This window comes from Spermophilus citellus (genome assembly GCF_964194105.1).
Source record: "Spermophilus citellus genome assembly, chromosome: 15".
In the NCBI taxonomy this organism is placed as follows: Eukaryota; Metazoa; Chordata; class Mammalia; order Rodentia; family Sciuridae; genus Spermophilus; species Spermophilus citellus.
Window position 1 is genome coordinate 43,879,814 of NC_138195.1, and position 70,669 is coordinate 43,950,482.

Genomic DNA, 70,669 nt, shown 5'->3' on the forward strand with positions numbered 1-70,669 from the left:
CTTTCTTTCTTTCTTCCTTCCTTCCTTCCTTCCTTCCTTCCTTTCTTCCTTTCCTCCTTTCCTCCTTTCCTCCTTTCTTTCTTTCCTCCTTCCTTCCTTCCTTCCTTCCTTCCCTCCCTCCCTCCCTCCCTCTTTCTTTCTTTCTTTCTTTCTTTCTTTCTTTCTTTCTTTCTTTCTTTCTTTCTTTCTTTTCTTTTCTTTTCTTTTCTTTTCTTTTCTTTTCTTTTCTTTCTTTTTCTTTTTTGTACCTGGATTGAACCCAGGGGTCCTTAAACACAGAGCCACATCCCCAGCCCTTTTTAATATTTTATTTAGAGACAGGGTCTCACTGAGTTGCTTAGGGCCTTGCTAATTTGCTGAGGCTGGCTTTGAACCTGAGATCCTCCTGCCTCATCCTCCCCAGCTGCTGGAATTATAGGTGTGTGCCACTGCACCCAGCTGCAAATCTTTTTAATTAGACATGGTGATTCAGGAAACAAACAAACAAACAAACTTGAAGGAATGGTCCTCCCACCTAAGTCTGTTAGGCTTAGTTACCCCAAAAACTTAGCAGCTAATAGGGAATGAGACCAAAGGAGGCAAGAGAGAAATTCAGAAAATGTAAAATATGTTTCTAATATTAAAACCATGAATGTGAATCTTGATATCTGGAGTTTCCCAGAATCAAATAAATAAGACTGCTATGTCTTTAAGGGAGTCACACTAGGGGGAAACATCACAACCTTGGACATCAGAGGCCTTTGTTCAAGGTTAAACTTTTGGGCTTTCAAAATTGCACAGGCTCGAAACAGACATCTAGACTGGTTCCACAGTTTAGCTATTGCTGGTAAAACTGCTCAACACCCAGAAAGGGCCTGTTCACCAGTGGTTACTCATGAGAGGCCAAGGAGGACAGTGGCCTGGAGGGTACACTCCTCAGAAAGGCGTATGCAGCTCCAGGCATTACGAGCATGCGTGAAAGCTGGAGGGCAACACAAAAGCTTTCCTTAATTTCCTCTTTTCAAGGAAGGGCCAAGACTGGACCCTGTGTCCACACCCTAGCTGCAAGAGAAGCTGGTAGAGTAGCTACCCGGGGGTTTCAGCCTCAGCTGTGGGAGGTGGATTTTTCTAGCAAGGGACAAATGGGAGGGGGTTGGGAGACTCCTGGATAGGCAAGCCATGGTGTCTGCCTGCCCCAGGAGCGCCAGAGTAAGGAACCAGAGAATCCCAGGGAACAGCGACCCTTCACGGAGCTTCATGAAGCCGGTGAAGGAAAGGGGGTCTGGTTTCTGAGTAACAATTGCCCCCAAACTAAGTAGTTTAAAGCAACAAGCATTGGTGGTTCATTTTCTCGTTGCTTCCTAGGGCCAGGAATCTGGGAACAGCTTAGCTGTTTGGTTGTGTCTCAAGGTGTCTCCTGAGGGGGCAGTCAGCTTACTGAGTGGGGCTGTGGTCACCTCATCTAGGGCAGGATGCACCTGCAAGAAGGCTCACTCATGCAGCCGTTGCTTGGAGCCCAATTCCTCATTGTCTGGGGCTAGAAGTCTGCATTCCTTGCCAAGGGGGCCTCTCCTTAGGCTGCCTGAGGGTCCTCAGTGTATGTCATGTGGCTTCTCCCAGAGGAATGATCTGTAAGTCCAAATGAGAAAAAGACCAAGACAGAAATCTCACTGGCTTTTCTTTATTCCATACTTGACAGCAGAATGCATTACAATTCTTATTACACACATGCAGCACAAGTTTTCATTTCTGTGGTTGTACACAAAGTAGAGTCACACCATTCATGTCTTCATACATGTACCTAGGGTAATAATGTCCATCTCATTCCACCATCTTTCCTAACCCCATTTCTCCTCCCTTCCCCTCCCACCCCTTTGCCCTATCTAGAGTTTGTCTAATCCTCCTTTGCTACTCTTCCCAACCCCACTATGAATCAGTTTCCTTATATCAGAGAAGACATTTGGCATTTGGTTTTTTTTTTTTTTGGGGGGGGGGGATTAGCTAACTTCACTTAGCATTATCTTCTCCAACTCCATCCATTTACCTGCAAACACCATGATTTTTTTTCTCTTTTATTGCTGAGTAATATTCCATTGTGTATATATACCACATTTTCTTTATCCATTCTTCTACTGAAGGACATCTAGATTGGTTCCACAGTTTAGCTATTGTGAATTGTGCTGCAATAAACATTGCTGTGGCTGTGTCTCTGTAGTATGCTGTTTTAGGTCCTTTGGGTGTACACCGAGAAGTGGGATAGCTGGGTCAAAAGATGGTTGGCATTCCCTGTTTTCCAAGGAATCTCCATACTGCTTCCCATATTGGCTGCACCATTTTGCACTCCCACCAGCAATGTATGAGTGTACCTTTTTCCCCACATCCTCGCCAACACTTATTGTTGTTTATATTCTTAATAACTGCCATTCTGACTGGAGTGAGATGAAATTTTAGAGTAGTTTTGATTTGCAGTTCTTTAATTGCTAGACATGTTGAACATTTTTTCATATATTTGTTGATTGATTGAATATCCTTTTCTGAGGAGTGTGTGTTCAATTCCTTGGCCTATTTATTGATTGGGTTATTTGTTTTTTTTGGTGTTTAGCTTTTTGAGTTCTTTATATACCCTAGAGATTAGTGCTCTATCTGATGTGCAAGTGGTAAAAATTTGCTCCCAATCCCAAATGATTTTTATTTTATCATTGATTTCTAATTTTATTCACCTCACAGATTATTTCTTTTGCTGAAAAGAAGCTTTTTGGTTGGATCCATCCCATTTATTAATTCTTGATCTTAATTCTTGTGCTATAGAGAAGTCTTATTAAGGAAGGAGGGGCCTGATCTGATATGATAGAGGTTTGGGCCTACTTTTTCTTCTGTTAGACACAGGGCCTCTGGTTTAATTCCTAAGTCCTTGATCCACTTTGAGTTGAGTTTTGTGCATGGTGAGAGACAGGGGTTTAATTTTATTTTGTTGCATATGGATTTCCAGTTTTCCAGCACCATTTGTTGAAGAGGCTATTTTTTTTCTCAATATATATTTTTGGTGCCTTGTCTAATATAAGATAACTGTAATTTTGTGGATTAGTCTCTGTGTCCTCTGTTCTGTACCTTGGTCTACCAGTCTATTTTGGTGCCAATAACATGCTGTTTTGTTACTTTTGCTCTGTAGTATAGTTTAAGTTCTGGTATAGTGATGCCATCTGCTTCATTCTTCTTGCTAAGGATTGCTTTAGGTATTCCGAGTTTCTTATTTTTCTAGATGAATTTCATGACTGCTTTTTCTATTTCTATGAGGAACGTCATTGGGATTTTGATTGGAATTGCATTAAATATGTAGAGTGCTTTTGGTAATACGGTCATTTTGACAATATTTATTCTGCCTTTCCAAGAACAAGGGAGATCTTTCCATCTTCTAAGTTCTTTTTTCTTTCTTTAGCCTTCTGTAATTTTCATTGTAGAAGTCTTTCACCTCTTTTGTTAGGTTGATTCCCAAAGTATTTTATTTATTTTTTTTTTGAGGCTATTGTAAATGGGGTAGTTTTCCTTTCAGAGGATTTGTTATTGATATTCAGAAATGCCTTTGATTTAATGGGTGTTGATTTTGTATCCTGCTACTTTGCTGAATTCATTTACTACTTCTAGAAGTTTTCTGGTGGAATTTTTTGGGTCTTCTAAGTATAGAATCATATCATTGGCAAAGAATGCTAATTTGAGTTCTTCTTTTCCTATCTGTACCTCTTTAATTTATTGCTCTATCCAGTGTTTTAAGAAACTATGTGAAATAGACGTGGTGAGAGAGGGCATCCCTGTCTTGTTCCAGTTTTTAGAGGAGATGCTTTCAATTTTTCTCCATTTAGAATGATGTTGGCCTGGGGCTTAGCATAGATAGTCTTTACAATATTGAGATATGTTTCTGTTATCCCTACTTTTTCTAGTGTTTTGAACTGAAGGGGTGCTGTATTTTGTTAAGTGTTTTTTCTGCATCTATTGAGATGATCATATGATTCTTATCTTTGAGTCTATAATGTGATGAATTACATTGATTGATTTCCATATGTCGAACCAAACTTGCATCCCTGGGATGAACCCCCCTTGATTGTGGTGAACTATCTTTTTGATATGTTTTCGTATTCGATTTGCCAGAATTTTATTGATAATTTTTGCATCTATGTTCATTAGAGATATTTGTCTGAAGTTTTCTTTCTTTGATGTGTCTTTGCCTGGTTTTGGAATCAAGGTGATATTGGCCTCATAGAATGAGTTTGGAAGTGCTGCCCCTTTTTCTATTTCCTGAAATAAATTGAAGAATATTGGTATTAGTTCTTTAAAGGTCTTGTAGAACTTGGCTGTGTATCCATCAGTACCTGGGCTTTTCTTGATTGGTAGGCTTCTGATGGGGTCTTCTATTTCATCACTTGAAATTGATCTATTTAAATTATGTATATCATCCTGATTAAATTTGGGCAAATCATATGACCCTAGAAATTTGTCAATGCCTTTGATATTTTCTATTTTATTGGAGTATAAGTTTTCGAAATAATTTCTAATTATCTTTTGTATTTCTATAGTAATCTATTGTGATATTTTCTTTTTCATCACAGATGTTAGTAATTTGAGTTTTCTCTCTCCTTCTTTTCATTAACATGGTTAAGGGTTTGTCAATTCTCTTTATTTTTTTCAAAGAACCAACTTTTTGTTTTGTCAATATTTTCAATTGTTTCTTTTGTTTCAATTTCATTGATTTCAGCTCTGATTTTAATTATTTCCTGTCTTCTTACTGCTTTTAGTGTTGAGTGTTGATTTGTTCTTCTTTTTTCTAGGGCTTTGAGATGTAATGTTAAGTCATTTATTTGTTGACTTTTTCTTCTCTTAAGGAATGAACTCCATGCAATGAACTTTCCTCTTAGTGCTGCCTTCATAGTGTCCCAGAGATTTTGATATGTTATATCTGTGTTCTCATTCACTTCTAAGAATTTTTTAATCTCCTCCTTGATGTCTTTTGCAACCCATTGTTCATTCAGTAGCATATTATTTAGTCTCCAGGTGTTGAATTAGCTTTTAATTTTTATTTTATCATTGATTTCTAATTTTATTTCATTATGATCTGATAGAATGCAGAGTAATATCTCTTCTTTTTTCTATTTGCTAAGGGTTGCTTTGTGGCATAATATATAGTCTATTTTAGAGAAGGACCCATGTGCTGCTGAGAAGAAAGTGTACTCATTCATTGAAGGGTGAAATTTTCTATATATGTCAGTTAGGTCTAAGTTATTGATTGTATTATTGAGTTCTATAGTTTCTTTGTTCAGCTTTTGTTTGTAAGATCTATCCAGTGGTGAAAGAGATGTGTTAAAGTCACCCAGAATTATTGTGTTGTGATCTATTTGACTCTTGAACTTGAGAAGAGTTTGTTTGATGAATGTAAATGCTCCATTGTTTGGGGCATATAAATTTATTATTGTTATGTCTTGTTGATGTATGGTTCCCTTAAGCAGTATGAAATATTCTTCTTTATCCCTTTGGATTAACTTTGGCTTGAAGTCTACTTTATTTGATATGAGGATGGAAACCCCTGCTTGATTCTGTAGTCCCTGTGAGTGGTATTATTTTTCCCAACCTTTCATCTTCAGTCTGTGGATGTCTTTTCCTATGAGATGAGTCTCTTGGAGGCAGAATATTGTTGGGTCTTTTTAAAAAAAATCCAATCTGCCAATCTATGTCTTTTGATTGGTGAGTTTAGGCCACTAACATTCAGTGTTATTATTGAGACATGATTTATATTCCCAGCCACTTTTGTTTATTTTTGGTATTTAATTTGACTTGGCTTCTCCTTTGATGAGTTTTTCTTTTAGTTTAATACCTCCCTTTGCTGATTTTCTTTGTTGTTTTTCAATTCTTCTTCATGGAATATTTTCCAAGGATGTTCTGTAGAGCAGGCTTTTGAGTTGTAAATTCTTTTACCTTTTTTTTATCATGGAAGGTTTTTATTTCATCATCAAATCTAAAGCTTAATTTTGCTGGATATAAGATTCTTGGTTGGCATCCATTTTCTTTTGGAGCTTAATATATGTTGTTCCAGGATCTTCTAGCTTTCAGGGTCTGGGTTGAAAGATCTGAACATAATCTAATTGGTTTCCCCCTAAATGTAATCTGATTCCTTTCTTTTGTGGCTTTTAATATTCTCTCCTTATTCTGTATGTTAGGCATTTTCATTATAATGTGCCTTGGTGTGGGTCTGTTGTGATTTTGTACATTTGGCATCCTGTAAGCCTCCTGAATTTAGTTTTCCAATTCATTCTTTATGTTCGGAAAATTTTCTGATATTATTTCATTAAATAGATTGCTCATTCCTTTGGTTTGGAACTCTATGCCTTCCTCCATCCCAATAACTCTTAAGTTTGGTCTTTTCATGCTATCCGATATTTCTTGAAAGTTCTGCTCATGGTTTCTTACCATTTTCATTGTGCTGTCTACATTCTTTTCAAGATTATATATATTATCTTCATTGTCTGAGGTCCTGTCTTCCAAGTGGTCTAATCTGTTGGTGATGCTTTCAATTGAACTTTTAATTTGGTTTATTTTTTCTGTCATTTCAAGGGTTTCTATTTGTTTTTTTTTAGAACCTCTATCTCCCTATTGAAGTAATCTTTTGCTTCCTGTATTTGTTTATGTAATTCTTTGTCAAAATGATCTTTTGCTGCCTGTATTTGCTCTCTTATATCATCCTTTAATTTTCAGAACATTTTAATTGTGTACATCCTTAACTCCTTCTCTGTAATTTCTTCTGCTGTGCTGGCCATGAATTCTAATAATGTGGTATCTTGATTCTGGGGGGGAGGAAATTTTCTTCCCTTATCTTTTCATATTGCTTGTGTGTCTTCCTTTATAGCACTATGGATCTGAGGCATTTTTTACCGTTTTTACCCTGTAGGCTTATAGAGTCCCTGTAGGGATCCAATACCTCTCCTTTGAGGTCAAAGAGAATGTTATCAGATCCCAATATACACCCTAAGAAACAAATGTTAAGATGTTTACAGTTTGGTCACAATGTACAGAAATGGTGAATTCAATTATTATCTACAATATACTCAGTAGGTTTGTAAAGGGTTTACAGTTACTAATGGTAGACAAAGAACCAGGGGAGAGGATCAGGATGATATGCTGAGGAGATAGGAGGTGAGGACATAGAGTTATTATATCTTAGGAAGTGTGAAAGAGAAATCTAAAGACGAAGATTAGTAGCAGGAGAAGGGAAAGAAAGTAATTTGGGGTAGACAAGTAAGTGGGAAGACAGTAGAGTACATAAAACAAACACACATCTAATAGTAAAAAAATTTTAAAAATGTTAAAATAGTAGAAATTGGTGGGAAAAAAGAAAAAAAAAGAGTACACAACACAACTGTAATATACTATTCAGACATCCCAGTCCTCAAAATCCTAATTCATGCACAGTACTTGGTTTCACATACGTTGGGGATGTGAGGTGGGAGAATAGAGAGGGAGAGGGAAAAAAAATCTTGAAGGAAGAAACAGATTGGTTTGGTTGGAGATCAGTATCTTTCCTGCTTCCCTTCTCATCCAATAGGTGGGGTCATCTGTTGTTAGCTGGTATCTCCACCCTCAGGGTGGTGAAGGTTACCAGGGTGTCACTGTGCCTGGGTAGTGGCTGCTGGGGAGAGGGGGAGTTAGAAACTGGGTACCTGGCCAGATGGAGTTCTGACTTAGGAGTTGCTCCCCACTGAAGATGGTGAGGAAGGTGGACCAAGATGGAGGTGACCGCTGTCATTGGTTTGGGGAGCCGGGCGATGGTGTTGGATTATAAATTCAGAGAGGAGCTCTGGGGTGTGCAGTGTGTGGCTGTTGGCTGACTTCAGAGCCTGAAGTTCCCAGGTGCAGGCAGGCAGTCACTGCACGTAGGGGACTATCTATCTCCTGCACGTAGGGGACTATCTCCGTGGCAGAATCCCAAGATGGCAGCGACTGGGGGAGCCTCACGTTGGTAGATGGGGGTCCACGCAGGAGTGGCAGCTGGAGTTCTTGCACATGGGAAGCTGCCGGGTGTCCTGTGTGGGAGCCGCATCCATGATTTCTGCTCAGGTTGGTGGCCAATAGTTCTTGCAGGTGCTGCCATTGCTGATGATCCCGCTCAGGTACCCGGGAGTCCTGCGTGGGCAAGGAGTGGGGAGACCTACTCTGACCTGAGCCTGGAGCCCTGCCCGGCTCGGTGCTTCCTGCGCCCGGGCAGGAATATCACCAGCAGAGAAGCAGCATTCTCACTACTTGAGTTGCAGGTCATGGAGCCACACGGAACACTGCCTCCCTCTGGCCTGCCATCTTGGATCCCCTGTAGCTGATGTTTTGTTTAGAAATCTCACTGTCTTTTATGGCCTTATCTGTCACTTCCACTGCTTTCTCTTGGTTGCATTCCTGAACCCTGGTGCAATGTGGGAGGGGATCGTGCAAGGTGAACTCCAGGAGGTGGACATCTTTGCGGGACATTGTGGAACCTGCTATGACAGAGCCCTTGAGGTGGACAGAAAAGAAGACATAAGGCCTGAGGTGAGCCCAGAGATCCTGGTATCACAGGAGTCAAAAGAGAGAGTTCCAGAAGAGAAACAGTCAATAGTTTGTAAAAATGCAACAGTGAGAACCAGTAGCTAAGGACTGGAAATGCCCATTGTATTTATCAGTCGAGGTCCCTGGGGTCATTAAGAGAAACGAAGAGCAATTCCCACGGACCAGTGTGCAGCCAGCTGAGCTCTGGGCAAGTGGGACGAGCAGGTGTGGACTGCTTTTTTGAGAGGGTTGGAGGAGAAAGGGAGAATGGAGACTTGGACAGAAGCTAGAGGAGGACGGGGAAGATTTAGATTTTGGGATCTAACCAGGCTGAGTGTCTGTTCAGGCAGGGGAGAGGCAGCCTGTGGGCTGGGAGAGGTGAGGATCCAGGGGCGGAAGGATGATGGATGAGGCATCCTCTTGGAGGAGGCAGGAGAATTGGAGGTCAAGGACACAGGTGGGTGGTTGGCTTTGAACGGAAGACACCACATGCTCTGAGACCAGAGGGTGGGAGATGGGATGCTTCTGGCTGCGGCAAGACCTGAGGGTGAGGACGCCTGGGAACTGAGAATTCCTACCTGAAGGCCTGGATTTTCTTGGAGAGAGGGAGACAAGGTTGCAGTGAGCTGAGCGAACAGTGACGTCAGTTTCCAGGTGATTGCTCACATATGAAGGAGGCCGGGAGACAGCGTGTTCTCGCAGCAGGGCCAGCCCTGCCCCCGTGCCCCACGTACTCTCTCTCCACAAGCTCATTTTTCATGGTTGGTCATGTCTCCAGACAGCACCTGTCTGAGTTGCCACAAGGCATGAATCAGTGGGATTGAAATGAACGAGGTGGGCGAGAGGAACCCCGACATCCCAAAGAGCCAGGGACATCCGGGGTCTCATCCCATGTTCTACCCAGGAATGTCTCTTATCATCAAGGATTCACCCATCCTCTGCCTCAGCACCACTCACAGGGAACTCTCCCTACAGAGCCTCTCCATTTTCAAACAAATCCTTAAGACTGCTTTGGTGGCGCTGAAGCCTGACTCCGTGTCCCTCAGGTCCTATGGGACATCCAAGAACTAGGCCTTCCCCTGCCCTACAGCCCTTCAGTGACATGAGTCTCTCCTCTAGAACAAGTGTTCTCGGTTCTCCCAGCCTCTGTCCTCCGGCAGGTTTCCTGGCACCTCCCCAGGATCACCTTCTCTCCCACATTTTCTCCAAGGCAACAATTGAGCCTCCAGATTCAGCCCCGACCCAGGTCCCCTTCTTCTTGAGCTTCCCACAGTTCCTGGAAGGGTGCTCAGCAAATTGCTACCACCCAGGGCTCGTGCCACTCTTCCTCTCCCAGGACCGTCTGAGGGCGCTGGGGTCCTGCCAGTTTCACCCCGTCCATCTTGGTGTCAGGTCCCTTTGGCATCCTGGCTGTCATTGGTGTACCCAAGTGATGGGTTCCTTCCAGACCCGGCCGCCCCCATACATTTCCATGTCCAGAATCACAAATCAAAGAGGTGATCCAATTCTGTATTTTGGCAAGCAGAACTGGGGTCCAGATTCTCACTTGGAACATATCTGTGACAAGTGGCATTATCGTTACAGGATCTGTATGAGTTTCGGGGAAACCTAGGGGTACTTCTGGTCAAGTCTTGAAGTATTAATGATAATTTTCACTTGGTGACATCTCCCCTTCCCACACTTTGCCCCTTCCTTCTCACCCCACCCACATTTTGTCTTGGCTTGGGGAAGGGGTGTGACGCCAGAAGGCAAAGCAAGGTGTCTCTGGCTTTGAGTAGAAAGTGTCGGGCAGGTAAGGCAGCAGAAGGGACGCCTCAGCAAAATCCGGAGGGAAACTGAGCAAGGGAGATGCATCCATCACGCAGTTTTCAAAGGAGCTGATTCCTAGAGGTTGGGGCAGGGAGCTGGGGAGGGCCAGATGCCACAGGAGCGTGGACGGTAATGGGTTCGGGCAGAGGGTTCCGGAAAACTTTGGAGGATCTGAGAATGGAGGAGACCTGGGTCCCATTATCCAGAGAGCCCTAGGGAGTGCCAAGACCACAGGGAAAGGAATGGTTTTGTAGAAAGTTCTAGAAGCAAAGTCTTAGGCAGCCTTGCAGAGATTTCCCAAATGCTACTCCCAAGATCGGCCCGAAACTAGACAAAAAGGACAAATTAGTAACAGGCTCGCCAAGGGACAAAGGCCACCTCCACAGCAACCTGCAGGGATCCGTGATCAAGGACACCATGGTGACAGACATGGCAGACAACACTGAAGACTGGCTACCTGGATGCCACCGTGGAAAAGGAGAGGGAATCCAACTGATGTGACTGCATTGCTCCCACGATGGCAGAGGAGGCCTGGAAATACAAAGAACAGAGGTGGCTTCAGGGATCACATGCCCTGATCACGTCCCCATCCTTCCACAGCCCTGCACACAGGAGCCACTCGGCAGGCAGGGCCCAGGGAAGGGTGGCTGTGGTTCTGCTGCCCCAGGCAGGAGGAAGCAGTGGGGACCTCGAGGGATTATAAGACGAGTGAGTCCCATCCAGGGAAAGAGAAGAGAAGTGGGACTCGGGGACCAGCCGTGGCAGAGTGGGCTGGGACAGGGCTGCGGAGAGCCCCTGGCTGGAGGAGGAGTTCTGTCAATGTTCACCAGTCATTTGGACTTCCTGCCTCATCTCCTTCTGTAGGAAAGAGCCCATTGCATGGTCCCCAGGTCACTGCCCTTTGGTTCTTAGCCAGATACTTGTCTGGAGAAGGCACTGTATATTAAGTAGAGTGTGGTGGTGAGCACCTATAATCCTAGCACTCAGGAGGTTGAGGTTGGAGGACTGATCACTTGAGTCCAGGAATTCAAGGTCAGCCTGGGCAACATAGAGTGACCCTGACTCCCAATAAAAGAAAAAAAAAAAAGGAACCCTATACTCACCTGAATGCTTTGGGCCTTTCTACTACCACCTGCCCTCTGAGTGTGTTTTTTCAAATGTCTTAGACCATTTTCTTGCCTTAAAAGGCCATGAATTAGGTGAGCGTTGTGTTGCACACCTGTAATCCCAGCAGCTCAGGAGGCTGAGGCAGGAGGATCATGAGTTCAAAGCCAGCCTCTGCAACTTAGCGAGACCATAAGCAACTCAGTGAGACCCTGTCTTAAAATAAAAAATAAAAAAGGTTGGGGATGTGGCTCAGAGATTAAGCACCCTGGGTTCAATCCCTGGTAACAAAAAGAAAAACAACAACAACAAAAAAAAACACCTGGTTTTTTTGTGGGTTTTTTTTTTTTTTTTTTTTTGACACTAGAGAACGATCCTGGGGCTCTGGGAGCCTTGGTCTGCACGGTGGGTATCAACATTCTGCAGAATGCATCTGACCATAAGAGCCTTTGGGCTTCGGGGCTGTGGGGTGATTTTCCTGTACATTCAGGGAATAACTTTGGATTACTATTTCATTTTTCTCATTTTCCGAAAAAGGACTTGAAACAAACGAGTGAATCGAGACCCATTTGGAGATAGAAAATGTGCCTTTTTATACTCGGTGACAGTTGCTGGCAAGCACCCCCTTGGGCCACGCTGGCCTCCTTACCTCTCAGACCCATGTGTGGGGACTCAGCGCCTCGCCGGCCACTCTCTGGAAGACGATGATAGCCCCTGTCCTTGGCCCCCTCCTCACCTGCTCAGGCCCCTGCATCCTCAACTGAACGGTTCTGCAGAAACAGATGGGGAACGTCCTTGCCCGGTGCCTGCTGGTGGTGACAAGATCCTGCACAGAGCTGACACTGTGTGTTAGTCGGCTTTTTGTTGCTGTGACCAAAACACATGACCAGAAGACCTTGGGGGAGGAAAGGTTTGTTTTTGCTCAGGGTTTCCATGGTTTCGGTCCACGGCTGGCTGGCTCCATTGCTTAGGGCCTGAGGCAAGAGAACGTCATGGTGGAAGGGCATGGAAAAGGAAAGTCCCCCATCTCATGAGAGACAGAGAGGGACAGGCCAAGACAGAGTCCCCAAGGGCATGCTCCCAATGACCCGCCTGCTCCAACTAGGTGCCACCTTCCAGTGGTCCACAGTCATCAGTGCAGTAATCCACCCATGAGGCCAGAGCCCTCGTGATCCAATCACTTCCCCAAGTCCCCACCTCTGAACACGCGGACTTTGAGAGACATTCTAGCTAGCACACACTGTAATAAGACTTTCGGGAACTTGAGAAGGGTGAGTGTCCTTTTGCATGTGGGCAGGTCATGCACCACCAGGGACCAGGGGGAGCACTGTGGAAGTTGGATTCCAAGATGGCACCCAATAGCCCTCACATCCTGATCTGTGTGCCTTGGTGGTCCTTCCCATGTGGAATCGGGGCTGACCTGGGTGACCAGTGTGGCTTCTGAGGGTCGATCACAGAGATGCTGCAGCCACCACCTTGATCTCTTGGATCCCGGTCCTGGGGAAGCCAGCAGCCATGTCATGAAGAGATTTGGCAGCATTGTGGAGATGCCCATTACAAAATAACTAAGTTCTGTCACCAAAAGCCTCAGAGACACCTTGGAAGTGGCTCTAGCCCACCAAGCCTCAGATAGATTTAGTCCCATCTGACAGCTGGCTGCAGCCTCATAGGAGACCACAAGCAGGAACTCTGGTCTCTCCTAAATTCCTCCTGTGTAGAAAATGAAAAATCATGAATAATTATAGCTGCTTCAAACCACTAAGTTTTGGGTGATTCATGATTCAATTCTCAGTCTCTAATACCTCATTCCTCACTATCAGAGGTTTCGATGTTTTTATCCCTTCTAAATGAAGCACAGAGATGTTGAGTGGCAGTCCCAAGTCACACAGTGAAGTTATCAGGTTTCAATATAATACTCCATTTCGGTGCTCTTATCTAGAGCTCCTAAAGCCACATCACCTCTGCAGCACCCTGTCTCCTTCCTGGGCCTTATCTTCATTTAGCTCATGCCTCCTATTTCCCAGCACCCCACTATTCCCTTTGGAAACAGGTTCATTCTTCTTTTCTCAAATCCCTTGTGCTCATGCCCCAGCCCCCTCCAACATGGAGCCGATTAACAGGCCCTGCTCGTGAACTCATATAATCTAACGTGGTCAATTGTGACAGATAAAGTGTGAGCTGCCAGTAGGTTTTCCCCTAGAAGGATGGTTCAGAAACCTCTGCGTGGCTGCCAAAAATACAGTTCTCGGTTTTGCTTTGAGTTCATTGGATTGGCTCAAAGAAAGGAGAATCCTGGCCAGAAGAATAAGAACGTAATTAAAGATAAGAGCTATAATGTGATTGTGAAGGCCCAGTTTCAACCATTCACTCCTTGAGTGTGATATTTTCATAACCCCCTGTAAGCTTCAGAGGTAGAAACTTAGCAATGGAAACAGTTGGAGGAAGACAGGGAAGGACAAACATAGGCCTCCTATCACTGCACGTCTCTGCTCCCACAGTCTCCTCCGCCCAGAAAGCCTTCCAGCCTCTCCCTGGAGTGAAGTTCCTCAGCTCTGGAAGATAAGCCCCAAGGCAGGCCCCTGGGGATGCTGCCAGACCAGCCCCCGCTGGCCCCTCTCCCCCAGCTCCTCACAGGGCAGGTTCCTCCTCTCGTCGGCTCTTCCTCCTCTCGGCCCTGCATAATAGCTTGTTTTTCAGTACCCTAACTTCCCCAATCCTGATCTCTTTGAGAAGCAAGCATCGCATCAGGATGCAACCCTTCCAAGAGTGTCCAACAAAACTTGGGTACTCCTGGATGTGCTGGATGGAGAAGCTTCTCAGGGACAGCTGCTGATCAGTGGGACAGTTGACACGTGGTCATCCCGAGTTATGGGATTCCATTAACTTGAATTCCACAAGAAGAATGTGTCTATCGGGCTGAACTTGGCTGGCTGGACAGACAGGCCGGGTAAATAGAATGTGGAATGAAAAACACATAGCAAAGCCCTTTGGATTATTTAGCCATTTGAGGAAGGACTTGAGAGGAAACGGGCAGCCGCGCTGTGCACATTCTCTTGGGAAACATTCCCAACAGCCTGGCTTAATTTCCCCAGGGAGTGACCCACGTTGCGCCCCCGTGATGCCTTCGTAAGGGAGTGATCTTGCCTGCCTTTGGCTTCTGCTCCCTTTGGAGCACCTCCTTCTCCCCTATTCTTCAGAAGGGACCCTTGCTCCTCCCTGGCTAGGACAGATGGCCAGACAGGATGACTCTGACCCGCCACAGACAACAGCTTTGCTTCTTAGCAGGCGCCAGTTTCAACACGCTCAAGCAGAAGCACTTGGTAGGGAAACGGCCTCCTCGCTCGAAGTCAGGCTCTGCACAGACCAATCAGCTGTCAGCCCTCTGCGGGGCCTGAAAACCAGCTCCTGTGGCTTTAGCCAAGAGAGAAATCCCTGAATGGATTCCTTAGGTGTCCAGGATAGCTCTGTCTTCAGGTGACACTTGTCCCAGGATTTCAAACTGTCACTAGGGAGCAGTCTTGGTCCATTCTCAGCCCTCCTCCCTTCCGTGGTCTTCATGTTCACAGGATGGTTCAAAGCTGTCAGCAGATCCAGGCTATTCCCTCCAGGGTTCACCAGCTACAGGAAGCAAGAACCTTTCCTCCTGCGCCTGGCGGTAATTGGTCCAGACCGGATCATGTGTCTCTCTCTGAACCAATCACTGAAGCCAAGAAACTAGGATGCGCTGATTGGCTAATCCTAGGTCACGTGGCCCCATTCAAATCACAAGGGCCAGAGGGGGAAGGTGGGTTGATTCTCAGAGGGAATCTGGGGTGCCGTGCCGTGAGCAAGGTGTGAAGATTTGAGGTGTAGTGAAAATCGCACCCACCACACCACGGAGGAGAAAATCAACCATTACCACAGCCATAGGCAAGGAGTCCTGGAGCCTCCATAATGGTACCTCGCTGTGAGGCGTCACAGAACTTCGGCTATTATTGAGGTATTTAAATGTGTTATTACTGATCAAGAGGTCATGTGGTCCACAGCACCATGAAACATGCAGGGTTGACTGGTGGTCCCTTGGAACCCATTCCTAATAGCTCTATTTTCTGCCCTAGGACAGTGGCTCGGGAGAATGGGTTCTGTCCTCGCTCTAGGCCAGGGATCCCGTTCCCTCCTCCAGCCCAATGATTGGTCTAGTGTGGACATGTGACCTGAGCTAGCCCAGTTGGAAGGGCTCCGAGGACTCCTCATGGTGCTGAAGGAAGGTGGCAGGATGTGTGTGGGAAAGCCTTCAGCTCTGGGAACTGTGGGGATCATCTTGGGACCACTGGAAAATGGGGCTGAAAGTGATGGTGCCTTACAGGAAGAAGCAGGAGGGGTAGTAAGGGAAGGAGGGAGAAAGGTAGAAAAGAGAAAAAGAGGGAGGTAAGGAAGGAAGAAACTGAGTCTTAATGACACCACTGCACTCTAGATCAAGACTTGCCTGGAACCAAACCTGCCTCTGGCATTTTCAATCCTGTGAATCTTTGTTGTTCCAATCTACAAGGGTCAGGCTTTCTATACCTTGCTACCCAAAACATTCTAACCGATGTATTTCCAACACTTTGATCTGTTTCCAAGTCCAGGCAGTCCGTGGAAGTGACTCCACACATGAGTGTCTAGCACAGGTGACCTTACTTCTCTTTAGGGTGTTATGGTTTGGAAGAGAGGTGTCCCCCAAAAGCTCTTGTGTGAGACAATGCAAGAAAGTTTAGAGGAGAAATTTTTGGATTATGAGAGCCTTAATCCAATCAGTGAATCAATCCCCTGATGGTATTAACTGAGTGGTGACTGGAGGTGGGTGGGGTGTGGCTAGAGGAGGTGGGCATTGGGGGCGTGGCTTTGGGTGTATATTGTGTATCTGCTGAGCGGAGTTTCTCTTTGCTTTCTGATCATCACGTGAGCTGCTTCCCTCTGGCACACTCTTCCTCAGGCCCCAAGGATCGGAGCCAGCTGTCTATAGACTTAGACCTCTGAAACCGTGAGCCCCCAAATAAACTTTTTCTCCCCTAAAATTGTTCTGGTCAGACCTTTTAGTCCCAGCAGGAAAAAAGCTGACTAAAACTCTGAAGGGCAACTCTGAGGGGCATCTGAGCTCCAGCTCCTCGAGGGCTTGGCTTTGCTCTCTCTTGGTGCTGCGTTGCAGTTGAACTTCGACCTCTGTTCTGTTCTTCTCACATACTCCCTGCATGCCCTTCCCTGTCTCAGAGTGCATCTTCCTGGGAACCAAGCCACAGCATCAGGTGAGGCACGTGGCTGTCTACATTGCGTGATATTAGAGGCTTCATCCCAACCATGCTTCCAATAATGATGGGGATACAGTCTGAGATCTGCACTGCTATTTAATCGTTGTGCAAACATCACTAAGTATATTCACACACCCTGATGGCCATGATGGCATCAGGCAACATCATCTCGTGGTACCACTGCTATCCATGCAGCCTGTCATGGACCAAAATGACATGCTTTGCATGACTGTCTTGCTTTTTCTGAACTGAGGGGAAGAATGTTCAGAAAGGAAATGTGGTTGAGAAGCACATATATTTTGAGTTTCATTTAAAATTAAGAGAAATATTTTTATTAGAGAAGAAATGCATGTTCATTATAAAAAAAATAAAGAACAAAAAAATACAAAAATACCCCAGAAAATCCCACATATCTAAGTAAACAAGTTAAAAGACCCCCTACAATGTTCCAGGGGAAACAATGACAGTTTTATGTGATTTTAAATTTGAAAATATGTATCAAGTCCCTTCCATGTCCAAGGCCCTTTGTGTCACCACCAGCCTAAGGAGCTAGGACTCTTATCCCTGTGGGTTATGCCAGGGGGCACAGAAGGCGAAGAGCAAATAGAGCTCCTGTCTTCTGACTCCAAATCCAGAACTTTCCTCATTATGTGGACACCAACTGGATGACATCAGAATTTCCGAGCCCTGCTTTGGTGGGGCAGAGGGTGGTGTGTTTGGGAGAGTTTCTAGGCCAGGAAAACAAACCCTCTAGTCCTGGCTCTGCCATTTCCTTGCTGGTTGATCTTAGACATGTATTTCACCAGGTGGGGTCTCTGTGGGTCAACCAAGGGGTGTACATGCACCATGTTGGAGACTAAAGAAAAGTCAATGGGATTAAGAAGTGCAGTGGCTCTTCCTGCCTGCAGGGGGCACCACTAAAAAGAAGAAAAAAACTAAAATTGGGCATGTGTTATGCCCCTCCCCCAACAAAAAGATAATATCTCAGGTAGACTCCGGGTGGGCATCCCAGGGGCAGTGGGGAGGGGACTCCAATAAAGCCAGAACCAGGCAGGGTGGGGCCCAGAGCTGGAAGCTGGTGCGTTTGAGGAAAAGGCTTAATTTATCTTTCTCAGTCCTCTTTGGCCAAGAGAGACGACAGGAGTATGTTTTACTTTCTTTCTTTCTTTTTTTTTTTAAAGAAAACTTTCCATTGTGGAAATGGCATGTGTTTATTTTTAAAAATCCAGCCACAGGACTATGTAACTTCTGGGGGCGGGAGGAGGCTCGGGGGCCAGTACTGACCCTTTCTGCTATTAAATTCATGTCTGGGTTTCTTTACCCGGTTGATCTTTCCCTCCTGGGCCTCTCTCCCTTTAGCAGAGCAGAAATCTTGTTCATGGATGAGAAGGAAACTGACAAGGGGGAGAACTGAAGTCTGGGGAATTCAAATGCTGTTGGAATAACCGTGGCTGACATTTATTGAAGGCTTCCTATGTGCCAAGCTGTGGGCTAGGCCCTTGACACAATGAATGTTCCAGATAATCTGGGAGACAGGTATTATTACCTGGATTTTACAGGTGTGGAAATCTAGTCTTAGAGAAGTAGTTGCCAGCCCGAGGCAGTGTGAGAATGACACCCGGGTTTGACTGACCCTGGAGCCGTGACTCATGCCTTATTTTGTGGCAGAATCTTGGAGCTCTGAGCTTCCTGAGGCAGGCAGGAGCTTTCTGTTTGGGAGGAGAGACCAAGGAAGGGGCAGCCATCCCAGCAGCCCAGCTCTCCTCTGTCAGCGCTCCCCCTACCCTACATGGGGGATGCTAGGGCCAATCAGTTCCCTGAAGCAGACAGCTTCTTCCACGGGACCCACACAAATGCACTTCATCCCTCTTGGTCTTAGACCCTCCCTCTGGAAAGTTCTCTCCTGAGTAGCAGGAGATGGAGAAAGGAGCCAGATTGGAAGTGTGCTCAGGTGTGGGAGAAGAAGCTCCCCATAACTGAGATGCGTGGGGGTGGCACCCAGAGCCCAGACCACGTGGCTTTCCACCCTCCCTTCTGAGCAGCAGGACTTGGTGAGTTACATAATCTCTCTGCACCTGGGTTTCCTCATCTGTCATCTAGGGGAACAGAAATCCCTGCTGCTGCAAGGGTTTCATCAGGTGCAGTGAGGCATATAAAGCACTTCGAACAGTGCCTGGCCCATAGTAAATGCTTCGCAAAAATCAGCTCCTGTTATTCTCCAGAAGCAGCTCATTTTCACTGAGTAGACCGTGGTGAGCAAATATTCACAGGTAAGTATAAATGGTCAGGCAGAGGACACAGGTCAGCTCTCCTTCGGGCCAGAGTTGAACTTCAAGGAGTTAGACTCCTAACCCAGGCCCGCCCCACACTCATCTTTCCGGTTTGAACCTAGCTACTCCTTTGGCTGAAATTCTCAAAAGGATCTGAAGGGGTTGGGAATCCCCAATTCTCTTTGTTCCAGAACATTCTAATATGGTTCTGAAGGTCTAGGGGACCCCATCTGTTATTCCTCTCCTCTGCAGGCCCAGGTTGAGCTAGGAGAATTAGCCAGGCAAGAACAAGGTCAGGGCCTGACATTCTGGAAGAATCTGTTCTCCTGGCCCCACCTAAAGACCCTTTTCTAATGACCCTTTCTTCAGTCAGCTGGGCCTGTGTGTCTACATATCCAGAACAGGCCGAAGAGGGCTTAGCATTCTCTGTGATCATCACAATCAAACACCAGGTCACTGCCATCATCAACAGTACCATCCTGGCAATGTCACCGTCATCTAGACCAGGATCACTATCACCTCTGCATCTTGCAACCCCCTCCATCGCTGATGTGGCCTCTACCATTTCCGTCTTCCTTTTCACCATTGATGTTGCTGGGGTCGCTCCTAAGGGTGACCTTTACACTCCCATGATCACCTGCTGCTTGCGGTCAGTCAGAACCCTCAGGCAGAAAGAGACAGAAACCCAAGTCAACGAACTTAAGGAAAAACATGTGGTTGGGGGTTTATGTCTCACCCACCCAAAGAGTAGGACGACAGAAAGAGTAGGACTCTCCTAGCCACTGTGCCCACGGCGCTCAAACACCGAACATACTTAGGAAGCTTTCTTTCTGTCCATCTCTGCTTTACTCCCGTTTATTTAATTCTTTTTCTTTTCCTTTCTTTTTTTTTTTTTTTTTTTTTTTTTTTTTTTTTTTTTCAGAGAGACCCCTGTCCATGTGAGCTTTGTGGATCCATATACTGGCTGTATAGTGACCCAAAAGTGAAAGAATTTTCATCTACCAAGTTGAAAAAAATCCCAAGAAAGATCCCTGATAAATTGAGCTTGGTTGCCCTTTGGGCTCAGATCACAGGAATTGGGATGTGTGGTTCTGTGCTTGGCCCAGCTTGGTCACATGTCTTTGTCGCAAAGACATGGAACTGGAGCAAACTTGGTGAACAGGTGATGACTTAGTTTGTGTCCACATTCATGTCTTCCACCAGCACCACCATCACCATCACCACCACCACCATCACCACCACCCACCATCATCACCACCCTCACCACCACCATCATCACCACCACCCACCATCATCACCACGCTCACCACCATCACCATACCACTATCACCATCACCACCACCATCACCATCACCACCGTCACCATCACCACCATCACTATTATCACCACCACGACTGGCACTGTTTTGCTAAGAGCTGTCCTGTGCCCAGCCTGGAGCTTCACATTTGAAACTGCAACAAATTTGACTTGGATCAAGTCTCCAGACCTATGGGAATTTACTGTTTGGGGGTAACAAAGTTCATGTGTTCAAGGAGCTAGACTCCTAACCCTGGGCTATGAGGTGGGAGCAGGAAGGGAAGCTGTGGGGACAGGCCTGCCCCTGCAGCACAGGCCCCAGCCCTGGGCAGGCCCAACCCCCCCAGAAACCATCAAAGATCCATGATGGGCCAGGCCATTTAGCAAAAGGCCACCTGTGCCCAGGCCCAGAGTGAGAGCCATTCCTTGCTCTCTGCACAGCTCCCACACCAGCCCGGTGCCCTGTGCCCGGCCAGAGCCCTCACCACAACTGCCCCTCCCGAGGGCTGAGGCTTGTTTTGGCTCCAGGCCTCCTGTTCCTGCTCCGTCTCTGAGCAAACATCTGTTTCCAGATGTTGTCCCAGAGCCTTATAAAGTTGAGGAAAGGCCTGAGTTAATAGAGCTCCAGCAGACCCGCCTCGGCAGCAAGCTCACGTCAGGAACGGATCACTCAAGGAAAGCAAGACCCCTCATTTCCTGAGGGGGGTGGGGCGTCCAGGAAAGATGAATAGGGCACCCCCTCCCCGTTCCAGAAATGACCTTAGCAAAGCAACCGCCTTCAGGAAAAAGAGGGAAAAGGCTTTTGTAATGAGGTTTGCAGGAACGAACGTTCCAGGCTGCTCTGCCTTCACGGCTGCTGCTGGGGAGAAACCAGAGGGAGGAGAGCTCAGTGGGACAGCAGAGCCTCCCCTGGATTCACTGGCCACAATCTGAGTTTGACCCTGGGAGCTGTGTGGTGCCTGGCAGGGAAGGGACCTGGCTGGAGTCTGGATTTGACACCAGTGTGCTGGGTGACCTTGGAAGAGGCTCTGACCTCTCTGTGCTCGGTTTCTGCCGGTGTCACACACAGTGGAACCTTGGATGATTTATAAAGGTCTTTCTGGGCCAGGGTGGGGGCTCCTCTGCACACCAAACAGGGAGAGCTACTCCTAGGAAAAGATTTCAAGGTAAAGGATTCAGAGTGGCGGGGCGAGTCCGGGGCTGGGGGCTCTAGACAAGCAGGGACCCCACGGCATGACTTCAATCCCAGGTCCTAGTGAGTAGGGCTCAGCTTCAGCCAAGGAATCTGGCTCTGTGTTATCTGTCATCAAACAAAAGCATCTGTCTCTTAGACGGCAGTGCCTGTCTTTCCAGCACATCTCCCCCCTGTCATGGGAACTCAGGTCCTGGGCTGCTTCTCCGAGAACATGCTTGGGACGCCCTTCCACCCTCTCTGTGCTGAGGCCCAGCTTCCCAGCCCTGATTCCACAGGCTGACAGCTCTGAGGCCCTGCGTTTCGCTCCCACTCCTCCTGCATGTGCTTCCTCCAAGAAGCTGCAAAAGGGGCCCTAATGGATGCGTTTGCTGATGATTTCTGACGTCTGGCTGCAGCGTGGCCTTGCCTTCCTCTCTTCTGGGTTTTGTGCTTTATTGGGGCCTTGTGCACATGATCTCATTTGAGTGTTGCAGCATTCCCTGGCGTAGGAATGAGGAGTCCCCTGCCCTCGACAGGAGGTTGAGTTCTAGGGAGGTCAAAACATTTCCTGAAAGGCACACTGCTTGCAATGGAGAAGCCAGGACTTGGAGTTTTGGGGGTGCCTTGTTTCAGATTCACCCTGGATCAACAAAATGATCCTCCAGTGCTAATCTCACTAGAGGGATAATAGCTTCCTATTTTGAGAAATGTAAGAAGCGTGTGGGGTGCGGGGAGTGGTGCTCTGTAGTTTATGAGAGATGTCTATCAACAGTGTGGGAATGGAGTGTTGGTGTGACCAGACCATGCCACAGAGAGCTCATGGTTGAGGCCGTTGGGTATCAAGAGGTCATTTGATGCACCCCGGTCATTTGCAGTCATTTGATGGCAAAGATGGACCACAAAAGCTTGGACCTTCTGTTCTATTCTCCCAGAGCTCTCCTCTATCTGGATCCTTCCATGCTCTGAGGCCCAGCCCAGGACTTTCTCTTCCAGAAACCTTTATCCTAACGCTGAGTCTTCATGCAAGTCCCCTTTTCCAAGTCCCAAGGCCCTGGTCATCTTGTTTGGCCCTCAGCTCATGCTGCTCTTTCCTGAAGGCCCCACACTCATCCCTCAGGACTGTGAACCCTGTGAGAAGCTGATCTGGGTTTTGTCCCACTAGGAGCTCAATAACAGATGTGGGCTGACTAATGGATCAGTGGCCCAGACCCTAGAATGAGCAAGCAGCGGCCTTCCTCCCAGCCCCAGGACCACAGGCTTAACGGCAGGCGAGACCCTTGTTTGATCTGTTTTGTTTGATCTTTGTCGTGCATTCCAAGTCCCTGCAGTTATCATGGTGGCTCCCACAGATGGAACTGGGGGCTCTGCACTCTGTACACATGGTTGGATCCAATTCTCATACTCCAGGAGATAGAAAGTGGTTTTCCCAGAGATCAGAGTTTAAGTAATTTGCTCAAGATTGCACAGATGTAAACAAAGTCCATTTCTGGAATGGACTCACAGTGAGCCCTACCTGGAATTGCCTCCCAGTGAATACAGAATGAGGCCCAGCTCCCGGCCCTGGATAAGACCAAGTGGGAGACTCCTGTGGAATTATTCGGAAACCCCCTGAGAGCAGAGGAACACAGGCTCATGGGGGCTTCCAGCTGCTCCTGGAGGGAGTCAGCAAGACAGAGCTGGGCTGGGAAGGCTCCGATCCGACATGGCTCTAGGGATGGCAGCTGGGCATGGCCTTTGCTAACCACAACATTCCACTAATCCATTTCTCAGGACCAAGTGGTCCTAGACAGGCCCATGAGCCACCCTGCCAGGCATTTACTCCTGTAAACACATCCGTGGCCTCCAACGTAACCAAGTGTCACAGTATCCACAACCCAGGTAGTTCTAAGCTTGGCCATGTAACTCATAGCACGTGTCACACATGCAGAGGAACTTGGAGCTCTCCCTCTGAAAGTCAAGTACCCATGCTGTAAAGCAGCTCTGGAGAGACTGCAGAACATTCCAGAGCATGCTAAGAGGGTGAGAAACCATCCTAAATGTCCCAGCCCCAGCAGAGCTCCCTGCCAAGTTCCCACCATGCAGCCAGCCACACCAGTACCTATAGCAGAAGAACCACTCAGCTGAGCCCTGTCAACCCACAGAATTAAAGGAAAAGAATCAATAAATGTGTAGGCCTCTGGGTTGTAGCTGTTTGTTGTGCAGCTATAGGTGACAGAGATACTGTCCTCCTTGCTGCTACTATGATTTCCAGACGTGTTGGGGGCCTGATCATTCAGAAGCATGAGTGTGTTCTCGTATAAACTTCTAGACCAAAGAAGGCCACACGCAAAGGGGTCAGCACACATCCCTTTCTGGGCACCTACATGGGCACACCCTCCCAACACACATGCACACACACCCTCAGAGCCAGCCATGCATATCTGGGGACAGCCCTGGTCAGCCACAACATTTGCACCCTGGCGCTCACCTGCAGAAATGCGCATGCTCTCCTGTGCCCTAAAACACCAGAGCAGATACAGGTGAGCACACTCAGTGAGACCCTGAGTAAATGACAGCAAAGGCTCACACCCACACATATGCAAAGTCACTCATGGCCTGACACCATATGCACTCAAATTCCTCCACTGGCCCGTGGAAGAGGGTCCCCTGGGTGTTTTCATCAGTGTTCGGCTCTGTTCTTAATTGGAGAATTTGTTTTGGCTCCAGTTCATAAGGCTCCCAGGGCCCAGTGGGCCCTCCCCTGCACATCTGCAGCCCTGCCCCCCTCGACCCCAGCCCCGTTTTCTGCAGGGTCACAGCCAGTGAACTGAGCACTTGGCTGTGTGGGAAGGAAGCGAGGACTCGGGAAAAGGCATTTCCACATGTCTGGGCTGCAGCTCAACCAGGATCCTCAGACTGGGCCCCGAGGCCTCAAACTGTTCTCCTCAGTGACACTGTATACTGCTGTCCCGGGGCAAGTTTTCCAGCCTGTACTAAGGCAGTGGGGAGTCAAGTTCCTGAGAGCGGCTCCTGGTTCATCCTGGCTCCTCTTGAGCCTCAGTTCCTAGTCTTTGGGCTCCACATCTGGCACAGATCAATAGCACCCACGGCCAACAGAGGAGCGTCACATCTTTGATTGCTCCCTTTGCCTTCAGGACAAAGTCCAAAGCCCCTATGATGCTGGGCTCCTTCCTTTTGCAGGACACATTTCGGCCACAATGAACCCAGCGGCTTCCCCCAGAGTACCACAGGTTTTTGTGCCTCGGGGCCTTTGCACAGGCAGGGTCCCTGTCTGGTGTGTCTTCCCTGAATCCCCAGGACCTCTGCTCATCCTGCAGTAACTGCCCGACCTGGCAGGGCTCCTCTTCCACACTGTTGCCTGTGCTGTGGCACTTAGCAGCATCACCGTACCACCAGCCCACCTTGTTCATATTTGTGTCCCCCAAAGCAGCACAGAGCCCAGCACCAGGAAGGGCTGAATATTTGTTGAATGAATGGACTATGGAGCTGGGGAGGCTCCTACCCACTCCACTTGGCCTTTCCCTTCCTTGCCCACCAATCTCCACATGTCACATAAGAGGACTGGCGGCCGGGGGTAGGGAGTGGCTGGCCAGGGAGAGCACCGGAACTAGAATCCTCCCATGCACTGGTCAGTTTGCACCTCCTTCAGTCCCACGTCCAGTTCCAGGACATCTGCACTGCTGAGAGCACAGAGGTGGACACAGAGACAGCCGGGCTCCCCAGAAGCTCACAGCCGAGGGACACACGCGGAGGAGTAAGGCTAGAGCTCAGGCCCCAGAAGACAGACAGACCTGGAGCCCAAAGGTCTTTTCTCATTCACAGCAAGTCTAGGCTTGTGTGGCCACTGGACTCCACCAAACCAGCGCCCAGGGCCCTGCTCTCCTGCCCTCACCACACACAGGAGTCCCAGGCAGAGCAGGAGGGCTGGCTGTCACGCCAGACACCAGAAAGCCTGGGAAAGGAATACGGGGAGTGTGGAGTGCGCGTGGGAGGCTCTGGCAGGTCCCTAGTCCAGGCCACACTGCGCGTGGGAGGGGTGGGGGTTGGGCATGGGGAGGGGTGGGCTAGGCAGGGGTGGGGAATCAGGAGGCAGAACCGGGTCTGAAAGAAACTCTGGAGTGTAGCCCACGGGACCAGTCCTGGTGGTGGAGGAGGTAAGGTGGGGACAGAGGGAACATCCAGCCTGTGCCACAGCAGGATGCCAGCGGAGGTGGGGGAGGAGTTTCCCCATCCCCCAGGAGGCAGCTGGAGACACGGGGGAGGGGGATGTGAGCTGTAGGTTTGCAGGGGAGGCCTGTGAGCAGAGAGGGAAGGGAGGACAGAAAGGGAGTCCTCCCAGAGCCAGCGGTGGGGGCAGTGATTCTCTCCTGAAGGCACCTCCAATCCCTGGGAGCTCTCCTGAGCAGCATGGAAACTCCTCCCACCTACCACAAAGTTTGGAGTCTGTAAGGTGGGGCAGGACCTCCACAGCGACTCCAGACTCTTAGGTTTGCAAAAAAAGAAACCAAATTAAAACTGGCTTGGGCAAACCCACTCACAGGACCGAGAGCTCAGGCCTCAGCAGGCCTCTGCCTGGGACTCCACAGCATGATATCTCCAGGACTCATCTCCCATGGTCTCCTGGTTGGCTTGATCTCAGGCTTGGTCTTATTTTCCCCCAGGGACAGATGTTCCCTGCAGCCACAGCTGCTGCCATTTTAGAAACCCCCCTCCCAGGGCTCCCCAGTCGTTCCAGCCCCCTTCTCATGGCCTGAAGTAAGCCGTGGGCCCATCCCTGGCCCAGTCCCTGGAGCCGGGGGAGATGGGAAAAGCTGATTGGTTAGTTTTTATGCTCCACAGGGTCAAGTGTGGGGTTAAACCCACCACAGTCATGTGGACTGAAAGGTAGAGGGTTCCCCAAAGGAAACTGAGTCACAGTTTCTAGGAGAGTGGGAAATAGGCTCAAGCTGGATCTAACAACAGGCGTCTGCTTTCCTGTGACCTCCAGCGGGATTTGGGAGCCAGGGGAAGAACAGCCCCTCTGAGGGACTGTGCCAGTCCCCGGGAGGCTTAAGGGCCCCTTTAGTGAGGGTGAGAGGAGTGTTTGGGGAAGATTGGAAAACAGGCCTTAGAGACAGCAGGAGACGGGGTGGGAAGGTTGGGAGAAGGTCACCACCACAGGGAGAGGAATGGGGTTTTCTTGATAAAACTGTCCTTGCAGCAAAGGGCAAAATTTCATTCATTCATTTATTTATTTTTGGTACTGGGGATTGAACCCAGGGGCCCTTAGCCACTGAGCCACATTCTCGGCCTCTGTCTTATATTTTCATTTAGAGACGAGGTCTCCCTGAGTTGCTTAGGGCTTCGCTAAGTTATTGAGGCCAAGTGCAGAGAAGGGGAGAGTGAAGAGTGGCCTCCCTGGCAGAAGGTCCAGCAGGAGCGAATGTATAGAGGCAGAAAAGCAGAAGATTCTTGAAGAAAAGGACATGCTGTATGCATGCGGTAGGCTTGCCCTTAGTTTTCTGTCAGGGAACCCAGATGTCCGTTTTTGTCTGAGAGTATAACCAAGACCACAGATCACAAATTCCTTGGCTTAGCACTAAAGGTCCTCGCTTCTTGCTACAAACAAGAAGTTCTGTTTCCTAGGGACTCTGCCAAGGCCATTCTTCTTGGAGACCCCTGAAGCTCCTCCGGATAGCCTTCATACCACCTGGTAAATTTTCCACTCTGAGCTCCCGGAAGGCAGGGCTGTTTCACCTCTGAGTCCCCAGATCCTGGTTCCCACTTCTGAAGAAAAAGGGGTTCAAAATAATGCTGTGACATTTATTTAGGGTGTGCAATGCTAAGGCTGAAGTGAAAATCTCCAGGCTAAGAATTTCAGACAGTGTTGGAAGAAGGGGAGGGACATCTGGGGATAGGGCCCCTCAATCCAGATGACGGCTCACTTTCTGCACACTGCTAGTTCCGGTTGTGGGAACACAGAGGCTAACTGTGACCCATTTGCTTTCTCCCAGGATCCAACTTTGTTTCCCATGTCACAACCAGTTTCTTAGAAGTAGCGGAGTCTTAGCTGGCCCTAGCAGTTGTGATTTCCAAAGCAGATACCATTTATCGAGGGCCTACTATGTGTCAAGCACCATGTTAAGTGCTTTATATGTATTTCTTCATTAAGTCCTCCCAAACAGGTAGGTATTTTTAATATGTGTCTATTTTATAAATGATGAAACTGAGGCTCAGAGGCAGTAACTCAAGTATTGACAGAAGTGGGATTTACACCTGGATGTCCTAACACGGGGGTCCCTGGGAAGCCCTAAGGTTGGACATGTTTCCAGTGCTGAAGTCAGGTCAGGCTAGCACAGCTCTCTCCTCCTGCAGTTCCTAACCCCCAAAATGCTGCAGCCCCAAACTTTTTAGGTTTCACTGCCTTTACATTTCTGGGGGCCCCAAAAGTCTGAATGGGAATAGATCAGCTTGCAGAACAAGGAAGAAATGAAACTGACTCCCCAGATTAATTTCTTCTTTCAGTTTGTCTGGGAAGGAGGGTGGAAGAATTTGGGTAGCCCCAAATCCCTAAATTTCCTGGCCTCTGCCTCCGGCAGAGAAACTCTCCAGCTCCCCCTAGTGGTCTTCAATACCACTGTGTTCTCAAGGACTGGTCCTCAGGGTACCCTGACTGGTACATTCTAATGCAGAGTTGGGGAAATAGAGGTGTCTTCCTTTGGGAGGAACCTCAAGGAAATCCTCTGTACTGGAACCCAGAACTCCTGGCCAACAGCCCTTTCTGCACATCCCTTTCCATCCCTGTAGCCCTCCATGTTATTTGATTGACTCAGCAATTGTTCTAACATTTACCATAAATGATGGAAGTACTATATTACAAGTTCAGTACACCCCAGCATATTTGATGTGCTGTGACACTGTATTGTGTATTAGTCTTCCTCCAGTCAATATGTAAAGCGAGAAGTTTGTAATGGCCAATTCTGTTGTCATGAAAAGAAATTCCAACACCTCTGTCACCTCTACCTCTTGCACATTTCAAAGGCCAGCTTCTCTCTTCAGCCTGCTGTTCCTGAGTGGCCAGCTTCCTCCAAAAACTCAATCCCACCATGTCATCTGCAAGAATGTCAAGAGACACAAGGAAATTAAATCCCTTGGGACACAAATGTTACTTCAAGTAGGGAAGGTGACCAAGATGAGCGCAAACTATGAAATGCAAAATGCCCTTCAGACCACCAGTTCTTCTCTCGTGGTATACCAACAGGAAATGACAGCAGCCTGGTGCGATGGCACATGCCTGCAATCCCAGCAGCTCGAGAAGCTGAGGCAGGAGGATCACAAGTTCAAAGACAGCCTTGGCAACATAGCAAGGCCCTAAGCAACTTAACAAGACTCTGTCTCTAAATAAAATATTTAAATAGACCTGGAATGTGGGTCAGTAGTTAAGCACCCTTGGGTTCAACCCATGGTCAAAAAAAGAAAGGAAATGTGAAATGATAATAGGAGGGGCAGGAGTGCCCTAAGGTGGGAATCCTGCAGGGCTGGAGGATGCGCAGCTATAGGAATTGCTCACCTTGATGACTTGGGATGGTGGGTTGGTCTGATCTGGTAGCAAAGGGCTGGTTGGAATGGGCAAGAAGGGAAGAAATCAGGAACCTCACCAAGCAGGGGTGACCTGCCTCTTCGATATCCTGGAATTAAAATAAGGGGCAGGAGCACTAACAAGGTCTTGATCCTGAAAAAAAGAAAGGGGCACCTCTTCTATTGCCCCCCAGATGCGCTGGTGGAACCTTAGAACTCAGGAGAAATGGAGCCCAAGGTGCCATGGGTGGCGGACAGAAAAGGGGTGAGAGGCTGACTAGATGCAAGAGCAGCGGAAGGGATCCAAATTGTCCTGCACGGGATGCAAAGGTCCATCCAGGCGCCCTGATAAGGGCTCAGCAGGATGCCTGCAGGGTCTCCAAGGCCGGCTTTGCCATCTTCTTGGAAGATGGAGCCTAGTGGGGCTTGGCCCCTTGACTTTGGCGGAAGGCGAAATGGGCCCTCACTGTGAATCTGGAGAAAGGGAGAGAAGGGCAGCCCCAGCTCCACTCCACACCCCCTTCCTGCCTATAAATAACCCAAAGTGTCACTTCAAAGAGGACAGGGAGCGCGGGAGAGGGGCTCCCGGGGCTGGCGGACTAGGATAGTAGGCCTGCACACCACGCCCCCCACCCGGGGCGAGTTTGCATAAATAAACAAATCCAAGCAGGAGGTGGAGGGGGAGTGGAGCGGAGGAGGAGGGAGGGGGCGGGAGAGATTAGTTTGGGAAGTAGCACGGATTGCTCATCTGATCCGTGCAGCCTCAGAGAGTGTGTCAAGTTACAGAGGCGCCGGAATCTGTCCCAGCGCTCCTCGGCAGCGGCCACGACCCACCTCTGCCCATGGGGCCCTCCATGTGCGCCCCTGCACCCGGGGACTGAAACTGGCTCTCCCGGGAGAGGCAAGACATCCAGAAGGACCGACAGCGCAGCACCAGCTGGAGGACTCTGCAGACTCTTGAAGGGAAAGACAGGCGGGGGGCCGGCCAGATTGCCCTCACTTTCCTGGACTTGGAGCGTTCTTCCAAATAACTTTTTTTCCTCACTTTGGTGTACCCCGATTACCGCTGGTTGTGATTTTCGGCTTTCCGCCTCCTACTACTAATTTTTCCGTCCTCTTTGCCGGAAGCAAAGGAAAGGGACGTTTTCCAGCAACACAAGCCCTTTCCCCCTGCCCCACAGTTTGGATCGCGCCTTTCGGCAGCGGCTCTTGCTTTTATTTATTCTATTTATTTATTTATTGGTTCTTAAGACGCGAGGGGATGGTAGCGGAGCGAGCCCGCAAAGCGGCCACCGCGGCTGCCCGCGGCCCCGGAGAGCTGGGCGCGCCCGGGACAGTGGTGCTGGCGGCGGCGCGAGCTGAGCGCTGTGCGCGGCTGCCCAGCCCAGGGTCGTGCGGGTTGCTGGCGCTGACTCTCTGCTCGCTGGCCCTCAGCCTGCTCGCCCACTTTCGGACCGCGGAGCTGCAGGCCCGGGTGCTGCGCTTGGAAGCAGAGCGCGGGGAGCAGCAAATGGAGACGGCTATTTTGGGACGAGTCAACCAACTGCTGGACGAGGTCTGTGCTCTTTGTTGCTGGCTTTTATCCCTCCCCGCGGCGCCCCCCTGCGCAGGCTCCAAACTGTCCACCAGCCAGTGCCGGTGGGTGCTCACCCTCCGCGCCACCGGGTGCGCCCTGGGCTAGAGCGATTTGTCCGCGGGAGGGGTGGGGGCACACGGCGACGCCATCTGTCCAGGGACCCGGAGAACCTGGTCGGCGTGGGCTCCATCCCCGCTCCGCTCTCAGCAGGCGCCCCCAGTGTCTGGCCCTGGGCGCGCCAGGCAGGTGGAGAAAGGCAGGGCGCACGAAGGCGGGCCAGCTTCACTTGATCCTCCCGGACCCACCGGGGTGGTGTGCGAGGCCCCAACGCCCACGCGGAGGGTCGCATGCCAGGCGTGGCAGCCGGCCTAGGCTGCTGAGCCCCTGTGGTCTTCCCTCCACCCTACCAGGTTAGGTGCTGCCTATTTTATTGCCACAGTGGGAAGAGGGAGTGAGGAACTGAGTCATCCAAGGGTCTTCGGGGCCGAGGGGACAGTACTCACCGGGTGGAGGGTGGAGGGAGTTTGTGATCGTCCTTGCTCATTGGTCCGGCCGCTTAGGCCCTAGTGTGGGTCTCCTGGCTCTGCTGTGGTTGTGCATGAACTAGCCCATATCGTCTTGTTTCTAAGCTGAGTTTCTTATGCAGGGCCTTTGGAATGGTCCCCAGCTTTTTTTTCTACTGGGTAAATGATACTGAGCTTTCTCCAATTCCCCAAATTTCCCTGATCCAAGTAAACCCAAAGCTGATAGCGTCACTCAGCCATGGTACTCTTGGGAGTGCATGAAGAGATGGTGCCTCCCCAGAAGGAGGGACAGGCCTTCACCTTGGGCTTCCAGAGGAAAGTTTGGGCCTTGCTAGAATCTGGACATCACAGAGGATCCAGAGCCCTGCGGGAGGGAAGGACAGGCAGGTGAGGGCTGCAGTAGTCTGGAAAGTGGTCCTGGGACAGGGTGGCGGTGACAGGTTTCCATGGGGAGAAGGGGGAGGAGGTCTGGTCCCTAGTAGGAGGTGGTGTGGAACCGTGGAGAAAGGCAGAGTGGTGGCATCTCGACTCTCTGGGTTTTTATTCCTGCTCTCCTACTTTGGAAGCTGTGAAACCTGAGACAAATTCGATGACCTCTCTGAGCTTTTGGAATAGTGATGATGATGGCAAACCTCAGAGCCCGGCTCTAACAGTGGTGAATGCTGTGGCCATTTAATTCCACACAACCTGATTTCTTTGGGGGTTCCTTTGCCAGAGTTCTCCAGGCTGGTCAGGTAGGGGGAGAGCCCTGAACTTCACTGGGCCAGAGCAGAAGGGCAGTCACAGGGCAGTGACTGGTGCTAGTCATGCCACCAGGACTGCTGCTGTCAGCTCATTCCCACGCCCTCCAGGCCCCAGGGAATCCAGAGGACTCAGTCAGGCCGCCCACGGTCCCCTGCCCCCAGGCGGAGCAGCAGGAGCCGGTGGCCTTCACTGGTTGGTGAGTGTGTGAGGGGAGGGTGGAGCCAGTCCGGTGCAGCTTCCAGGTATCCTGGGCCCAGCTGCCAGCAGCAGCATCTGGCCCTGGAGGTATCTCACTTTTCTTCTCCGCCCTCTCCCTTCCCTGTCCCTCCCGCTGGTCATGGGAGCCCCAGCCCTTGGCAGCTCCTGCTTTCTCTGCTGAAGATGTAGCCCCACCAAGTCGCATGCTCTCCTCTCGGGGGTCTTGGGACTAACCACCTGCCATGCTCACTCTTCCTCCCGGAGCACCCGCCCACCACCTCCAGATCTCATCTGCAGAGCTGAGAGTCACCCAGAAATCATCTAGAGTGACCCCTGCTTTCCTGATGGAAAAACTGAGACCCAGAGAAGGGCAGTAGGTGGCTCAGGGTCACACAGTGAGATCCGGGACTCGAGCCTCCCGACGGACCTGGAGCAAAGGGTTCTTTGGTGTCCTGGCAGCTTCCTGAGAGCCAGCTGGGGGTCCGGCGCTGGGGGAGACACCGTCTGCCTCTTAAACTCAGTGGTAAATGGGACCCAAAGAGAAAGCGGGCGGTGAGCTCGTCATGTAGAAAATAATGAAAGAGGGGGACTGGGCACTGTGTTCCACGTCATCTGATGCTGGTGGCAGTTATGGTGGGCTTCCAGGGGAGTGATTGGGGAGTGAAGATCTAAGGGTGAAGAGAAGTTTGCCTGCGGAAGAGGGCGAGTGTGTGGGCTTGCGCTAAGGGGCCAAGCGGCCCGCTTCCGGAGGCTGGAGCCAGAGAGCAGGGTTTTCCTCGGGACACTGAAGAAACTCCAATCCCCCATGGGCTGGGAGGGCAGGAGAGAGACAGGCGCCTGGGTGGAGAGGACCCTGGGGCAGAGCTTCGTAAGGGCAGCGGGGACCACTGCTGGGCTTCTGTCCTTGGAATGAGAACAGAGGGGTCAAGCCAACAGGGTGCTACCGCAGGCGGAGGGGACCGTGACCTGGAGTGGAGTGGAAACAGGGTCCCAGGGAGTGCCTGGGCGGGGTGGCTGCCGTGGTGGGACCTGGTTCTGTAAGAGAAGGTGCTGGAAGCCAAGGGATAGAGCTGTCCTGTGGGTGAAAGCCTGGCCTGTGGGGAGGGTGGCTAAGTTCTAGGGCTTCTAAAGGGCCACACGAGGGTCACGGGGTCCCATACAGTAATCACTAGTCACATTAAAATTAAAGAAAAGTCCGATTTTCATTTCCAGTCACACCAGCTCCCCTCTGAGGGTCAGAAGCTGCAGCAGCCCAGCAGGGTCATGGCGCCTGCGCACGCGGGTGAGCTAAAGGACCAAGAACAGGGTTCTAGCCTGGCCCTGGTCCTAGCCGAGCCAGGCCATCCCAACTGACCCTTTAGGTTTCTCTTCTGTAAAAAGCAGGCCCTGCCCGCTCCCAGGAATGCTGAAAGGACCTCAGGGGATGGCAGCTGGGAGCCCACACGGGAAAGTGCCACCAGCAAGAGCTAGCAGGAGGAAATGCGCGCACCTGGGTGCGGCCCAGGCCTGGGGCAGGTGGCTTCAGGGACACTGCCCTGGGGTCCTGGCCACTCACTGAAGGAGAGTAGAGGGCCTCAGGAGGGACACCCTGGTGAGACCCGGCCTTCGCAGTGGCCTGGAGGCTGGGGCTGCACTCTCTGCAAGGCAGGGGGAAGGGGAGCTGGAGGCCTGGCCAGTCTGGGGGGCCCTGTAGGAGAGGAGCCGAGGCAGAAGTGAGGGGCTCAGCACTGAGGCTATGGGTCAGAGCCAGGCGAGGAGGACGGGGGAGCTGGAAGTGTGGATTCCAGACGGGGCCCCAACTCTCCCGCCAGCCCTCTCTCCTGGTCGGGGAACCTTAACGAGCCATCCAGCTGCCTGTTATTTGATTTGCTTGCTGTGAAGAAAGAAAGTGGAATGTCCCAAATGGAGAAAATCAGTTGACACCTAGGACTGGGCAGTGGGTGAGCAGCGAGAGGAGGAGGGACTTGAAACCAGCCAGATCCACGTGGAAGGGCCTGGGGGCGTGGGGGACAGTCTGGGCAGTCATCTCCAAGGTCAGTTTTAAGGGCTATTGGGCAGGATTCCCATCCCTAATGACAACAGTGGCATTAAGATGCCCTGGTGTCCCAGGGTGGGCCGTTCAGAGCCGATGCGAGGCTGTTACCAGGACAGCTCTTTCCACCCTCACAGCTTCCAGAAGGATGGCTGCTCTCCTTAGCCACTATATGGTTAAGAAGACCCACATCACCGCCACCACACTGTTGGTGAGTCCTTCCTCCAGGCATTGAGGATCCCCTGGGAGAAAAAAGTGGCCAGAACTTCCAGGCTAAAATGTTGAGGACCCGGGGCCCTAAAACTAACCACGGTGATAGGAATGTCGTATAGTCACAGCAAGGGCACAGGGGCCTCTTTTGGGTCCTTTTCCAAAGAAGAATTTAGGAGAGCAGTCAGTGGCTTGCCGGGCTCTGGATGAGGTTCCCTGGGATTGAAGTGGTGGGATGAAGATGGGCACAGGGTGGCTTGGCAGTGTCTTTGGTGGGAGAACCATCACTGGCTGGACCTCAGGAAGTGGACAGACCCAAGGTCCAGGCACCCTCAAGTGCAGCCCAGCACACCACAATGGCAGTTCCCAGTCGGGTCCTCCTTCACTCTATGGCTGGGAAAGAAAAGATCCAAAGGATGCATGGGCTGGCTTCAGAGGAACGGGGAGTCAGAGCCAGCCGGCAGTGGACCGTGAGCCTTTCTCCTTTCCACTTAACTCAGGGACCAATACATGGCAAGTGTACCCTGCTCCCCATTCCAGGGCCCTCAGCAGACATTGCTAATCAATTGCAGCACACTCTCCCCGCCAGGCTCACCAGCAGCCCCAGAATCCTGCTGGACCCCATGCTCCCAGAAGCCACTTCTAACTAGGGGGCAAGTTGGTGTTCAGCTCTTGATGATTCTAAGTATCTTTGTTTTTCCAAATACAAAGCACACTTGCGATGGGTAAAGTCGTGGAGAATCCTTACAGCCTTATGGCTTCTCCAGAGACCTTAAAAAAAAATAGCAGGTAACTCCAAACCAGACAGAGGACCTCATTATGTAGCTGGAGGTGGGGACAAAAGCAAGGTTCCATCTATTACAATTGGATCACTCCCAGGAAGGTGTCCTTCCCCTTATTCTGAATCATCCTAGATTTGACCCAAGGCCTCCCTGGAAAAAGCCTTCTCAAAGCACCCCAACCCAGCCCAGCTCTCTCCCTGCTCCCACTTCCTGTGGCTCTTCCTGGCTGACATTTAACTCCCAGAAGGAGCTCAGTGCTCTTGGCTTCCCTGCCCAGACCCATGGCAGACATTACTAATCGCTGCACGCACTGTCTCACTGAACCTAAATGGGCTTCAGGATCCTTCCCACACCAGGCGCCAGGCTGCCACCCTGGGCCCACTGCAGTCAACGAGCAAGGTAAAGTCTGCTGCCACCCACGGCTCAGCCCCAGCCCCACTGTGCCTTTAATGTCTCATCTCTCCATGTGGTCATATGCAATCCGATGACAGAGACAGGGACTCAATAAGACTCTCTGGGTCTTATTGAGCCTAGCCCAGGACTCTGCAGGTAGGAGGCAGACCTCACCAATTAGCTGGCCTTCAGTTTCTGTTGATGGAGGCCATGGAAGGCTTGGTGGCCAGCTGTGCCCCCCTTGTCCCCAGTCCGGGACCCAGCTCTAGGCTCAGCATTAGTTCGGGGGCAGTGTCACCTGGAAGGGAGGTTTCCCAGCAGCAAGCAGCCAGACGGTGACATGACTAACTCCTCTAAGTCGGGGCAGCTGTCTGGTCCTGGCAGGGAGAGGGTGGCTCTGTGCATCCACATGGACCAACCGCTGGGGCACTGTCCCCGCCAGTCCCTACTCCGAAGTCTGAGCCGCTTCTTCCCCTGCCCAGGCCGCCTGGCACGGCTTCCTTTTTCTCTTGGCAGAGGGCGGGGGCAGAGCAGTGCAGCAGGCCAGTGTGCGCCTTTGACACCACGTGGACCTCTGCAGAGAGCTGTGGGACTTGAGCCTCAGCATGCTGGTGACCTCACCCTCCTCACAGATCATTGAGGGCACCTGTGTTCACCTGTGACCCTTTCCACCTCACTCGTCACCAGAGAGGATGAGACAGGGCAGCTCTGGGTCCACAGCTTTTATTCATAGCTAATATTCACTGAGCACTTACTATGTACCAGGCACTAGTCAAAAATCCTCACTATGATCCTATCAGAGGTTACTTTTTTTTTTTTTAAACTTTTCCCTTTTTACAGAAAAGAAACTGAAGGCCCAAGGAGGTTAAGTAACTTTCTCAAGGTCACACGGCCAGTGAGCAGTAGAGACAGGCCTTGAATCCAGGCCGTGTGGCCCCAAAGTTGGCATTCTGAGCCACCAGCATAACCTTGTGTGCATGAAGTCGCACACTCCTGTGACTGCAGAGGCTGATCTGGTCAGCCAGGGTCTCAGAACCGTTCTGCCGCATCTGCCTCCCAGATGGTGGCGTTTACTGAACTGACTGGGCATGGGACCTGCACCACACCTTTGTCGTGAGAATAACCCTGATGATGTCATTCATGTCATCGGGCCCTGGTGAAGGACCTCCGTAGAGTCCTTGTCAGCCCTGGTGTGTGGCATGCTGGGGCTTCCAGGAAGGGACGGGCCTGTGGCTGTCTCTTGGCTGATCGGAAGCTGCGCCTGGCACTGTGTGGCCCTGGGCAGGAGCGTCTGGAGGAGCCGCAGCCCCGGTTCTCTCTGCTCGCCTGAGCCTGACTTTCCTCCTTCCTCTGTCACCTTCTCCTTCTTCCTGGGTCATGTCTGTCTGTCTGATCAGTTGCTCGAAGGCCCCCTTTTAGAAATGAGATGGGGTTCAAAGTTCTGAGGCAACCTTCAAGTGACTCTCCTTCCTTCTCCTCGTCTGCAGACGTCCGAAAAGGCTGCACCTGGACCAGCCACCGCTGCCTGCCACCTCCCCACCACCTGGGTGGGGCCCTGGGGGTCACACTCCGCGGGCATTGTGCTCTGCCGCTGGGGTTGGGCGCCCTGTGCTAGAGTTTGTGTGTGGCCTGGTGCCTGGAGCATCCTGTGCAGTGTCACCCAAACCCCTCTTGGGGTCCCCTGGTGCTTGAAGGCCCAGGAGTGGCAGCAATGGGGGTCGCAGTGAGAAGTCAGTGGGTCCTAGCACGCGCTAAGCAGTCTGGAAGGCTGGAGGGTTCAAGACGGGCGAGCAGTAGGGTCTTCCCTGAATTGTTTCCCAGAAAAACGAAGCCGAGGAGATCTGCCATTTGGAAGAGAGGTTTCTAGAAGGCCTAGGAAGTTCTTCTGCCACCTCTTTTTTTTTTTTTTCCTTCCTGGTGCTGGGACGAAGCACATGCCAGGCCAGTGCCCTGCCCGAGCCCCAGCCCAGCCCTCCTCCTGCGTCTCTTGGTTGGATTCTGCACCCAGAGCAGCTCGTTGGGTCCTCGGAGGTGAGGGGCGCAGCTGCTCCTCCAAGGGAAACTGAGGCCCACTTCCAATGGGGAGGGCTGGGCTCCTGGGTCTCTGGCCCCCTGGGTATCATCCGGGCCCTAGCAGCAGCACCCCACGGGGACCCTCCAACCTCCCACGCAGCCAGTGCCATCGTTGCCCTTGGGGTGGGGTGTCACTGCAGCAAGCTGCGTGGCTTAGTGACAAGGACACAGGAAGGGCATTGGGTTAAAAGAGGCTCTTCATGTCCCTCCCCCTGGGCTGGCACCTGAAGTTCCCTGGGCATGGGAGGCGGCTTAGTGACATGGGACATCACCTGCCACTCCAGCCTCTCCCCATTTTATAAAGTCAGAGTGTCAGGAGGAAGGGGCTGAGGGAGTCACGTGCTGCCCCGGGATTTCCCCACAGCAGCCCTGGTCCCGGGGCTCACATCCACTCGGTGACGCGGGGATCACTACTTGTGCTCCTGACCATCTCCTCGGAGCCCAACGCCTCCACACCTCCCGCAGGTCTTGACAGCACCTCGAACTCCACGCGTGTAAACTGAGCAGACGTCCAGCCTCCCCGCGGTCCCCCAGGGTCAGTGGGGCCCTCAGCTCTGCCCGGTCGACCATGCCCTCTCAGCCTCTTCCCTCCATCACTGTCTGTCCCTCCTGGCTCCAGCCACCCCTCGCCTCCACCCACTCTGTCCCAGCCCTTTTATCATCCGTACACAGCAGCCGCCCGATCACATCATCTCCCTGATTAAAGCTCTGTAGTAACTTCCAATCGCTCTGGGTCAGAGGCAAATCTTCCCAGCCTTGGCCCCCTGTCCAGCCTCCTGTCTCGCCTGCTCTTGCTTTCAGAGCCCAGCCGTATGGCCGTGTGCAGTCATGGCTGGGGCCACAGCCTCTGGAGTCAGTTTGTGGGGTTTAAATCTAGCTCTGCTAATTGCTGGCTGTGTGACCTTGAACAAGTTGTTCAACCTCTCTGTGCCTTGAATGATCTCTATGTAAAATTAGGAGTGATGCTAATGAGAGTGTCTCTCCCTATAAGGGTTGTTTTTAGAATTAAGTTAAACATAAAGTGCTTTGAGCGGCGCCTAGTACTCTGGTCATAGATATTTTAATCTCCTTGAACGAGCCAAGCTCCAGCTGTCACAGACACACAATGAGAGTGTGGGCTCTGAGCCAGGCTTCCTGGGTTCAAATCCTGCCCCTGGCCCTCCTGGCTGCATGCCATCTTGCAGGCTGCTGCCCCTCTCTCCTCCTCAGTTTCCTGGCTCATAAAATGGGTTGCCGTCGGCACGGAATGAGCGAATGTCAGCGCGAGGCTTGCCTGGCTCCTAAGAAATGCGTTATTGTGCAAGTTTGAGGCCTTCCCTGTCCCCTCAGCTGGCTGGCGGCTGTGTGTCCCCAGCTCAGCTCCCACTTCCTCATGATGAGCCCAACTAGTCCATGACTGGCCCCCAGCCACTCTCCCCCTCGGTCACATCCCTGGTGACGGTGGCTGCCTCTCCTCCATGTATGTGGTCCTGGGCAGCTCTCACGAGCTCCCTGAGGACAGTCCATGCCTCCTCAGCTCAGATGCACGTCCCCCGGGAAGAGGCTCCAGCCTCTGCCCAGGACTCTCGCCCGAGCCCCTCCCACTCTGTAGTCAGAGTCCCGGCCTCATCCTGCACAGGCCCAGAGGGGAGCCATGACCCCCAGACCCTGGCGGTCCTGCGCCCCTTGCCGAGCTGGCTCCCACCCACAGCCAGCTGCAGGGCTCAGCTCCTTGATCCCCAGAAGCAGCAGCATTGCCTTGGGTCAGCAGAAAGGAAGGACTTTCCCATCCGAAGGCCGGAAAACTGGAGGCCCGAGCCTCCTTTCTCTAGCTTTCTGAACTCACTGGAGCTTGGGTTGGTTTGTCTGTGGTTTTGATGGAACCCAGTTGGTGGCACCCTGTGGCATCTGGGGGACCCCTGGCCCCTGTTTCATGGCCCTGTGATCACGAGCCAAGGCCATTGCACAAAGAAGGCTGAGGAGGGAAGGCGGCAGCTCCCGGCACCTGGCCTAGGGACAGGGCGGGTCCTCCGGGTGGGCGCGGGTTGGATGCCCAGTTTCCTCTGCTTTGATTCTGCCCTGCTGGCCGCCTGTGCCCGAGGGCATGGGGTGGCGCCTGGCCTGCCCGTCACAAACCCGTCCTGTGGGATCAGCCCTCCTGTGGGATCAGCCCGCTTCTGCGGTCCCTGGGGTCCAGCCTTCAGCCTAAGGAGCCAGCACCGAAGGTCCCTCACTGGAAGGCTCCTGTCACCATCTAGCCACATCCTGCTGAGCCCCACCCAAAGCCCACCTCCTTCTGGGACGGCAGGGGCCAGGCCTGGAAGTTGGGTGTGGTTCTAGAGTGGATCAGGGCCACCCGACCCGGCCTCGTCCTCAAAGGGCCAGCGGGGGCTCCTGCTGACGACAGGGCCCTGGAGTCGGCGGAGCACTGTCCACTGTCGGGATGAGGTGCCTGCGGGGCCCTGGGCCTCACCTGCTGTGGCCATGTCCGTGGGCTCCTCCTCTTTCAGCATCTGATCCTCGGGGTCCTGCCTGCACGACCCTCGCTCACCTCCTCTGGAGGGAAGTGGGTGACCTGACCACTGTGATGGGGCCAGGCCAGCGGGGGGTGTGGGCAGGAGAGCCACCATGTGCTGGCTGTGTGACATAGTAGGCCCTGAGGCAGCAGCCCCAGACAGAGGTGGCCTTTGCCTGGCCACGAGAGCGCGTGCAGCTCCACAGCCTCACTCCTGCGCTTGGCTCCCCTTCTCGGCTTCTCTGCCCATCTTACCCCTGTGGCCAGTGTTACCCCCATTGCAGGGGCGAGGAAATCGAGGTCGGGGATTAGATCTCTTGCTTACTATATGGGGACGAGACCCCAAGGCCCACACGGCCAAGCTCTGTCATGATGCTTCCTTGGCGTTTGGAGTTCACCCCAAACTGAGTCCCAAGGGCAGGTGGCTTCTCGTAGAATTCGCACTCTAACACTAAATTAATTATCAAGGGGCTGTGGCTCCGTGGTAGAGCGCTTGCCATGTTGCACAAGGCTCTGGATCCAATCCCCAGGGCTGCAAAACCAAGCAGACCACGAAGTTAGTTTCTTTTTTAAAAAAATTAATGAAGGCCAGTCATGGTGGTGCACACCTGTAGTCCCAGCAGCTCTGGAGGCTGAGGCAGGAGGATCGCAGGTTCAAAGCCAGCCTTGGCAACTTAAGGAGACCCTAAGCAACTTAGCAAGACCCTGTCTCTAGATGAAATATAAAAAGGATTGGAGATGTGGCTCGGTGGTTAACCGCCTCTGGGCTCAATCCCTTGAACAACAACAACAACAAAATTAATTAAGTGACTCTTTTCCAACGCACTTAGCCCAGTGCCTGGCTCTGTGCTCCGTGGGTAGCTATGTTACTATTCACGTGTTCCAGCTCCCACCGCAGGCACAGGACTTTGTCATCTCCTTCAGTCTACACAGCAGCACTTGGGAGGTGGCAGGGTGATACCCCCACGTGGTGGGGCCCTCATCCATGCAACTGGGCCAAAGGCCACAGGGTAGAGTGCAGAGTCCCCGGCCTCTCTCTGGACCTCCTCCCTACCCTGACTGGGACCCACCAGGCATGACAGAGGCCGGGGCCATGTCCCTTTAAGAGCCCTCCGCCGGGGCCTGGGAGGGAGTGGCCCCTGGCAGGGTGGGCCAGCTGCATTCTGTGGCCAGGAGAGGCCGCCTGGCATTTCCCCCTTTGATACTGATACAGGCATCTTAATAGCTGCGCGTCAGGTGGGTGTGTTTCAGCTCGCGCCACACAGGGCATTCCAGGGGGTCCCCGGGACACCAGCAGGGGTGAAGCAGGAAGGCATCTCAGCCCTGGTGACGGGGGTCCCCCCAGGGCCCAGAAAGCGTCCCACCCACCCCTGAGCTCACCTGGGGATTCTCACCTGGGTCTCAAACTCAGATGTCTGAGGTGCGAGCTGGCGTCCTAAACAGGTAACTCTGGCCATACAGGAGTGCCACTGTGACCTGGGCGGCACAGACACGTACGGGGGGCAGCCACCACGCAGTGCCACCTGCTCGGAGCATGGCCCACAGCTGCCCACTGCCAGACCGTCCTGCTGTACAAGATGGGAAATCAGAACTTAACCAGACAGCTCCTGATTTGTAAACCACCAGCACTTCCTGAGCACCTACTGTGTGCCAGGCCCTGTTCTAGTCACCAGGGATGTGCTAGAGAATGAAACAGAACAAAACCCACATCCTGTGGAGTTGACCTTCTCATGGGGGAGAGAGGCTGTAAGCAACATAAACCACCAAAGCAAAGTAGAACCGAATTCCTAAGGAGGAGATGCAAGAGGGAGGGGATAGGAAGCTCACGGGGTAGTAAAAGCAAAGAAGTCCTCTTTAGGAGCACACCAGGTGGACAGCTAGGAAAAAGCATCCCAGAGACACCGGTAAGTGCAAAGGCCCTGAGGCAGGAGAAGGCTGGTGGCGTGTGTGGAGTAAGAGGCCTGTGTGATCACCTGGCTGCCGCTGTTGAGGACGGGCTGTGGAACCCGAGCAGGAGCAGGAGCTCCTTTAGAAGGCTTTTGCAGTAATTGATGATGAGACTCCAAGGTGGCCATGGTGGGGTGGAGAGAAGGGACCCAATCCCAGGTGTGTGTGGAAGGCAGGGAACAGGAGTTGCTCAGGATGGGTGTGGGTGAGACAGAGAGGCACCTGGAGGATTCTGGGGTTTCAAGCAGCTCTTGGTCCAGTGACAGGGAAGTTTCTGGAGACGCAGGCCTGGGGAGGGCTCATTTGTGCTGTGAGATTGGGAGATGCTGAGTGGACGGGGCGGGGGGCAGGGCCGGCGGCTGGCTGCGCTGGAGGACCACAGGGAGGTCCAGGCTGGGGATGCAGAGGTGGCCACACCATCACATCCAGATGTCACTGGAGCCTCAAGGCCAGGAGAAGTTCCCAAAGGAGCCAGTGTCTAGAGGAGAGAGGCAGGCGAGGCCCTGGACTGGGGGCCCTGTAGCCTGCCACATTTAGGTGTCAGTGACAAGAAGGAGCCAGGGATGGAGCCAGAGGAGCAGCCGCAGTGGTAGGAGGGAGCCCAGGGCAGAAGGATAGGAGGCGAGGAGGGCGGGACGTCCACCCAACGGGGCAATACGAGGTCACTGGGTCGGAGCCTTCATGGGGAGGGAGGGCTGCAGCCAGATGAGAGGGGAGAAGGAGGGGGAAGAGAAGCAGGAGGCAGCCACAGCGCGCTGTCGGCGGGAGTCTTCCTGGGAAGGGCGAAGCGCCCTGAAGAGGGGCGGTTTCTCTCCTTTTGTGCAACGTGTGCATAATGACCACTGGGGTGGGGACAGCAGCGAAACCCGACTCATGTCCTTTTCTGGGAACGGCCACCTTGATTGCCCTGTGTCTTCTTTCACCTGCTCAGCAGTGTCGTCTTGATGGAGCCTGTTCCCCGGGGGTCCTGGGCAGAAGCCTGTGCTGGCCCTGGTATCAGTGATCTGGTCTGGAGGAGGAAACTGATGAGACAGGAGGCGGGGGACTCGCTGGCTCCATGTCCCTGGGCAGGTGGAGAGTGAGGTCTGGGGCCGTGGAGGGGTGGGCCTTAGATGGGGTGCAGAGGAGAGAAGGGCACTCAGGGCACTGATGGACAGGCACGGGCGGCGGTGGTCACCCCTGGAGCCCCATGTGCTGCCGCAGTGCCGTTGCCCAGTGGACAGTGGCCCTGCTGCTTCCGCACGCCAGCCGGGGTCCTGTCGGTCATTGACCAGCTCCGTCATTTAGCAGATCTATGTCATGTGCCCACAGGGGGCCAGGCCACAGGTTCTGGGTGGGAAGGGGTGAAGTAGATTCATGAGGTCCCTAACTGGAAAGTGGCACTAATGTACCAGGCTCAGAGCTGGGCCTCACACGGGCTTCCACCAGACTTTGTCCTGGGAGGTCACCTGCTTGCCCACTCTGCCCAACTGTACCTGGCCTCCACCTCCATCCACCCTGTGCTGCATGCCCAGCCTCCCTTCTAAGTGAGGGCCTCCCCATGGGTGTCCCCTTCTTCCTGTCTGCTTTGATCTCTCGCTCCCTTCTGCCTTCAGAGGCCCCCCACCCATCCCATCCTGTGCTCCCTCATGAGGGACATTTGCATACCCCTTTCTACAGCAGAAGGGAGTGGATTTTGGTGGGGGAGGTACCAGGGATTGAACCCAATGGCACTCAACCACTGAGCCACTGAGATTGCAGGGCCTGGCTGGGAGGTATTAGACTTTACCTTAAAAGGTGTGAGTTCACAGCTCGGATCCACCATGTGCTGGCTGTGTGACTTTTGGTATATCATTGAACGTCTCTGTTGCCTTAAGTATTGAACGAGGTCCCTATTAAACCTACTCAAAGCACCCAGCTTAGTGCCAGTCCACGTGGTGGCTCAGCAGATGTTAGTGTGCTATGAATCCTCTTGAAGTTTCCCACCCTTCCCTCCCCACACCCAACATCAACTCCTATGACACCTCCCACGTGACAGTCTTTCCTCTCTTGAGGCCCAATCTGAGTGGCAAAATGACCAGGCAGTGAGGGAGCGAATGCTACAGAAATGTTTAGGGGCCAGCCGGTACCCAGAGTGGCCAGCACCGTCAAGCGGGGGACTGCAGTACCTGGATGTGGCCAGTCCTTGGCAGCCAGAGTGCAGACCCCATCTGGGCAGATCTTCTGATTTTTTAAGAGAAAATAGAAACACAAATTTGCATGGGGAACCACCCACTTCAAAATGTTACCAACAAATTAAACAAGGATTCAAAAACTCACTGTGGGAACCAAGTGAAATAGCTTAAGGGCCCATGTGGCTGGGCTTCTGGCTGCCCGCTGCCCACTAGCACCAGAGCGTGTGGCTGGGACCCAGCTCCCGCCTTTGCTCCCAGTGACCTTGGCTGGGGTGGTCCTCGGTGTCTTCAGGTCCCTCACCTGTCACAGGAGGGCAGTAGTAGTGACACATGCATTGAGGACGCCCTAGGAGTCGGGCACCATGCTTGTATGTTCCAGCCTTTTCCATGGGGTTTCGGTGCCGCTGGGACTGTTACCAGCCCAGGGTCCTAGAACCGTGTGTGAACCAGGCAGTGTCCCCAGGGCCATCTCTGATGACCCCGTGCTAGTCTGGCCCGTCGCATTGCCAGGATCAAGGCTGAGGGCGCACGCGGGCCCCAGCCCTGCCCTGGCACAGCTAGCGCACAGGACCTGGGCACCCTGGGCGCCATGGCCTCTGGCCGCGCATGGCCGTTCTGCAGCAACTGGATGGCTGGTCCCCACGGCTGGGGGTGCGCTACCTCTTTGGAGCCCCCGCCCCTTTGGGGCCTTCCACGGGGTCTCAGTGATTTCAGCCTCTGGGAAGAGGTGTAGAGGATGCAGGGCCTGCCCAGCGCCCTCGTCCCCCGCCTCTGCCCACCTGTCTGAGCCGCCTGCGGGAGGAAACTGCAAGAGCAGAAGGCACTGTCCCTGCCCAGGGGTCCATCAGAAGTCCAGTCCCACAAGGGGAACAATTAGCAGAAGACCCAGAAGAGCACGTCATTGTGCACATGGCTGGGGGGCCTGGGGACCCTGAGGGTTCACAGAGCCCGATGGCTGGGTTGACTTCTTTAGGAGCACTCCGGAGGGGAGCCGCTGACACTACCAGCCGCCTTCTCTACTTCTTATTACCCTAGGCCTGGTGGCCTGAGGGCCATTAACCAGCAGCCTTTGATCCCTGCAGAGCCCTGTGCTCCCCCCATGCGCCCTTCTCCCTCCCCCTCCTGCCCACTGTGCAGACACTCTCCAGGGCCCGGCTTTATGAGCTCCCGTGACCCCTCTTGTCTGTCTCTTTGTACAGAAATGGAAGCTCCACTCACGGAGGCGCCGGGAGGCCCCGAAGATGTCCCCAGCATGTAACTGCCCGCCAGGTAAGGAGCCCCGCTGACGGGTCGGCCGCGCATCCCTGGCACACATGCCGCCCACCACGTCCTTCTGCGGCGGCCAGGCCGCATTACCGCCCAGCTCGGCCCATCTCTTCTTTTGAAAGATGGGAAGGACAGTATCGTGTTGGTGACCTTCCATCCACCCACTGATGGGCCCAACTGTACCCCTCCATCCGCTCTCCATCCATCCAGGCACGCATCCCTTCAGGAGCTCTTCTTCCTGAGCCTCACGCTCTTTGAAACAGGCTGTGATTAAGCCAGATAAGATGATGGACATGGTCACATTTTGAAAATCATGATATGCAGAACCCAAGGGCAGATTGGCCCCCGAGGGTGAGGACCCCTTGCCATGTTCTCTAGTTCTCCCGTCATGGGCGTGCACAAACATGTTTGCTACTGGAACGAATGACTGACTCTCTGGTGATGAGACTGTGAGCCCTAGTGAGGTGGCTTGGGGTGGTCCGTGTCCCTTGTGGGGCTGCCTGTGCACACACAAGGGATGGAGATGCGGCTGAGTGTTGCCAGGTCAGGTTGTGCAGTAATTTAACCTCATCCAATTGGGTGGGATTCAAACTCTGCTTTTGCCTGTTACTAGTGTGGCATGAGCAGGGTCCTCACAGGGGATGCCCACGGTGCTCGGTGCAGTAAGGCCCCCCCCACACTCCATCTTTCCATGTGCTTAAAGCTGTGTGCTGAGAGTCTGCTCTGGGCTGGGCACCACGCTGGGTGTTGGGTTCAACTGCATTGTCCAGTGGTTAATAGCTCTGATGAGTGACAGTTCATGAGAACTTCTCCAGAATCCTAACCGTGTTTGTTGAGCTATGAGAATGGCAGATGAATAGGTCACGCTGTTCCCTTGAGTAACTGAAATGGGCTGTACCCCTTTGGGGGAGGGAAGGAAGCCTTTAAAAAGGTTGAGGGAGCCAGGCACACGCCTGCAATCCCAGCGACTTGGGAGGCTGAGGCAGGAGGATCCTGAGTTCAAAGCCAGCCTCAGTGACACTAAGCAACTAAGCAGGATTCCGTCTCTAAATAAAATACAAAATAGGGCTGGGGATGCGGCTCAGAGGTCGAGTGCCCCTGAGTTCAATCCCTGGTACAACCCCCCAAAAGAAAAAGGTTGGGGGAGTCCAGATAATACATGTAAGTGATTTCAGGGAGTGTTGCCCTGCTCAGGGTCTCTGTCAGCCCGGAGTGTGGTCTCCTTGGCACCTGTGGGGTATGTGGCCTTGGAAGGGGACTTCTGAGCTCTCTGGCAGGTCTTTCCCTGGCCCCAGGAGCTGGGGCTGTAGAAACCTTCACACAGGCCCTCAATCCATGGAAGAGAGGCTGACAGATGTGAGGCATATGGGACATGGAGAGGCCACACTGGCTGGGAGTGAGTCGGCCGGCTGGAAGTCACCAGGAGGCAGGCTGTCCTGAGACTGTGAAGGGATGCAGCTGGCCCCAGGCAGGGGGTCATGTGGGTTAATTAAAAGGGTGTCCAGAAGCCTTGGAAAGCTCCCTCACTCCCTCTGGGGATGGGGACTGGGGTCTGGGAACACTTCCTGGAGAGCAACTTAAGGTGAACAAGATGAGGTGCAGACGCCGGGGCAGCAGGCTCCGTGCGCTTCCAAGCGTCTCACATTTCAAATAATGGTGTCTGTTGCTCTTGAGCAATTGCAACTGATTTTTGCTCAAAGTGTAGAATGCTGATTAAGGGCAGGAGATTTGGAGTCATGAAAGATCCAGGTTTGAATTCCATCTCTGAGATTTGCCAGCTGAGTGCACTTTAAAGAGCTTCTTGACACACACCCCCCCCCCACCGCCCGTGCCTCAAGTAGACTTGAATGAAAAAAAGAGGGATAACAGTCACCTTGGAAATATGTGTTAGAGACATGATCGGGAATCAGCTGGACGTCAACGCCTCTCTGATCCGTATGGAGCACTGTTATTGCTCTTATTTCCCCCAGGCCCCTTAGACTTGAAGATACACAGAAATCTGCACCAGACTCCATATCCTAGGGTTCCAGCTATGTAGGCTGCACCCTTATGGCCAGGCAGAGGTTGTTCCCATCCCCTCCGTGCGTGATTAGGGACAGCTGTCTGGTGGCCTGACCACCATCAGAGTGGCTGCCCTGCCTTCGGTGCTCCAGAAGATCAGGCTCAGGGGGTCCTGGGAGGCAGAGGGATGTGGCGGGCGGGAGGGAGGGTTTGGAAGAGCTCTTTGCCTCCTCCTGTGGGACCCAGGGATCTCTCTGGTGAGAAGGGTGTGGTAGGAGGAAGGACCCACTGGGGAGATGCGTATCCTGGGGGTTGAGCATTTCCCAGAGGGCAGTTTGGCCCACTGTATGATCAGAGTCCAGTGGGGAATGCCAGGAGAATTTAAAGAAAAGGCCCATGAGGAGGCAGATTCAAAGGGGGGCTAAGGGGCTCCCCCAGCTTTCTGGAAAGTCAGGCCAAGGACTGTAAAGGTTGCACAAGGGCATGTGACCCTTTGGAATCTCAGAGCACAAATGCCAGGGTGGGCTAGGTCCTGCTGGACCCCTGGAGCTGCCCCCCACAGGCCTCCAGTAAAGGACCCTCCTCCACATGAAAACCAACCCACTGTACATCATAGCAGCTCTGTTGCTGTTCCCTAACTGAGCACCTACTATGTGCCGAGCACAGTACTGAGTGCTTCCTATTGACGGGTGACCCTCCTCAAAACCTTTACATGCTAACACCCTAAAACGCTTGAAAATGCTTAGTGTCTGAGTGGACCCAACTCTCCTTGTAGTAGCCTCATGGATCTCTCTCACTAGTGACATCGGATCAGAGTTTTACCGCTTTACCGCTCCTGGTGCTTGTAGATGGGCTTGATGCCATCGGGAAGTGCCGCGTGGGAACACAAAGTCTCACCAGCACTCAGTCTTGTTCCCGGTGTACAGATGCTCTGAATGTTTAGTCCATCCAATAATCGCTGCTGATGACTGGATCCTCCTTGTTGTCTCCAGCTGTTATCTGGCCTCACATGCCTTCTCCCCTCCACGCCCCCGAAAGCTAAAATCACCAGCATTGGGACCCAACCAAAGAAACAAAAAGTTCTCCCTGCCCACCATGGCCGCTGGGATGCAGCCTGCAGCTCCAGCCCTGGCCTGTTTGTCTGTGTGGCCAGCCATGCAGAGGCCGGAGCCCTGTGGTGGGTGTGTTCTTCCTTGTGGCAGCCCTGGGACCCTGGGTAGCATCCAGAGGCTTGGGGACACATAATCGTGGGCAGAAAACCTGCCTCCTTCCCCTCCTATCCTGACCCCCCCAGCATCCTCTCGGGAGCCTCCCTGTCCCAAAATAGCCCTCTCCTGGCTGAGAGCTGGCTTCGTCCTGTCCCGGGCCACAGGCGCTGCCTGCCAGGGAAGCCATGGGCCAGCAGGCCGGGATGCCAAAGGTCACGCCTCATGAGGAGGGTCACAGTGTCCAGAAGTTCCGAGGAATAGAGGAATAGGTGTGGGCCGTGTACAAAGCCCGGTGAGGCAGGCAAAGCAGCTTGGGAACAGATGTCCACACCGTGGGACTTCCTGGGCCTCTTGAGACAAATACAAAGATGGGGAAAATTCACCCATTCTCTGTGGCTGTTCTTATTAACAAGTGAGGAGCGGGACAATACAGGTTCCAGCTGGAAAGGAAGCAGCTCCTTCAAGCCCGCCACTCTGGGGCTGGGCGGGCCGCTCCTCACCACGTCCAGGCTGGGCTGGCAGCAGGGATGGTCACTTTGTAGCCTGGGCCCCAGCTCTAAGGGGTGGAGTAGGACAGGGTCGCACCTTGGCTGCCAAGTAAGGGGTGCGGGCTGCAGCAGCGGGACCAGGGCATGGTGGGGTGGCTCCATGTGTCAGCGCCATACCCAGATGGAGGGTAGAGAAGGCGCCTGCGGCCCGGCTTCTGGGAGCAGCCAGCGCCCTTCCCTGGCTCAGATGTGCTGGGGGGAGGAGCAGAGGAAGAGCCGGAGACCCCATGGGTTTGGGGGCTTTAGCAAGACTCCGCTGGAGAGACGGCCCTGAGGTTGGTCCTGAGGAACCAGGAAGCAGTTGGCAGGGTCTAGACAGGGTGTAGACTCAGCTGTCACCGTGTAAACGTTCCCCGAGATTGGGATTTCAACAAAGCAAAGGTAGAGGTGTCCCTTCCTTAGCAGGAGTAGGGTCCTGGCCTGGGGGTGACTCCACTCTCTGCATCTTGCGGCTTCCATCTCTGGGCTCTGACAGCTCTTTTGTTCTTGCCGTGCTCTGGCCAGCACAAGAGGAGACGGGATTGGGGCCTGCATCTCCACCCTCAGGAGCAGACCTTGAAGAGCAGACATTTCACTTCTGCTCACATCACTGGCCAGAACCTAGTCACCTGGTACCCAGGACCGTGGGAGGCAGATGATATTTTGGCTGGGTAACCAAGGCAGATAGAACCTTGTTGCTATGGAAGGTGGGGGAACAGAGTAAGAACAAGGCGGGTATGTTCGGGGATGACAAGCAGGTTGAAAGATTCCGAGCACAGGCAGGGATGGGGAACAGATGGGCGGACATGAGGGTGGAAAGAGATGTCGAGATTGCAGAGACCTAGGCTGAGGAGTTTGGCTCTCTCTGTTCAATAAGAGGCAAATGGTTTTCATGCCAAGGATGATTGATTGGTAATGGCAGCCAGGGAGGTTGTGCCAAGTCAGCAGAAAATGGGTGATCGTTTAATAATGTCTGCCAGGGGTGCAGGATCGGGAGCAGTAGTGCCTGCCTTCTGGAAGGGTTCTCCTCACAGGACATAATGGAGCATCAGGGAAGGTTGAAGAGCAGGGATGTGACCCAGTCCAGTTTGCACTTCAGAACAAAAACTAGCAGTGACGTGGAGCATGCCTCCAAGCAACGAGAGCCTGGGATCCGGTGGACAGGACTGTGTTTTCTCATGAACTTCTATTTATGTCCAGGTTGGAACAGCCTCCTCAGCCCTGGGTATTTTCCATAGGTGGCGAGAGCTGCACCCCAACACCCCAAACCCTCTTCTTAAGCCAGCTTTGCCCTATTTTTCCTGGCACCAGATTTTGCCCCCCCCGCAGCCTCATGCCATTTACATGGGCAGAGCCTGCGGCCAGGGCCTGCAACCTAAACTGGGCTCCTCTGAGCTCCCTTTGCTGCGGCAGAGCAGACCCATGGCCACACACCCTTCCTTTGTGGTTGTCCTTGTTCCAGACCCAGCTGACCCAAAAAAGGGACACCTCAGACCAAAATATTCCTTGGTGCCATTAACAGAGGAGAGAGTGGCAGATCTGAGGTGTTCTGGGGAGAGAGGTCACACTAAGGAGTACTGTGTTCAGGTGACTCAGAAACCCTGCTTTACATGTGAATAACAGATGAGTTCCTTGGGAGCCATTCCTGGCTATTCCTTAAAGCATATTCCCAGGACCAACCTGGGAAGGGACCTTGCTATTTGGTTGCTGTTGTCACTAGTATTCAGACTCTGCCCTGTTCTGCAGCCCAAGAGATGTGCTTTCACCTTCTGGATCCCCGCCCTGTCCGCTCCTCCAATTAGACTGTCCTTGTCATGACCCATTTGACATCCCAAGGGCCAGACTCCATCCCACGGCAGCAGCCCTGATGCCTCTTTCACCGTGGCCTCTTCACCCCATCATTTGCTGGGTCCCATGGATTCCATTTCTCTGCTCAAAAACCATCCATGGCTCCGTGGCTCTCACAGTCTCCTCCCCACCCCAGTGCCAGGCCCACATTCTCTCTCCAGCCCGCTCTGATCCATCCCCTCCTGACCTCCTTTCCTCTCAGTAGGTCTAGTCCGCTGCCCACCAGGCCCCCAGGGGTCCACCTGCACACTCTTTCCTTGCTGTTCTCACATCTCTGTTCCTACTTTCTACCCACTGAGCTCTGAACCTCTGTAGACCTGTCATGCGGCCCCCCACCGTCTCCTCTCGCCTTAGCGCTTCTGTTGGCTCTGCTGTTTGTGCTCTGTGGGTAAAGCGTGCTCAGTGTAGGAGGGACACACCTGTGCAGGTTGCTCCTTGGCTGTCACCTTAATCGCCTGACATAGATTCTAGAGGCATTTGAGACAACGGGAAAGGGAACCCTGGCTGACCAGGGCAGTGATATTGTGCTTTAGAAATCAGACAGCCACCAAGAAGCCCTGACTGGCAGCTCCTGAGGGTGCTTGGGCTCTTCTGTTGCCTCGAGCAAGACCCTGCACTTACAGAAGCCCCCCAGCTGCAGCTCCTGCCCCTCGTGGGAAGGAGGGCCAGGTGACTGGCGTGGGAAGACCAGGCGCTGCCCTGCTGCAGGAGCACTCACCATGATGCCCCTGGAAGCGCCTCTTCCCTCCAGGCCCCAGCCAGGCGCTAGAGCCACCTGGGGAACTCTGTGAGGCTCATTTCTTCCCCATTTCCTCCTGAAAGCACTTCCAGATCCCCAGCCCTCCTGGGCCGCCCTGATAATGTGTTTCTCCTAGATCAGCTCTGATAACACCCGGGTGGTCGTGGCGATTTGTAGGGAAATAAAAATAAGGAAATGGAAGGTTCCGGAAAGGCCAGGAGAGGCCTGGACTGGGAATGATTCCCAGACCCTGAGGGACTCTGAGCAGGTTCCCCTTGCTGTGGTCCTTCGTTTCTTCGCTTATCCAAAGGGGCCAGTGACTGCCAAGAACTATTTGGTGAGGGGAAGATTTACCCCCGTGAAGGAGGCCAGGGGGTTTCCACTACCGAATCAAGGAAAGGAAGAGAACAGCCCCATACTCATCAGCAGGAGACGGACAGACATGTTGGGGGGGTATTAAGTTGCTGAACTTTTATCAAAGAAATACAACCACCGTGAACCCAAATCACCAGACCTACCATCAAGATATTCTATGGATGAATTTCATCCTATAGAGGAAAATAAGCAATGACAAGAGAATATTTACAACATGATTTATTTATAAAGTCAAAAACATGAAGTGCTGGGTATGATAGCTGGGGTACACCTGTAATTCCAGAAACTGGGGAGGCTGAGACAGGAGGATCGCAAGTTCAAGGCCAGCCTCAGCAACTTAGCAAGACTGTCTCAAAATAAAAAAAAAAAAAAATGAGAAGGGCTGGGGATGTAGCTCAGTGGAAGAGCACCCCTGGGTTCAATCCCCAGTACCACACACACAAAAAAAAGCCTTGCACTTTTTTTGGGGAAATACATGCTTGTCATAAGCATATAAGAAGTACATAGGACTGATCAACCATATCTGATGGGGAGGAGGGTCAAAGAGGAGACTGAGGTCCACGGGGGTTTCTAGTGTATTGGTAGTTAGTTAGCTAGTTGGTATTTCAGGTCTGTTATACATTTTTTTATGAAAACTTTACTGAGATATAATTCACCTGTCGAACACTTCATCCATCTAAAGTGTACAATTCAACAGTTTTTTGTATGGTCACAGAGTACCACCATCATCATTGGCATTTTTAGAACATTTTAATTTCCCCCAAAAGAAACACCATTCTCTTTAGAGGTCACCCTCCATCCTCTGTTCCCTCCCTCCCCCACGGACCTCCCTTCTGTCTCTGTGGATTCAGTATTTTCAAGGTTTATCCGTGTCATAGGATGGGTCAGTACTTCGTTCCTTTTATGGCAAATGGTAGATTATTTTAAGCCTGTCTGGGTATCTGAAATATTTCAAGACAAAACATGTTTAAATCATGGGTTCAATCAGGGGATGTGGTTGGATTAGATATTAAGGAAACTTTCAGGCCTGACTCTCCTTCAACAAGGACGTATCTCTGCTTGTCACTGACCTCTCCCAGTCACCTCGGGCTGGTGGCCGCAATGCCAGTCCTCCTAGGACCCAGGACCAGGGCTCGAAGCCTGCTTAGGCGCCGCTAGACTCCAACACTGGATCCCCTGTGTACTGCACTGCCCCCTGCCCATCCTTTGCCCCTGTTAGTGTCACCGACTCAAGACACCTTCCATGAGTCCCCCAGGCACATCAGGTGGCCCTGTATCCTGAGCTCTCACAGGATCGTCCCTGCTACTGCTCTGCCCCCGTGAGAAGCAGCAGCCAGACTCTCAGCCGGCAGCTCCTTGCTGGTCCGAGCATCAGTCTTTACCACGGTAACGTGAGGGTGTAGGCGCCATCTAACAGACGGCAGGGGACAGTCCACCTGCACGTCATGTGGGAAGTCATTCAGGGCCAGTAGCAGGATCTGCTGGAATGTCTCCACACACCCCACTGGACGGGAAGATGGCAGTGGGCAGGTGCTGTTGTGTTCTGTGGCTCCGGTGGCAGTAACACCCAGGTGACATGTGCCGGCTAGCCCAGGGGCCACAAGTGTGGGTTCAGACTCCCAACAACCCTGGCTTCAATCCCAGGAAACCCACTTCTAACCCTGTCATGGCCCTGGGCTATGGTGAGGCTTCTCCTGACTCATGGAACTGAGGAGAAGGGAGCACTTGACATCCCGGCTGCTGGCTCCACCTGGGCCCCTCCATGCTGGGCTCCAAGTGACTGTCAGTTGCCATGACGATGATGATGACGACCCGAGTGGGAGGGCTTCTGGTGACATGGGGCTGAGAGCAGCTGCATCCAGCCTGGGGGTCCTGGGAGACGATGCCCCCTTTGCCACTGAAGGCAGGAGGGACATAGGGCACAGGCTGCTCCGGGGCTGCCTCCTCTGCCTCCCTCTCTGCGCTGTGCAGCCAGGCCACTCCAGCCCTGGGAGAAGTCTGGTCGGCCCCTATTCGCAAGGTGCCATTGGCACCATAACAGACAACATGGGTCAAGATGCCTGCCTGTCCCCCATGATGGGCAGCAGCACTTACTGTGGGTGAGGGGCCCTCTTTTGTACCCAGCGCACTGTGCCGGAGGACTCCACCAGTGGAACGCCACCTCCTCCCTCAGCTTCCATTGGCTCATCTCTTAGGTATAAATAAGGACTTTCTGGGGTTATTGAGAAAATTCCTGGACAGCGGCGGACTGCTGTCCCCATGGGAGGTGTTGGGGAGGGTTAGGCTCACCTGCCACCCAGTTCTATTTTTTAATATGTCACCTCAATTTTATGTTATTTATTTATTTTTAATTTTTAATTAGGTATATATGCAGTAGAATGACATATTATACAAACATGGACATAACTTCCCATTCTTGTGGGTGTACATGATGGGAGTTCCACTGGTCGTGTATCATGTGAACATAGGAAAGTTCTGTCCCATTCATTCTACTGTCTTTCCGGGTCTCATCCCCCTTCCTGTCCCCCAGTCCCCTTCGTCTAATCCAGTGAACTTCTTTAGTAGAAGGTAGGCTGCGGAGGGCTGTGGATATCAACAAAGGGCCATGGACCATGGACTAATTATAAGAAGGGATGCTGGTGGCCCCTCAGGGGACATTGGAGCCCACTGGTGATACTTAGGGCTGGAGCCTTGGGACTCTGGTTTATGAAGAAAGACTTGCCCTCCTTTTACCTCACTCCGTCCAGCCACCATGTGGGCTGGGAGCCACTGGAGAGTGGAACTTTTGTTAGTGGCCACATTCACGTCCCCTCTACTGAAGTCTCACCATGTCCTCAGAGGGAATGGGCCGTAGAATAGCAGATGTCGGTTGGCACGGGGGTGACTCTGGATTTTCACAGGAGCTCCATTGCCCATGGAACCCTGGGGTCAGTCAAAAGGAGGAAGTGGGACAGCTACCCAGCCAGGTAGACTCACAGGTAGACAGTGGCACCCAGCGTGGGGTCATTTCTCCCTGTCTTTTGGACTCTCTGCCTCAGAGAGGCCAGCAGAGGAGGACTGGAGAAAGAAATGGCCATTCGATCCCAGCTCTTAAGGGTCATGCCCCCGTGATGATTCCATAGGTTTGTTCAGAAGCCCGTTCCTGGACCCTGCCTGTCAGGGCAAAACCCACAGCTGGGGGAGCCAAGTAAACCCTCATTTCCCACTTGCCACCCCGACTAAGCAGCAGAGCCCAGGGACATGTGGCTGGACTCCTGGGCTGTCCACGGGCCACATCAGCTAGAGTCCAGGGCCCACCAGTGGGTACAGAGCTGCTCCAGGCCCCTGTGAGGGGCTGTGGGGTACTAGGTGATGAGATACAGGGTCTCCTGTCCAGGGCTAGGGACATGCCAAACAGAAGCAGAAAATACAAGAGCAGAAGTGAGGGAGGATCAGTGGGGCTTCACAGAAGAAGTGGCATTGGAGGGAAGCCCTGAATGACCAGCACGTTTTCAGGAAATGGAAATGTAGGTAAGGACACAAGACAAGGAAACGGCAAGATCCAAGAATGGGCACCTGAAGGACTGGTGGTTGTCTCTCTGCTTCCCCCTCTCCACTGTGGGAAAGGAGGAGTGGTCTAGAATGGCTGGAACAAGCTCACATGGAGGATGCAGGGAGAGACAAGGCTGGAAAGCAAAGCTGGGGGTGGAGCTGGACGCCACCCTGAAGAGCCGCTGCTCTCGGAGGGCTGTGGAATGGCGGGAAGATGTCTCCAAAGGGGTATCACGTGACCCTCCTGTGCAAAGCTTCGGTGTAAAGGGTGAATGAGGACAGGGACAGCAGCCAGGAAGAGTTACAGTGGCCTGCCCAGAGAAGACCTGGAAAAGCACAGGAGAGGGGCGGGGGGGAGTGGGGGATATTGCAGAGCGTCACCTGTTGCACGTGGGCAAGGCAGGAGGCTACCTGAGCCCAGGCGGCCAGTCGTGATCCCGGCTTATATTTAATTAGAAGACCTCACCACTGGCTTTCAATACAACGTTGACGCTCCAACGCGACGCGGCGCCCTGCGGTGTAGGCTGCTGTTATGCCCAACTCAAAGACAAACAGAGGCTCAGAGATGTTAAGGGATCATCCGGTTCTGCAGCTAAGAGCCAGAGCCAGACTGGAGGCCAAGACTTAGATGGCGGTGCCACTGCCCTCAGGGCACAGGGCGCAGGGAGAGGCAGGATGCAGAACTCTGGGTGGGACAAGCTGAGGGTGGGGCCTGGGGGAGGCAGGAAGCCCCTGCGGAAGCTCCGGGGGGCCCTGGAAGGGCTGGTCCCAGGGAGCGGGGAGAGGGCAGCTCTGATCTGATCCCTGTGGCCATCGTCTGGCTGGCTGCCAGGGCTGCTGCTTGGGGCAGGGAGCGGACTGGTGTGTCTTGCCGGAGAAATAGGTGCAGGCACAGAGGCTGCAGGTGTTCAGCACCAGGAGGGCCAGGCCCCAGAGCCTCTGCCTCTCACCTCCCAGGACCAGGCCCCGCCCACGGACGGCCCCGCCCACGGACGGCCCCGCCCACGGCAGCAGTGGATCCCTTCCCAGACCACTGAGGGCACAAGTTCTCTCCCTGGTTCAGGGGAGGGCATTCTGCTCCTGCCCCCTTCAGCACTGCCCTGACCGTCCTCAGAGGAGGTTCCCATGGTGACACTAAAGCATGTAGGATAGTACTTTGGAGGAAAGGGGTAGTCACGAGGGACGGAGAGGTGGGGCACACCACCGCGGACCAGCCCTCGGTTCTTCTCCCAGAGCCTCTCTGGCTGCCCCTGCTCCTCGTCACACCCCAGCTTCTCCCCCACCTGCTCCCTAGAGGATTCCTTTTTCACCATCGGGGTGGCTTGCGGTCCCTTCTGCCGTCCCTTCTGGCACCTTGTCCCCTCATTACAGCCCGAAACACTGTTCTGAACTTTGAACTCACATTACCCACTTTTTCCTGATGAGGACCTTGAAGCACAGAGTAATTTAAAAAAAAATTTTTTTGTTCTTTTTATATATACGTGACAGTAGAGTGTTTTCTACTTGTTTTGATTAGTCATACATGACAGTAGAATGCATTTATGCACTTTGATGTATCATACATAGATGGGATATAATTTCTCATTTTCTGAGTGTACATGTTGCAGAATCATATTGGTCATGCAGTCACATGTGTACATACAGTTATAATGTATGTTTCATTCTACTATCTTTCCTATCCCCACATCCCCCCCTCCCCTTCCTTCACTTCCTTCTACCTAATTTAAGGTAATGCTGTTCTTCCCTAGTGTCCCCCCCCCCACCTTATTGTGAATTACCATCAGCATATTAGAGAAAACATTCGGCCTTTGGTTTTGTGGGATTGGCTTATTTCACCTAGCATGATGTTCTCCAACTCCATCCATTTGCTGGCAAATGCCATAATTTCTCTCTTCTTTAAAGCTGAATAATATTCCATTAAATATATATATATATATACCACATTTTCTTTATCCATTCATCTATTGGCAGACACCTAGGTTGGTTCCATAGTTCAGCTACTGTGAATTGAGCTGCTATGTTGAGAGCCAGTCAGTATGACGCATGGCATTTTTGCCAGAACGGAGTGATTGAGAGGTGACGCCAGCAAGCCATTGAGTTGATAATGGTTATGTTAAGCTGTGTATATTAGACCCCTGCTGTCCGCCTCGCCCGGCTACTTTGGAGTTCTCAGGTTGGGGAAGTACCGGAGGAGGGATTTCCGGTTGGTGGTTCCTGGAGGAGCCGCGTGAATGGCCTTGGGGAGAGTTCCCGGGGAGCGTGTGTGGAGTGTGCTGGTGGAGTTCAGAAATAGTTTGCTCCTGCTTTAGTGGCTCATTTGTGCCCAGCCAGACTGCGGCACTGCTATAAACATTGATGTGGCTGTGTCACAGTAGTATGCTGATTTTAAGTCCTTTGGGTATAAAACAAGGAGTGGGATAGCTGGGTCAAATGGTGGTTCTTTTTCAAGTTTTCTGAGGAATCTCCATATTATATATACACGGAGTACAACTTATTCTAATTAGGATCCCATTCTTGTGGGTGTACATGATGGGAGTTTCACTGGTCATGTATTCATATGTGAACAGAGGAAAGTTCTGTCTGACTCATTGTATTCTTTTCTATTCCCATGCCTGCTCCCTTCCCTTCACTCCCTTTGTCTAATCCAACGAACTTCTATTCTCCTCCCCTTCTTTTGTGTTAGCAACTCGTATCAGGGAGAACATTTGGCCTTTGTTTTGGGGGGATTGGCTTATTTCACTTAGCATGATAGTCTCCAGTTCCATCCATTTACCAGCAAATGCCATAATTTCATTCTTCTTTATGGCTGAGTGATATCCCCTTGTGTGTATGTACCACATTTTCTTTATTCATTCATCTACGGAAGGGCACCCAGTTGGTTCCCTAGCTTGGCTACTGTGGATGGAGCTCAAGTACTTCACTCAAGGATACAGGGCTGGGAAGTGCTGGGTCTGGGACTGGAAACCAGCTCTGAGCCATCAGAAGGTCATTGCCCCATGGTGACTTGAGGGCTACCCTGGGGCAGAACAGGGAAACCAAAGATGGATGATGACCATGAGTCTTGTCCAGGGAGAGTGCTGTTAGCCAGGGCCAAAGGACATTAATTAATAATGATAACAGCACAGACTAAATGCTTACTGCATGCCAGGCACTGTGACTTGTGACTTGTTGCATGATCTCATTCTTCCTTCATAAGTGCTTCATGTGGGGGATACCACTGAGGAGATGAGGCCTTAAAGAGGTTATGTAACAAGGCCAAGGCCCTAGAGCTAGTGTGTGCTGGAGCCAGTCACCTGGGAATGCAGGGGCTAGACCTCTCTGTCCCTCGCTCACTTGCTCACTCATTCACAGCAGTCCTCGAGCCTTGGCTCTGTGACATGTTCTCTCCTGAGGAGGTAAGGAAAGCTGCATTAGCAGGCCAGGTACAGTGGTGGACAATCAAGCAGCCAGTGCCACAGAGAACGAGGGCTCCGGTGTGGGCACCTAGGTGCCCTGCACGGGCTACAGTCCTGGGGCCTCACCCTCCAGAATCCCAGCTCCCATGAGGTTGGTTCCAAGCACGTCAGGGACCAAGGCAAGGACCAGGGTCCAGAACCATGTGGCTGGCATTTGGCCCTAAGACACCAGACCCAGGGCCGGAAGGGATCCCCCAGCTCAGATGGCTCAGCTCCTTGGTGAGGAGCAGGAGAAGCCCCCTGTGTAGCCGGGCAGGCTCTGCATTGGGCAGGGCCGGGCATGGCAGAGGAGGGGAGGCCGGGAGGGGCAGAGCCTCTGATTGGCAGCAGAGTCCTGCGGGTCACCCTTCCCAGCTCACTTCACAGTGAGCTCCTCCTCTGGCCTCTGCCACCTGTCCATGTGTGGCAGGTACACAGGCAAGGCATTGTGGGAATGTCCCTGTTGGCAGGGAACTGGTGGCCAAGGAGGGAGAAGGGTCTGCTCACCTGTCCTCAGCCTGATGCAGACCCTGGGGAGCCCCCTGGAGCCTGGAATGAGATTGGAGCCCAGGCAGGGAGGGGGCAGTGCCAGCTGCCACTTTAAACCCCAACTGGGGAGGAAATGCGATGAGCCCACCTGGCTCAGAGCCACCCAAGAGTCGCAGCAGGCATCGTGTATAAGTGGATGCCAGCTCCCTGCATAGCTATGTGAGCTGTCACAGCGTGGCCAGGACAGTGACGGGGCAGTGGAGAAGGGCGGGGCAGCATGGACAGGCAGATGGCCACGTGCACCCCAGGCCTGCCCGCACGTGGGCAGGGAGGGGCCCCTGGGTCTGCCTCCATCTTTAGGCTTGGGACCTGGAGGTGCGTCCTTCTGGAGGAAGAAGGTCTTCCCCCTCCTGCCGCTCAGGATTCTGGGCGATGCGTCCAGGTCAGCATCAGCGGGGCCCTCCTGATGCGTGGCTGCGGCTGTGGTCATGACAGGTGCGCCTGTGTCCAGCTCGAGGTGCACACCCTGAGAGCACCGCCCCAGCTGCGTGGTTCTCTGATGATTGGCAGCCAGAGAGGTGGCTGGCTGCGTGATGTTCTGTTAGGAAACAGGGATGAGTAAGGGCCAGAGGATCCATTGGAGTGAGTGTAGGCTGATCTGACACTTTAAGTCTACGAAGAGATTGAAGAAAAAAAATCTCTCCTCTATTATCGTTTTGACGTCTTGTCCCTGTTTCCTGGTGCTCTCAATAACTGTGTGTCTTTCTGGTTAATCGTTGTTATGCGTCTGAAGATCAGCACAACTACTTTTTTTTTTTTTTTTACTTTTATAGACTTGGATGCTTCATTTCCCATCCCTATTCTACCCTTTTGCTTCCTCTTCACCAATCATGAATAAAAGAGAGAAAAACCTTTTAATTCTAGAAGAATCTGGTGATTAACGCAACACGGCCCTCTGCTCCCCATGTAGCTGGGAAAGAGCAGGGAAGCTCCCCCCACTGTGTGTCCAGAGAGGGTTGGTGATGGCTTCATCCTGGCTCCAGAGGACCCCTCCGACCAGGCTCCATCCCCAGTCCTGCGAGGACACCGGCAGGACTTACAGCTGCCGAGTACAGACTGTGAAGGACAAATGGATGTCCCAAGTCATTACAAGCAGGGGCAGGCTGCAAACAACTTTTTCTTTTTGAGGATTTTTTTTGTAGGAAGGATTGAACCCAGAGATGCTTACCACTGAGCTCCTTCAACAGCCCTCTTTTGTTTTTATTTTGAGACAGGGACTCACCAAGTTGCTTAGAGCCTCCCTAAGTTGCTGAGGCTGGCCTTGAACTTGTGATCCTTCTGCCTCAGCCTCCTGAGTTGCTGGGACTACAGACAGGCCTGCACCACTACGCCCGGCTCTTTTGAGGAAGTCGTACCTGAACCCCACCTGTATTTCATGTCCAGGGAAGAGCAGAGCCCTGAGCAGGCACTGAGGTGGGGGAGACTTGGGTGCCCAGAGTGTGTCCTCCTGGTAACCCCTCGAGGTGCCTCTGGAGACCCCCAGCACGGTGTCAGCTCACTGATGTCACCCCACCCCTCATTTTACAGCTGGAAAAAAATGAGGCCAAGGGGGAAGGACACTTGCTCCAGCCCACATGGCCACGGGGTGTGGAAGGTGTGACAGGGGACCAGGCTCCGTCCACCACGTGTTGTCTCCTGAATGGATCCCCAGAGCCACTGCCACTGTCCTAGGGAGGCAGGAGTTCGGTGGAAACTGAGGCAAGGTGACCCTCATAGCCGAGGTCAGCCAGTGCCACCGTCCCCTGTGCCTCCTGAGGCCAAGAGCTCCCGCCAAGCTGGGCATGTGGTTCCGGATTCATCTGTCCACTGACCGCTTGCCCTTCCTGACAGGTGACACCTCTGGTAAAGTGGGACAAAAGGTGCTGCCACAGCCCTAAAACCGATTGGCCCCTCCAGCCACCACCCATCGCTCGACTATTTGCAGGGGTGAGGTCATGTCCCACGCGTCCATCTTCTCTAGTCCCCCCCCCCACATCGGGGCGTGCCCACTGCCCCACCTGCTGGCTTCTGGGCATCGCCTCAGACTCCCCAGAGAGCACTTGGCCTTGACTCCTACCCTCTGCATCCGGCAGGCCCACCCGTCGTGGGGTGGGCACCTGGGGTGGGCCATCACAGCCTGTAGACAGGTAGACGCAAAGATCCTGTCCCAAAAGGAACCGACACAGGTAGAGAACACATCAGGTTTTATTACCACAGGAAGCTCAGAGCGTGGGGCTGATTCCCGGGGCTCATTTTGGCTGCGCTCTGGCGGGGTGGGGTGACTCAGAGGCTCTGCCCACCTTCAAGTCCCCTATGATATGAGGAGTCCCGTTCTTGGTCTTGAGGTGCTCTGAGATCCCCCGCCCTCTCTGTTCCTGTGTGGCCTCATCTTTGTCCTCCAGCCAGCCCAGGAGTGTGGGCCCCGAGGATTGGTCACCTGGGGCAGTCGACCCTGCATCCTGGGCAGGACAGGGCCACCCGGCTCCGTGGCACCAGGCAGTGAAGGGCCCAGGAGACAACAGCAGCTACATCCTGCCCCACTGTGTCAAAGTTGGACAGGTCCAAATAGAATCTGGTTGGAACCTGAGCTTTACAGACAGAATCTAAAACCCAGAGAAGGCAAGGAGCTTTTCAAAGTCAGCCAGCAGTTCCCAGAAGTACCAGGACTAATAAGTGGCAGGATTGGCCACGGCTGTGTGCTGGAATCCTTGCACACAGGAATTAACCTCTCTGAGCCTCACCTTCTCACCTATAAGAAGGGGGTAGTGTTCACATCTACCTGACATGGGGAGGCATGGAAAACTCTCAGTCCACTGCCTGGCACAGGGGAGGTGTAGGCATAGCTGTTGTCACCCAGTGCTCCTGAAGCGCAGCTCATGGCTTCTTTGATCAGTGTCATTGTCCCCACTCCTCAGCCTCTGAAACACCATTGCCCTGGGGACTGGCCCTTCCAGAGCAATCTGTTTCGACCTGAGCACTTCCAAGCGTGCCTGCTGGCTACAGTACATGCGGCTGTCTGCACTGAGCCCCTGCTGAATACAGAGGCCAGGTGTGCCGGTGGAAACCGACCTCAGGGGAGAGCCGGATCCATCCGCAGTGACCCGGGGCTGAGCCGGGCTCTTGCACACGCTGTGCGGCCCCCACTCTCGGAACCCCACTGTCCACATCTGTCAAGCGGGGTCCAGTGGCCTCGCGGAGCAGCTGCGGGAGGCCGCTGAGTTCCCGGGGGAGCGCCTCTGAACGCCCGCCCGCGCAGTGGCTGCTCGCTGCAAACGCGCCAGTTGTTATTTTCGGATTTACGTGATGATGGACAAGACCTGACCCCGGCCTTCTAGAAACCCTTCCCCTGATTGGGCCTCGGAACAGTGTCCACAGGAAATATTGCACCCATTCCTCCCGGCTGTCTGTCCTGCCGCGGTGGCCTTTAGAGAGGGTCCCCGCCTCAGAAGCCTCCTGGGGCAGGTGACCCTTCACTCACTCAGCAGCTCACTCCAGCTCTAGGGACGGAAGGGCCAAGCTGACAGACAGGGCTTTCAGCCTGTAGCAGGAGAGACGGACAAAATGCACACATAGAGAAATTTAAAAAAAAATTATGAAGGATCTAAATCAAGGGGGTTGATTTTAAGGACGCTCTGGCTTTATTGGCATAGAATCAACGAATAAAAAATCGTGTGTTTTAAGGTTTACAACTTAGTCAAGGGGATCTTTGCAGCAGGGCCATGTTATCTGTGTTGGACGGTGGTCAGGGAAGGCCTCCACGGGAAGGTGACATTTGAAATGACAAACAGAACCCACTATGAGAAGAATTAACGAATGATTCAGAACATGAGAAGCACTTGGGCTGAGTCTGGTGTGATTATAAAAGTGAATGTTAAGTAAGTTAGTTGAATGACTACATCTGAGGGTGGGCTACGACGTTTTGACCAGCAGGAACAGTGTGTGCAAAGACCCAGGGATAGGACTGAGCTTGACTTGTATGAAGAAGAGAAACAAGGTCAGAGTGGCCCTGTAATGAATGAGAGGGAGAGGGCTGAGATGGCTTTTTTGATCAGTGTCACTGAGCAAAAAAGAGACAGGGTGTGTTCCACCCTGTGGTGCTCTGTGAGACTCTGGCCTATGAAGTTTATTAATTTCTCCCTTGGGAAAACAGGAAGGCCCTGGAGATTCTTCAGAGGGGGAGCCACAGGTTCTGGGTTCTGAGTCCCAGTTTTTGTTCCTTTGGTGCAGGTAGAGAGTGGGTTAGACGGGCGGAGTGGAGAAGCTGGGGGTGGAAAAGGGCCGATGGCAAGTGCCCAGGGGAAAGGCCATGGAGACAGAGGAGGGGAAGGGGGGACATGTGCAGGGTGGGCAGGCCCTGCTGAAGGCTGGCTGTGGTTAGAGACAGAGGGAAGGGAACCGAATTTCAGGCTTTGGACCTGAGCCACCGTCTGGGTGGGGCGTGGGCATGGAGCGGGTGGAGCTGGGGAAGGTCCGAAGCCCAGGTGCCTGGGGAAGCGGGTTTTCTGGAGGCATGGGGACAGGACCAGAGGGAGGGTCAGGCTGGCGTCCAAGGGTCTGCTGCCTTGGGGTCCCTGAGGTAGCGTGGGGCTATGGAGGGAGCAGCCTGGCTCGACCCCAGCTCATCAGCACGGGGCTGGGGCACAGAGAGGGCCAGCCCTGGGGAGGGGGCGGCTGACGTGGTGTGGGGACCTCAGGAGTCCCCAGTTCCCCTCCCACCCTCCTCTGAGGGCGCATTTCCTTCTGAGTCCCCAGATGTGGGCGCTGGACCCTGTGTGGCTGGAGCGAGGTGGGCTGGGGACAGGGAAGCCCTGCTCCCACGGCTCGGAGAGGTCCTGGCCAGGAGCCCGGGCCCCAAGGGATCTGGGTAAAGTAACAGGACGAGGGGTCTTGGCGCTCCTGGAGCAAACCTGGGACTCGTGTGACCTTTAAGTTGACGTCAGGGAGGGAAACTAGTCTCTGGAGGCTTCTGGTGGCCGCGGAGGCAGGAGCCGTCCTGGCCTAGCAAGGCCCCCGCCCTGGGCTCCCAGACCTGGGCCAGTGCTGCCAGGGCCCAGCCGCCTCGCCAAGCTTCCCCTTTTACCCAGAGGACACATCTGTCACCCCTCTGTCTGGAACCCCACAGTGGCACTCGTGACTTCACTATTGAGGCCCCACGTCACGGACCTCACTGAACCTCAGGGTTAGGGCTCTCACCCAGGCCTTTTTCCCGTCTCGGTCCTGGGTCAAGAATGCCACCATTTTTGTTCTGTCCTGGGCCCCCCCATCCTCAGCCCCGTCCCGCCTTCCCAACTTCACGTCACGTGGAGCCCTTCGGACTCACTTTCTTTCTTAATTGGGGATTGAACCCAGGGGCGCTTTACCACTGAGCCACATCTCAGCCCTTTTTGGTTTTTATTTTGAGACAGGGTCTTGCTAAATTGCTGAGGCTGGCCGCAAACTTTCCATCCTCCTGCCTCAGCCTCCCAAGTCACTGGGATTATAGGCGTGCACCACTGTGCCCAGATTTGGAGCATAGTCTCATCCAGCTGTGGCCTGGGGCCTGTTCACACATCTGCCTCCCCTCTGCACAGTTATCTCTGCTTCTCCAGCACCTGGCATGGAGTAGCTCCCCAAATCGTCACTGAGGGTATCCTTCCTGAGAGGTCGTCTTGCCCCAAATCATAACAGCATCATTTCACTCATTCATACATCCAACATGCATCACTGAGCGCCTATTATATGCCAGGCCTTTGCTTGGTGTTGGGGACCCAGGGAGAAGCAAAAGCATCGTCCCGGCCCTCCCAGAACTTAGTTGCACCTCTAACTGTCCAATTGCAAGGCAACAAGTACTAGCCAAGGACCTCCGGGTTTCATGAGAAACTAGGGAAAAAATCCTTAGAGATCCAGGGAGGCTTCTCAGAGGAAGGAACCCTGGAGAGGTGACCTGGCAGGGAAGTGGGAAGTGACCAGACAAAGGCAGAAGGAAGGGATTCCCAGCAATGACCTTGAGGCAGGAAGGAGAGTGGAGAAAACGAGGAATGACAGGAAGAGCAACATGGCTCTGGCTGGGGCCTTGGGGGCAGAGACTGGTGTGACGTGAGGTTTGGAAAGGCAGCGGGAGCTGGCACGTGTGGGCATTTTAGATTATTTTATAGTTTGGGTTTGTAGCCTAAGAGCAATAGGGAGCCACGGAAGGATATTGAGCAGGGTCATGAGCTGACCCGACTGGTATAGTGGGAGCTCACGCTAGTTTCTGCACAGAGACAGGATCAGAACCCAGTCTCCTGGCCCTGCGCCACTGAGAGTGTGACGCCCACATTGTCTCTCTCTCCCTCCCTCAGGTCCCCCATCTGCAAGGGCCTTGCAGGTGCCTGTGCTCATTCCCTTGCCGTCCCCACCCGGAGGTGAGGGCAGGGCCTGAACGCCAGCCTTCCTGGGCACTTGGCACAGCCGTGCTCCATGCAGCTGAAGGCCACTGTCACCTGTGGTGTCCAGCAGCCAGGTCGGGGTGTGGGCACCTGTATGCTGACCCCGGGGTGGACCCCAGTACCCGCGGGTGAGGTAGCTTCACTGGGCCCTGCTCCCCCAAGGCCCAGGGTCCTGTGTGAGCCCTTGAGACGGAGCCCCGCAGGGTCCACGCAGCCCTGTGGACAGAGCAGACGCCCAGCAGAAGCCCCTCTGTGCCTCCCGTCTGCACACTGGATGGTGGCAGCAGGACCAGGTCACACAGGCTGCGGAAACACAGTGACAGTCACCTGTTTATGTTCTGTCACCGCTGAGCCCGAGGCCCAAGGCTTCCTGAAAAGAAACCACCACATGGGGATGCGCGGGCCGTCCCCCAGCACCCGCGGTCACCCCAGGGTGGGGTCCCCGGGAGGTCCAGGTCTCAGCCATGGCATGCCGTCCCCCATCTTCGAGGGACGCAGTGGAGCGGGCCATGTCTCCAGCTCCTCCCTTGTCACCGTAACCTAGAGGCGGGGAAAGGAGATGGAGCTTAGGCGGGGGGTTCAGAATCTGGGTTTCAGAGCCCTGAGACCCTGGCTTTGAGTCTTGCCTTTGTCACCTGTCAGCGGCAGGCTCGTTCGTTTGCGTATTGCAATGTCCATGTGACCGCCGCTAACCGCATGGGGAGCTTTATGTTGAAATGAAATGAAGGGAAATTTAAAATGCAATTTCTCGGCTTCACCCACCGGTGGCATTCCAGTGCTCCTGTGGCACCTTGGCAGCCACAGCATTGGACGGTGCACATTGTCAATATTTCCATCATTGGACAGCTTTGATCTCTCCAATGAGGATCATGGGACTTATTCTATGGATGGTGATGAGGAGTCCATGACACGGTAACGGTAAAGCAACCTGTAAGTGCCACCATACACTAAGTGCACCACGCACGTTTACTGTGGTGATGGAGTGGGTGAAATCCATTCGCGTCTGCGTACATTTGCAGGACAGGGGCTGCAGCCCATTAGAAAGGTACCAGAGTGAGGCATCTGCACACCTGGATTGATTGATTGATACATTAACGATTGATTGATTGATCATTGGCTCTGAGCTAGGGACTGTGGTAGGCTTGTGACATGGCACAAATGCAAACAAGACATGATCTCGTTGGCCCCCACAAGGACTCCTGTTTCCGTCTCCGCCCTCTAGGAGAGATGCGATATGAAATGTAGAATATGAAAAGCACCCAAGGAGTGTCAGGAGCAAAGAGAAAGGAACAGCAAACCCTGAGGGCTTCCTGGAAGAGGTGTCACTTGCTCAAGGTCTTGAGTTGAGAGGTCAGGAGGGTGTCCCAGACAAAGGGAGCCCCACGTGCTGACACCAGGGCCTAAAAGGTTCTCTGTGGTGTCTCACTCCCTGTGCCTGGTTCAGAGGGGACAAGCCACCAGCCCTGTGCTGACCCAGCACTGTATTTGCTGGACCTTTGAGTAAAGTGAAACTGTCACTGTGACTCTAGGCAGGTTGTCCTTCCTCCCGGGGCCTCGAGGTCAGCTCCGTGGTTGGCCAGCCGCACCTCGCCTACCTTCAAGCACATGTGGGACCCTGAAGTCTGTAAGTTGGATGAATGCACACTGCAGAGAGAGGTGCTGCAGTGGCACCAGACAGCTTGCAGTTGACTCACTTCCACAGTGGTTTGCGTGGGGCAGCCTGGAGTTTGAGAATGCCAAGGGAGGCGACTTTTCCTATGGGAAGTCACGTCCTAGTGCGTCAGAGACAGGCCGTATTAAGAGCCCATTCCTAACCAATTAGGAGTCTCTGTCCCAAGGTTTCTTATGTGCAAAATGGGACATCTATGGTGAGGTCCCGGAGCCTCTCCAGAAGGAGAATCCTCTGGCTTGCCTAGGACGTCCCTGGGGGACACCAGCGAGGCCAGACTGTCCGGCTCCCCTCCCCTCTGCATTGCATGGTGCACGGGCACAGTGTCGTGGGAGAAGCCACAGAAGGGGTGGTCTCTCTCTGAGTTGGGAAGGATGTGGCACTTGCAGAAGCGACTACTGTCCAGGTCTTTGGGATTCTGGTAGCCTCTGAGCCTCTGAGCACCTCCAGGTTCCAATTCCTCACACACCTCAGGACCCGGAGCCCAGGGTGATGGCCCTGATCCCTGCCCCCAGGTCCACCCGTCACAGAGGTTCTGTGGGAAGAGGGGGATGGACTCCCCATCGGAGGTTCCCCATGCAACGTCCTGCCTCACTGCCCATCTCTCTCCCACCCTTCAGGTCCAATGTGATACCTCCTATCCAAGAGGAGCTGTCCCCAGTCCCCACCCCTGATTACATTGGGGACCCTTAGGTTTGGGCCCTGCTCAGTGCCTGGCACACAGTAGGCCTTCCATGTGTGCTGAGAGACACTGCTGAGGCGACATGGGCCCTTGCTACTCAGCACATCTCCTGCTCAGCTCCAGGCAGCCCACGCTTGAGCAAGGATAAGGACACGTCTCCCCTGAGACCCCAAGTGACCACGCCTGCTCTGTGGGGGTGGGGGATGGTGGCCTGTCACTGGCCAGGGTGTGAGGAGACAGACCTCCGGTAAGACCCTCATCTCTGCAGGACTCAGTTCCCCTTCTGTAGCATGGCCCGTGCTGTGCTGACCTTCCCTGAGTCAGACTTGGGAGACTGAGTGCATGTGGACTTGGGGCTGTGCCTTTTGGACTCAGGCTGCGGGGCTCACCTCCACCCCCCGCCAACCTCCTCTCCCCAGATGCCCCCTTCCCTTCTGAGCCCCGTCTCTCCTGCGCCTTCTCCTGCCTTCATCTCAGCCATCTCGGCTGCCTCCCTGGCACCCCATCTGCATCCTGAGCCCTCTCTGGAATGATCACGTGGGCCCACAAGGACTCCCGTTTCCATGGAGACCAGTGTTCTCCAGGTGTGGGTCACAGCCAATCAGGTTGTGAAATCCATTTAATGAGTTGGGACCAGCATATTTTTTTTTCAATGAAATGAAGAAAAATAGAGTCACAAGCAAAGTGTCCTGTGTGTCATCATGGAATGATAACAGGCAGCTTTTCCTTCTTGGGGGTACATCCCGATGCCGTTGTCTTATACTGGGTCAGGCAAACATTGGAAAGCCATAGACTTAGGTTTTGCCATCTCCCAACTCTGTCTTCAGTCCATTTTCTTCCCTGTGTTCTGGGTCTGCATGTCCAGTTGCCCGTCTCCACCAGGATGGCCCAAGGGGCTCCAAATTACAAATGCACCATTTCCTCCTGAGCCAGCTGGTGCCTGTGTCCCCAGCCTCAGGGAGAAGCAGCACTTTGGGCCCATTACCCAGCGGAAGCAGCCTGGTGGCCTCCTCCCTCGGTCCATCCAGGCCTCTGCTGTGTGGACCCAGGCTCTTGTCATCTCTGCCTTTGTCCCTTCACACCTTCTTCTTACCTGGCGTCGTCGGCCCTCATGGAGGCTGCCTCTGCCTCCTAACCCCGCCCTCCTCCATCCCACCCGCCACCTCTTCCCACCTTGTAGCTCAGTCAGCCCTTCTACCTGGGGACCACTCGAGACACCCCCTTGCTTAGTCCCGGAGGCATGGCCAAGATCTCACTGTGCCCTCTTAGGCTCCTGGTGCCCCCCTGCCATCAGGTGAGGACGACATCCTCCAGCTGCCCGCCTGCTCACCCCTTCCTCCTCCGCAGCAGGAAGCAGCTTCAGGTGCCCCCTGGGGAGTGCTGCCTGCTCCCTCCCGGTCCCTCTGTCCCATCCCCTGCTCCGTACATTTTGTCTTTCTCCAAATCAACCCTGACATCCACCTGCAGCAGAATCACTTGCTCTGCTTAAAAAGGCAGATGCATGGGCCCCAGGTGGGCCCTGTGACGTCCCCCACATCTCGCTCTCGGCAGTTGTGGCCTGGCAGTCTGCATGGAGATCAGCGTCCGGGTGGTCCCTTTGCCCATGAAGTTCAGAAAGCCGCTGCTGTCCGCCCTCATCTCCCCGCTCCCACTGGACAGGGCTCTCCAAGGAGCTGGGGCGGGGACAAGGACAGCGCCTTGCTCTCTGTTTTCCCAGGGCCTTGTGCCGGGCCTGGCACGGAGCCGGTGCCTGGGCAGTTCTGAATGAACCATTCCTGGACATGATTCCCACCGTGCCCTCCCTCCTTCCCGCCTGAGCCGGAAATAACCTTCACGAAGGCTTTGGCCAGCCGTGTGTGATCTCTGTGGGAGATGCCAGTCTCCCTTGACCAAGGAGGATCTTAGAGGAAGAACAGCCAGTCTTGGGTGACAAGGGGCTGGAGGTGGCCCCAGGACAGGGCGTCTGGATGAGGAGGGGTCTGGTAGAATGGGGAGGGGTTGGGGGAGGGCGTCCTGGTTCCTAATCAACAGGAAGGGCCTTCTTCCTCCAGGATCACTTTTCAGCCCAGCTGCTTGGGCAGAACCTGAGCTGGGGTTGGGGCCGTGGGGGAGGGGCAGCGGCAGACAGACAGGCTGATGGGGAGGCCAGCGCTGGACAGACAGGCAGACAGGCCAGCACGCCCCGGCTCCCACACACTCCAGGGCTCAGCGAGGCCTGCCCAGGAGCAAGCTCCCCGGGAAGCCCAGAGCACCCTCCTGCCCCCTCCCCCAGCCCTCTCCTTCCCTCTTGCTCTCTCCAAGTTCAGGGACATTCA

The 70,669-nt window shown here is 53.1% G+C and overlaps 1 protein-coding gene across 1 annotated transcript; it reads left to right on the forward strand.

Moving 5' to 3' along the window:
- Positions 1–29,735: 29,735 nt before the first annotated feature.
- On the forward strand, positions 29,736–45,425 carry COL13A1 (collagen type XIII alpha 1 chain; the record flags this gene model as incomplete). The annotated part of the gene is made up of 2 exons (XM_081268145.1): positions 29,736–30,568; positions 45,339–45,425. The coding sequence occupies exons 1-2, from the start codon at positions 30,275–30,277 to the stop codon at positions 45,423–45,425; spliced, it is 381 nt and encodes a 126-aa protein (XP_081124271.1). The 5' UTR covers positions 29,736–30,274.
- Positions 45,426–70,669: the final 25,244 nt, after the last annotated feature.